This window comes from Dipodomys merriami, unplaced genomic scaffold (genome assembly GCF_024711535.1).
Source record: "Dipodomys merriami isolate MVZ:Mamm:240054 unplaced genomic scaffold, mDipMer1.0.p SCAF_159, whole genome shotgun sequence".
NCBI classification, from domain to species: Eukaryota; Metazoa; Chordata; class Mammalia; order Rodentia; family Heteromyidae; genus Dipodomys; species Dipodomys merriami.
Window position 1 is genome coordinate 3139 of NW_027202926.1, and position 72089 is coordinate 75227.

A 72089-nucleotide genomic window follows, 5' to 3' on the forward strand; every position below is an offset into this window, starting at 1 on the left:
GATTGACTGTCATAGAAATAATAGTTAATCTGATGAACAAAAGTTTACTCTTATGGAATTTTTATTGGAAGTGGCACTGTGGCTCAAGTGGTAGAGCGTTCACCTTGAGCTGCAGAGTGCAGGGACAGTGCCCAAGCCCAGATTTCAAGCCCCACAACTTACCAAAAAAAAAGAAATTAATTATTATAGTTACTTCATAGTTTTATCCTCTACAAGAACGTGTCTATTTTTTCTGTTGACTTTTAAATAAGTAATGCCTCATTGAAAACTGCATCTATTGCAGAATTAAATAAAATACAATCAGGTACTCTTTTGAATGTCTCTAGTTTGGCATGTTCAGAATTTGAAAATGAGTAGTTAGTAGTCATAGGAATGTTGAGGAACAGATATATTCTCTCCTCTTAACAATTAGTAAGTTTTCAAAGTTAGGAGTTTCCATAGAATTGAACGGTTTTCTGTTTTAGTATGAGACAACACTAAAACTAGTGTTTATTTGCAAATAATGTCAAGTATATTCTGAAAATATTGTATAGTTTGATAACATTCCAGTTGATGTCTGATAAAGAAAGAGGTAATTCAAATTAACAACCAAAATGTTCATTTTTTAAAGGTAATACACATAGAATAATATTTACTATACCAATACAGTAAAATTATATTTTATGTAGCTCATTTTTTAACTTAATTTTATTGTAAAGGTTATATATAGAAGGGGTTGCAGTAATTGTAATGTATTGAATACATAACATGTCAAAATTTTTACCCCCTCCCTCATTTTTCTCACACTTTTCCTTCACCCCAATACCACTCACAAATTGTAATGTTAATTTCCAACATGTTGTCCTGTGACTATTGCTATTGCATTGGTTTGCCTTTTGTCCTTTGTCTCGCCATTTTATTGTTCTGCTTCCCTTGCCAAATGAAGATAAATGTATATACAATACACAGGCTGAATCCAAATACAACAATGGACAAACCATAGGGGAAAACATAAAAGAAAAAAGAAATCACATAGTACATTAAAAACAACAACCACAAAGAAAAACCTCTCTTTCCATATCTAGGAGTTTATTTTGCTCAGCATCATTTTATATGGTAATTTATACATAGCTATTGATTCATTCTGCTCATCTGCTAAGACTATCAGATATTTCCTAGTTATTACAAATGAGGGAAACCATGAAATCTGTTTCTTTGTGTCTTGCTTATTTTTTAAGTAGGATTTTTCCAAGTTTTTCCATTTCCTTATGAATAGGAAGCATAGAAGTACTCCGTACATATATAAACCACATTTTGTCAATTCATTCATCTACTGAGTGGCATATTGTTTTAAAACATGATTGCATGTAAGTATCACTTAAGGCCATTCAAAAATGACAGATGCCGCCTCACCAGATATACTAATATCATGATTTCTATGTAAGATAGTATTTTATGGTGGTACAAATGTTGAGATATAGGATGAGTCTAATGTATATCTTGCACGAATTAGCCAGGAAGAAATCCAATATCATGTAGGATAAAAATGGTAGTGACAAAATGTTTCCCTTGAGAAAGATATAGGAGGCTGCCAGAAATATGAAGTAGTTCAGATAAATTTGAAGAATTTAGAAATGCAAGCTCAATTATATCTCTTTAAATAATAATTATGTCAGTGGAAGACCAAAAAAATGGTAAGAGAAGAAAATAACTGACAGCAGATCATTATCCCAAGTTAGAGTACAAAAAGACATAATCTGTAACTTCCAAGTTAAAGAGATACCAATATAATACGTCCCACTTAATTTAGGTACATGCAAAATATTTACTTGGCTTTTCCCTACTTAAATGCTCCAAAATAAATGAACACTTACAAGAAAAGTTATGTTATTGCCATTGTTTCAACACTAACTGTGATCAGCCCGCTTTTTCTCACTTTGCACTTGGTAAATTGATGATGTTGTCCCTGATTAGAGTCAGAATTAGGGGCTTCTACTTGTACAATTATCCCAGAACAGTTTAAAGCAGTTTTCCCGCCCAAGATATCCAACTACATTGTCTGAACCTGTACTTTGAACACACCCTCACACCTGAGCACATTATTTGAAATTATAATTTAGCTTTTCTTGGCACACTTTTTGCCTTTGTCTTCTTTGCACATTCCTTTTGAGTTCATAGTTGCTCTATTTCCATTTCATCTGTACAAACTGCTAAGAACATTGTTCAACTACCACTTCTTGTTTGTACACGCCCAGTCTATGTATGAAGGTACTTTGTCCATGTTAAGCAATAGGGTAATACTCACTCTCTGAGGAGAAAAGTTCCACAATATAACCCTATGCGCACATTAAAGGATGTAGAATTTAAAGCATTTTGAGACAGTGATATTAGAATTGAAAGGCTCCTTAGGGACATTTTCATGGAGTTCATTAGTTTACCCAGGGGAAATATAAATATCCACAAAATTTGGAGCTAATTAGTAAGTATCCAAATTAACATTAGATCCTAGATGTTGTGTTAATAAAAGTCACGATTGTCTTATTTTTAAATCAGAATCCTTCACTACTTGACAATGTGTATGAGAAAGTGAAAGAAAAGCATTAAAGCAAAAGGTCTTATCTTGTCAGGCATTTAATCTTGGGGTGAGAGTAATGTCTGAATTTTTCCATTCAATAAAAGCTTGAAGTTTATAAGAACATTTTCCTACATATAAGAATTTGTGTCAGGTTGGTTGACAGTGTTATTTTAGCATGGAGATATACCTAACAAGATTTAGATTTCAATAGTGTATATGGCAGTTATGATGTGTCAATTGCTATTGAGGCATTTTCTATTCTAAAGAGGAATCAATTCCAGGAGTCTTCAGACACATCATTAAAGCTGTATGTTCAACCTAATACTTGGTGTTACTTGTCCTACATTTATAATGAGTAGGCTGATAAGATATCCAAACATATCTAAATATATTTCAATAAAATCCTAAACTGATATGCATAGATGGGTCACTAATTGGAACTGTACGACAAATTAGGCTTTTTTGTGCTGTAGTTCAATCTATAATCTCCTAGCTAAATAAAGTTTTCAAAAATATTCACAGAATACCAATAAGAAAAGTTCATGACAGTTATTTCTGTATAATATTTCTAAGGTCAGGATTAAAGCATTTGTTCCCAACATTTAGAATCAAGAGGATCTGTTGAATTAATCGATCCAGAATTTTATCCTCACATTCACATCTCAACATTTTATCAATATAACTTTCACCAAAACACTGTTCTTATTGAACTTGTCTATGTCCTTTTACTTTTCAAATCCAAATAGTAGGTTTCCTTCAATATCTTCCTGAAAACTCTTTCCTTCCTTTTCTTCTGTAAATCTGTGTTTATTCCTTTTTTGTTTCCTTATTTAACACTTTCCTCCAATCTTGTCCACTCTGGTACTCACATTTTTCACACTTTCGTCAGAATATTCCTTTTCCTCTTCCCTTTAATAATGTCCCTGATTTTATTATTTTTCATATTCATGGTTATGAATATTTTGATGATGTCCAAACAGACCTATCTTTACATCTGTTTAACATAAATCTTAGAACTATCAGAGAGGTTTTTTCCTCTAAATCCATCTTTATCAGCAAGATAAATCCATCTAAATCCATCCTTATCACCAAGAATGTAACTAACACAGTTAGGAGACAGAGATGTGGAAAAACTTTAGATTTCCTCTTACCCTACCTCCATCCATTAGATAAGATGAATGATCAAGATTTTCTCAGTTTCTGTCATAAATGCAATTTCTATGTACTTCTTTTTATGACCCTGACACACCAGCCTATTGCAAATACTCATCACCAGTCACTCAGTCCTAAAACAACTTTTTACGAAGTATGCATTTCTCCCCAGTCTTTTCATATTGATCCTCTCCATCACTCAATGAGTCACCTTGTAAGCAAACAGAGTGAAGAACTCAGACAAAAATTCTAGTACAATTAATTACTCAGAATATTGAATGTTGGTCTTACATTTAATGGATGTAATCTGCCAGAAATGTTGAAGAATATATTTGTTGAATTCTAGAGCAAGGAAAAAGAAAGTAAACAGTCCTTACATTTTCTACCTTAGCTTACAAATAAGGAAAGAGTCAAATTCAGTTTGTTGGTATAAAGTCAGAAATAGTTTCATGCAGAAATAAAAATAAATTTTAACACCTGGCTCTGCAGCTTGTGTCCTTTTATGGTAACTGCAGATATGTAAGTAATCTTATGTAAATTGTGTCATGCATTTACAGCTGTAATGAAGAACATACTCTTAATATATCATTTGAAAACATTGGTTATTGAATGGTATCTATATGAGAATGTTATTTGAACTAATCACACTAAGTTGAACCCTACATCTTAGTCCATCAAAATGTGGAAATAAACGATTTTATTTATAAGAAAATAAAACCATCAAGAACAGTGAGTGTATATACATTAGAAAGACTGCTGGAATAACATTAGGGTTTTTACTGTCTGTACCTGTTTATGTGATTGTAATTCTTGATATTCAAACTCTCCTTTTGTTATTCTGTTTTGTTTTGTTTGGTTTGGTTTGGTTTGGTTCGTCATGAGGCCTGGACTCTTAGCCTGGCACTGTCCCTCAGCTCTTCAGCTCAATGCACTCTACCACTTGAGCCACAGTGCCACTTCCCGCTTTTTCTGCTTATGTGGTGCTTGAGGAATCAAACCCAGAGCCTCATGTAGACAAGGCCAGCACTCTGCCACTGAGCCAATTTCCCAGCCCTCATCCTCTTATTCTTATTGTATGTAATCCCACACTGTTTATAACTATGCATTCAATGTGGGAAATCCAGCTTCAAAGATATTTACGTATTTTTTTTTCCTTTTCAATCACAACATCGTCATTATCAGGCTACACTGTGGTCATCATCCTCCCCATCAAAATTATTATTAGCAACATAAGTGCTAATTATTGAACGTTGGATATGTGTCTATGATTTTATTATTTGTCTTTCGATTAATAATTTTTTAATGTTACCACTGTGCATGAATCCATATTGAAATTTTGAACAAATAAACAAAAAACCTAAACCATATCAGGTAGTTTGACTATGTGCTTATAACAAATTATGGAATAGATTTTTTGGAGCATTGCAATTTCCTAATCAGTATGAATTGACTTCCTCTCTTCCCCTAACTACAATCAAATATTTAAGAGTTTGGGCAGAACCTTTTCAAGTAATATACTGTAAATATTACTATAATATCATGTGTATATCTAAAATTCCCTTGAAAATAATAAGCTCTACTTTCTATTGAAACATTAGTTATTTTATTCTAGGAAAAGTTTAGAAAAATAGACTGTATATCTTTGAAATGTAAAAGGTCAAAAATAGTAGCATAAAATTTTTAGAGCGAGTCTGTCTTCTCTCTCTTTCTGTATCTCAATATCTGTCTTCTCTCTATATATATAAATGTTATGTGTAGAATAGTATATTTTTACAGATTATTTGTCCTCAGAAATATATACATATATCTAAATTTATGTGTAGAATGATATACATTATAGTGAAACAAGTATCTTAAAATATAATTAAAATTTAAAAAAAAACTTCATGAAATCAAGTGCCGGTAACTCACCCTTATAATAAGAGCTATTCTGGGTGCTGAGATCTTAGAATTGTTTCCGAAACTAGCCCAGACAGAAAAGTACTTGTTAGATTCTTATCTCCAATTAATCACTAAAAACAACCCCCACAACAAAAAATGTAGCACATTAATTTCACAAAAGCATCTTTTAACTGCTGTGAACATTTCTTAGAAACATGAATACATGCCCCTGGAAAATGTTAAGTAAAAAATATAGAACATTTACGTCCATGTTAAAGACATGATTATTTAGATTGTTTAAGATATTTAGGTAATGATTAAAGTTAAGAATAATGATAGGTATGTCATATATTGGGACTGAATTTTATTCTATTTTACAATAGTAATAAAATGATATTTATAATGATTATATAAAATTACTCTTGCTTGGTATTTGAATGATCATAAGTGATAAATATTTTCAAATGATTTCCAAAGCAAAGGAGTATCAATTCTTTTGTAATTTCAAAACAATTAAGAAAATGATTTCAAGGCTGGTTCACTCTAAGTCTATATTTGTTTTCTTGTTCTAGTTTTCCTATGTTAGTAGAAATTAAAATTCCAAAAATTTCATGGATATTGGCATTTAGGAACATCTTCACATACACTAATATTGGAGTCCCTTCAGTTGAATTATTTTATTTCATTTGTTACTTTCACAAATAAATCAAGATGATTCTGTATTTTGTTATTTTTACTGCTTTTGGCTCTTATCTTGAGAATACGTTTTTCCTAGAAAACTAGAGATAAGCAATTGGATTGAGCATGTAACATATGACTTTCATAAAATGCAGATGCATAGATTTGTGTCTTTTGTCATTTGCTAAAAGTTTCTTCCAGAAAAGTTTCTCAATTACTTAGAAGGTTTACCCCTTCCCCTCCACAATTATACTGACATCAAATACAGTGAAAGCAGGGGTTATACTGTGGGGGAGGGACATACAAACTAACAAAGAAATAATCATAAATGTGTTAGAAAAAATCGCACGAAAGAAAAGAAAACATTTGAATACCTACCTTAAGGTTCATTTCCCTAACATCACCTTATCTGACCTTTCTGCTTGACTCAGACATATACTAGATATTGCAAAAAAGGGAAACCATGGGAAAACAATAGGGATACAGGTGGACTCATTTCAACAATGAGATGTACAAGTCGTTATGTCGAAAAATGAACTTTACAACTTTGGGGGGGAGCAGGGAGGATTGGGTGGGGGACAGGGGGAGGATGGGAAGGGATGGGAAGGGGAAACAAAGGAGCAGGCTACAATGCTTGATAAGAAATGTACTCATTATCTTGCCCATGTAATTGTAACCCATCTGTACAGTATTTTCACAATAAAAAATAATAAAAAATACTTAGAATTGATGCATAATTCTATTCCAGTTATCACATATACTTTTGGATTGAGTTATCTCTGTTTAAACCCAAACGGACAAAATACCCTCATAATAAACAGAAAACACATCTTTGTTTTTAGCCAACACCAAAACATCTTTTTAGCTATTCTGCATTTTGTGTGAAGAAGTTTTAACAATAGTTTTTTTTCCTGACATGCAATTCACTTACAATATATTATCTCCTTTTATTGTGTACATTTTAGTGCTTTGGTAGTGAATAGTGCCTTCATAGGTTTTCAAAGCCCGATTTTCACAAACTTGCATTCCTTCAAATAGAAATGCTGTAAATTTTAGAACAGACATTAAAAATAGATATAAAATTCAGTTACAGGAATTTGCCCAGCATACATCCTCTATAGTGTGTGTTTTCAAAATTTGATTTTGCGGATCATTTCCAGGGTCTCACACATACTATTCAAGTTCACTGTCAATTAGCTACATTCTCTATCTCAAATTTTTTTTTAAATTCTGTTTAATACATTCATAGAAGTGTTATGCCTGGATCCTATAAAATTCTCTTTCACCTTTTGAAGACTTGAAATCTTATTTGCTAAAATGATTGTAGAATTATACAAATCGATCACTATCAGAAGTATCAATTTCTCCACAAATGCATTACTATATTTTGTGTCCTCTTTTTATATTATGGACTTATTAGTGAGTTTTTATTATTTCTTAGACACTAGAGCTTATTTCATATGCTCCTCCTATTGACTATTAATTTGCATATGTTATTTAACGAAATATACTATTCAGGAAAAAAATTTATATAGAATTAGAAGATATAAAAATACTTAAGTTTCAGGGGCTGGGAACGTGGCTTAGTGGTAGAGTGATGCCTTGCATGCCTGAGGCCCTGGGTTCGATTCCTTAGCATTACATAAGCAAAAAAAAAAAAACCGGAAGTTGCTCTGTGGCTCAAGTGGTAGAGCAGTAGCCTTGAGCTGAAGAGCTGAAGGACAGCGCCCAGGCCCAGATTTCTGGCCCCACATCCGGACCCATCCCAAAAAACACTTAAGTTTCAGAATCATTGTAGCATTAACATTGTAGTATTAACAAATATATGCCCTCTATCTGTTGGATATGGTTTCGTTTCTGTTATAGTGTCCTTTGAATTATGAAAGGTTATCACTTGATATAATCCAGTTCTTGCTTCTCTTTGGCTACTAATGTTTTCCATGTCAAATTTTTAGAAACCTTTCCTAATCCGATGTCATGAATTTTTACATTTATGTTTTACAGGTTTTTACATCTCACATTTAGTTTGATAATCATTCTTTATACGGTTTGAGGTAGGCCTGGTGCCGGTGGCTCACGCCTGTAATCCTAGCTACTGAGGAGGCTGAGATCTGAGGATGGTGGTTTAAAGCTATCCTGGGCAGGAAAGTCCATGAGACTCTTATCTCCAATAAACCTCTAGAAAACTGGAAGTTTTGCTGTTGCTCAAGAGGTAGAGTGCTCACCTTGAGCTGAAGAGCACATGGACAACTCCCAAGCCCAGAGTTCAAACCCCATGACCGACATACATACACACAAACAAAGGATTGAGGTAATATTCTAAGATCATTCTTTAAATCTAGAGAGGCAATAGTGCCAATACAACCATTTAAGATTCTATTTTTATTTCATAAAGTCTCATAGCATCCTTTCCAAAATCTGTCGAACAGAAAACTAAGAATTTATTTTTGAAAAATCTGTTAACTTCTTCTATGCGTCTGTTCTTATAATAGAACTAGGTTATCTTCACTAAACATGGTAATAAGATTCAAAGCTTGTATGAAGGCTCAAGCTACACCATTTTACAAGATTGTTATGAATTCCTTAAATTTACATACGGGATTATTGAGCAGGTGGACCAATATTCTCCAGAGATTTCTGGATGTTTGATAGTCACTCATATTTTGCACCTTGTGAAAACACAAACCCCTGATATTATATATAGATAAATGTCTTTAGAGATTGCTCAAAGCAACTAAAATTAATTTAGGAATGAGTTAAGATTTAGATAACATTATAGCATAATAAAGCTGAATGATAACGACTTGAGCTGTACTGCAGAAGAGAGAGAGATGGGGAAGAATGGTGGATCACATAGGAGCTGTATGTCATTGGTATTGTTTCAAAAAACAGAAAAAACTTCAGAGAAGAGAAGGAGAAAAATAAAGTGTCCTGAATCAAGTTTCTTTTTAATCCACCTGATAGTTTGGACTGAAAGTCAGATAACATGGAAAAAATAAAATAGAAAACAAAGCATTGTATAGAGCTGTTACAATGTAAAAAAGTTGTAATAGGAATATTATTCATTTCCAAAGAAATAAGAGAAAAAATAAAACTAACAATTGCTAATATGGATAGAAGATGGATCACATTTTATCATATATAATTTTGAAAAAGCATACTAGGAATGAAAATTTTAAAAAGTCATAACTTAAAACACAATTTGTATTATAAGTAGACAGTATAGTTCAGTGATAAAACTTTGGCCTAACATATGTGAAGCAATTGTGTGATCTCCCAAGCATTACAAAGAACACACAAAGCACCCACACACAACACCCACATAAACACACACACACACATAGCACATACACACATTTGGAATATTGTTATTATCATATTAAACAGAGGAAATGATCACAAACAGTAAAAGTATTTTAATATATGAAATCATAATATTGCTCATACTATTTAAAAGTTTAGTAGAAATAAAAGTCACAAGATACTTGGATTCTTATAGATTAAGTAAATTGAAAATTAAGAAATAAAAGACATGAGAAATTTGCAAACAAGTTTTAAATAATAAATATTTTGAAGCATGTATACTTTTATTTTGATAAAAGATTGATGTTACTGGTGTTTTAACTCAAGATTTAGTATATGATATCCAGGTGCTCCATATCTTGCTAGGCATGGCTATATCTCTAATCATTTCACTCTGGAAATTTTATGATAAGGTCTCATAGTTTCCCAGTCTATCCCGAATTACAAACCCTATTTACATTTCCCACCAGAGTTAGAAAATGGAAACCACAAATCATTATGCCAAGCTCAGTTTTTTTAAATTGAAGTATAAATATTTCAAAAAGTGACCATGTAATGCAGCCTTTTTTAACAAAGTATGTGCTTCTTGAAAACACAGTATTCATTACCTGAACAAATATGTTTAGAACTTTAAGAAATTAAATTTATTTGAATTCATCAACCATATAAAATTTAAGAAAATAGTTTTTAAATATTCACATGTTAACTATTTTGAAAGCAAAAAATATATCTCTGAATAATTTACATGTGTTAAAATTATACAAAACTAAATTAACTAATCCTATAACTCTGAAAAAAGAATTACCCTAAAGAAACAAAAGAAAATAATTAAGTTCAAAATTTAGAAAATAAAATGAAGTGTACTCTTTAGTTGACTTAAATAACTGTAAGCCCTCTGTATATCAATTTTATAATAAAAAATGCATGAAGAAAGAAAAGTACCCATTGGTCAATATCGACAGGAAAAGCATCAGTAGTTTTTTTATTGAGTGTGCAAAAAAATCAATGGAAGGGATAAATATTTTCCTTCCATAATAAATGTACTCATTACTTTATTTAGGTAACTTTATCCCCTCTGTAAATTACCTTTACAATAAAATTAAATTGAAATTAAAAATAAACTAAATAATATAACAATTAAGAATTCATAGAGAGCTAGGAAGTTGGCTCAGTGGTAGAACTCTTGCTTTGCATGTTTGAGGCCCTGAGTTCAATTCCTCAGCATCACATAAACAGAAAAAAAAAAACTGGAAGTGGCGCTGTGGATCAAGTGGTCGAGTGCTAGTCTTGAACTAGCCTTGAGGAACAGCGCCCAAGCCCAGAATTCAGGTCCCACGATCCGACACCCCCCCCGCCAAAAAAAAAAAAAACAGAATTACTAGAAACCATTGGCTTAAAACTTTTTAAAAAACTGCCCTAAGTACCCAAGTAATATAATTTGATGATACTATTTAAATACTTCAACTTCAGCAGAGAAGCCAAAAGTTTAAAAACTGTTACAAAGTAAATTAATAAATCTGAATATATTACTATTAATAATAATCATAAGATGAATTTATAGTGGTAGTCAAATAGGTAAGAAATGAGGCAATTTGCCATTTGTTGGATTTAATATGTGAGAAAGAATTTTCTAGGTTTCTTAAAATATATAATCAGTTTAATGAAGAAATTATTCTGTCACATCATATGATAATTAGATGAAGCTGATATTAGAGCAAACAGCAGATTGTACTAAGTTTTTGCATGTTAAAGTATATGCTTATTTTGGTTGTGGGAAATTATGTTCAACTTGGGTATTGTTTTTGTAGAGTGGTGTCATAACCGTGGTTAATTTTAGGATAGGGGTTCCCTTTCAAAAGAACATGCATCTGATCTGACTTTTTAGCCTTCCCATTATCAAGGGCATAAGAGTTGCACACCAAATTGTCTTGCTTCCTAACTTGGCTGGCCTGGATTCGGCAGCCCTTCCAATCTTAACCTGTAGATAGTGCAGGATGGTGGAAATGATCCAATGCACCCAACTATAGATTGAGAAGGAAGTCCACTAAACTTTTGGCCTGGGTTCTGTTCTCAAGCCTCCTCAGTAGTTAAGAGTTCAGATGGGAGCCCCTGGTGCCAAGCAATAAGAATATTTCTTAAAGCAACTAGACATATATATGACTTAGGCATGTGAACACCTCAGGACAAGAATAAAAAAGCAGTGAAGTATAGAGGACAGGCCCAATTTTAACTAGCTACTTGGAGGCTGAGTAAGCTTAGCTAGCTACTCTGGAGGCTGAGATATGAAGACCACTATTCAATGTGAGTCCAATCATGAAAATACATGCGATTATCTCCAGAAGTGGAACAATGGCTCAAGTGGTAAACCACTATCCTTGGACACAGAAGCTTAGGGATGATGAATGAATAAATGAGCACTTGCACATGTGCATGCGTGTATACATGTGCATGTACACACACACACACACACACACACACGAGTATTTCAATGCGAAGTTCTTTTTTTACCTTGCTGTACCCTATTTCCCTGTATTAGTTTACAAACTAACAAAATCAGCTAAGCACCTATTAACTTAGAACTCATCATGTTTCTCTAAAGTCAACTCTCTTTTTAGAAGCATGCTTTTATTTGAACCATATGTAAACTATTCAGGAGTTTGATTCTTCTCCCTCAATTCTGTAGAATTAGATGATTGTTTAGCTTCCCCCTAGCAATACAATTTTGTTAAATCTTGCATCAAGCAACGTATTTCTTTCACTAGAACGCAAGCCTCTGTCAAACAATTAATAATAGGTTTTTCTTCTCTTTGCTTGCATCTGTAGTTTTCTTATCTTCATAGATTTCATGATGATCTGTCTGTGCATGGCAAAGACTGCTGTGAAAATAAAAAAAACCCGTTGCAGAACTTATCATTTATGTGCCATCCATAGATATGAAGATGTTTAAATATTACTGAAATTGCTTTGTAATAAATCATGTTCACCTTGACTATCATGAAAAAGAAGAATTGGTTTCTCAGCACTTTAAGTAAGAACTTGATTGAAAGAAACAAAAGGACACGTGAGGAACAACTCAACACATACATTCAAATGAAACAGCACAACCCAAGAAAACAAATTAATTCAGTAGTCAAGAACCTGCAGGAAATGCAAAGACTTAAAAAAAACATCAGCTATCACAAACTTATGAAAATCCTGACTACATGGGAGTCTACTCTTGAGAGGATAGAGGTTAAAGCCCAGACTGGACAGAAAAATCAGTACACAATGCCATGCACCTGTTATTCTAAATTCCAGGAAGAATAACATAACATGGACTGAGCCCAAGGTCATACACAAGGATCTGAAAAATAATCAGGATAAGTTAGCGCTGGGGACATGACAAAGTGGTAAGAACATCCATTTAGGGGGCACAAGACACTCAATTCAAACTCTAATATTTGGGTATTAAAGTAAAAAGCTATGATTTTAAATAATTGGAATAATTGTAAGATTTGAATATTTGAGTAGAAAAATGCATGAGAGAGATAGAATGAACCCATGTTCCAATGCTTTTAACTTAAGTGAAAATATTTTATGGTACTTCAGACAAAATAGAGTTACCTTGCAAATGATCATGGTTGTGCATTTGGGTGATGGAAATACTTTAATTACACAGGTGTAAATTAAATAGATTTTATTTGGGTAGATTGTACTTCTTAAACTAAGAACCTGGATGATGTCCCTGAGATTTTTCTCTCAAGGCTACCACTCTACTATTTGAACCACAGTTCCAATTCTGATTTTCTGTTGGTTGTTTGGTGATAAGAGGCTCCTGGACATTCTTGCCCAGGATGGCTTCAAACTATGATTGTAAGATCTCAGCCTCCCGAGTAACCAGGATGCCAGGCATGAGCCAACGATAGTTTTAATAATTTAGTAAATTGTACAGTTACTGAAATTATACATTATCATTATAACCTGCATAATATATGTGTGTATGTATATATCAATGAAATACGGATAGAAATATTTTAACATATTTTTGTATCTACAGTACATTCATGAAATCATCCATTGTAAAATAAAATGGAAAAAAGTTAATAAGGAGCAAAACAAAGGAAATTATCACATGTTTCTTGTTGTTGAATGGAATATGAATTCAAGAATCAGGTTGGGAAAATCATCTCTACGTTAACAAAATGGATAAGAGCTATTAATTCCAATCCATCTATTTGCCCATGTTGTGCAACCTCAAACAAGGGTGTCAAAACCAAACCACACTTTTTGCCTTTGCTTTTAACTCACCTGATATAATTTACGGGTTAGATGAAGTAATCAAATAAAGATTAAAATAATATTATGTGAGGCTATGAATTAGAGCTGAACATGATTATAAATATGATAATAACTAATTAAGTTGCATATTTCTTACGTTTACTCTGTCATGTCCCTCATTCCCACATTAGGAAAGTACATAGAAGGTTCTCACTAAATTATATGTACAATTATGAAAAAAATGTTTTGAAAGAATATGGGCACAGTGGTGTTTTAGCTTATTGAGACCTGTAGGGGTAAGTGTAGGGGTAAGTGTTTTTTTGAGGACTTGCAATACATTGTGATGAAGATGAAGGGAAGGATGTTCTTATTCTGGAAAACTGGATAGAGTATTGCTCCCACAAAGGAAGTGATGAATTATTCCATAGCGTAACAGTAAAATCACTTTCAAAATCATGTTCACTGCTGCACTATTAACTGTAGCCAAGTTACGGAAACAGCCCAGATGCCCTTTGGCAGAGTGATGATTAGAGAAAGTGTGGCACATATACACAATTGGATTGAACCCATCCATTTTGAAGACTGTTACATTATTTGCAACAAAATGGATAGATCTAAAAATATATTAATGGAACTAAGTCAGAGCCATATTTGGAAGCTAGAAATTTATACAAGTTTACACAAAATTATTAACCAAAGCATGCTATTTGCAGAGGAGTATTTCAAAGGTGTAATTTCTTATAAAATTGAACTTTACTTCAACAAAATGAATACCAGGAAACTATCACTTGGAATATGTGAGTGGAAGTCCAAAGGAAGGAATAAAGAGAAATATGGAGGAAGAGAGTGAAGGTGTAATATTCAATGCAGATAGTATGAAACTAGAAAAAATTGAAGTGGGGTGAGGTTTGGAAGGGTGTGGAAAAGTTATATAAAGAACCGTTTTTCTTAAAAAAAACTGATATGTTGAATGAAAATTCCTTTGTACAAGTATTTAAGATAATAAGAATATAATTAAAAACAATGGAGACATCTTATCTTAAATTCTATTTCCATCTCTTTTAAAAAATAAATTTATTTGCTCTATAATTTGATGATAGGGATGGATTTTGTGGCTAGCTAGATCATTGCACATCTGTCTCTTTCTTCTTCTCTCCCTTTCATTGTTCTCATAGGTAATATGATTGCTCCATAATTATCCTAATTTATTTTGCTTTTATATTTTTGGTTGCATCATTTCACTTTCTGCTCTGCCATATCCCAATCCATTTACATAGAAGACATTATTTCCTGTTTTCTCATTCTTAGAATAAGCTGCACAAGAAGACAACACTGGTCCTCATTTTCAGTCTCTACCTTTAAATATGGAGGAAAATCTTTCCTCTGCTCTCTACCAATTCCCTACTCTCCAGTTAGAATAATTTAGAATAGTAAAAATGAAAAAAGAGAAAATAAATAATAGTGAATAATAATAAAGCCATAGAATGAACGAAGAATGGAACAAGGGGCAAGTACAGCTAGAATACTTAATATACACATGTGAGAAAGGAAGTGGTAAATCGGAAATAAATCTTGTAGACGGGGTTGGTTGAGAATGATAGAAGGAGTGACTCTGATCCCGGAACATTGGACAATTAGATGGACATATTTGTAACACACTTTCACAACTTTTTGAAATTCAGTGAAAAAACACAACAAAAAACAAAAACACACAAAAATCACAACCAAACAGAAATCTCTATAGAGTACGATTATGACCTCTTAAAATTTTAAATAGTTAATGAAGGACAATCTTGGGAAAAGCATACAAAGCTGTTCGAAGTGAGCAATTTGGGGTAGAGGAGAATTTTTAACAGATTTAAATAGATTGTTTAAGGTTATAAATCACCTACATCTGCTCCAAATATTTTCTTCTGCGAGTTCTCTTGGTCTGAACTGGATATTCCAGTCCTGAGCCACACTTGATAGCTTGTGAAGATAGAATGGAAGAAACAAGATCAAGAACCCATTACTCCATTGGAGAGGAAACAGTCTTCTACGTTTTCTCTCATTTCTATTGACTACTTTTATTCATAAGTTTAAGTCAAGTGATTTGAATTAAATATTTCCTTCTTTGTTCTGGCAAAGTAATTGGTCAAAATAATTCACTAAATATTATTAGCCATTTTTTTCTATCATGCTGTTTTCTTGTCCAAGCGAGTCCATTAAACTTCCCCCTTGCATTTGGTTGCCACGGAAACCCAGCATCAATGTTAATGAGGACAATCACTAATGCAAAACTTTGTCTCCAAAATACCAGTCCAAGAAGCTGTGATCACAAATATTTAGCTATACATTTTTCTTTTTTCTTTTACTTTGAAAGTCTTCTTGTGTCTAAAGTGCCCTCAAAAATAAGTACTCTGCCAATTTTTGGATCAATCACTTACAACCTCAAAGATATTTTGCTAACAAGATGCTTAGAGGAAACCGAAGAATACTGCACTTTTATCTTCTCTCTTAAGAATCTCCTTAGATACCATATCAGGAACAGTGAAGTTATTCTTTGCAAAATTATTTCAATAGATTATTTTTTCTCTTCATCTTGCATTTGCTCAACAAGATCTATGGAGAAGAATAGAGTGGAATCACCCATCCTATGGATGACTGTCTTTTACAAAAGGACAATGCTCCTATGTCCTATTTCTCTGTCCTCCTCTTAGCTATTGCCTGATTTCCAACTAATCACAGATTCTTAGCTTCAAGTCTAATGAAGGTGAAGGACTATAAGGCCTCCCCCATTGCTACATTGTAGGGCTAGATCTCCAGCAGGATGTAAGTGTGAACGACGCACTCAAGGAACACACGTTGGGAGAACAGGCTTAAGCAGGTCTGGTTTATTTCTGCACAAGGGTTGGGATTTTATAGCCCCAGCTTTCCCAACCTCCTGAGTCCTTCCCAGCCAATTACTTAGCAGGGAGTTGATGATGGGCGCTGCTTGGTGACAGGCACTGATTGGTCCCCCGGGGGCATGTAGGGAGCACGGACAGCTCATGGCTGGAAAGCTAGGCACACGTGCCTGTGGGTCACGTCTCTATGAGCAGGAAGTGTGCTTCAACTGCTACTCTAGCTGACTCAAACAGATCTGACCGACTCTACCCACAAATTTTCCCTTTTCTTTTAAAAGGACCGTCATTATGGTGATCCGTCATTGGAGGCATTTTTGCCGGGAGTGCAAGCATTTAATAATTCCTAGGAGAGTAAGCCCTACAAGGGCACGGCCTCCCCAGATGACCAGAGAGGATGGCGAAAACCATTGTTGTAACTTTTTAAGCACATCTTCTAAAAAGGAGACAGAGGGAATAAGCTGAATGGTGGTCTGGTTTAGGTGGGTAACATCATGCAGCAGGTTTTGGTTGAAGTTTAAGTACTTAAGGGACTTAGGGCCTTTGATGTAGTTACTAAGTTCAGTGAAATTGGGTACGGGAGTGGAAAGCTGACAGACAGAATTAGTCATAGCATTACATAGTCCTCCTTGTTGTAATCAAAGAAACGTACTCTGTTCTTTGAGCAAGTCTATTTGTTGTTGGAGCACAATGAGGCATCCCTTAAGATGATTGGCAACTTGTAAATGTTATAATTCTATGGATGACAGTTGAGGGATGAGCTGGTTTATCTGTTGCACGGTGGACACGCTTTGGGACAGCAATATAATGGCGGTGGTAGCTGAAGCCACAGTAGCGGTGATTGCCGACCCGATTGCAAGGATCAATCCTACTGCTCTTTTAGTGCACGGATGAATCAATTGAACCTGGGAAAACTGAGAGTCATTAGTAGCCAGAACAATAAATGGGGGAACACGTACCAAACCTGCAAAAGGATATGAGTCATTGGGTTGCCAGTGATTGCTGAGAGTGCAAGTAGCGGAGGAGTTGTCTCCTAGACAAAAAAAATAATGGGGCTCTAACCACTACCATTCCTGACACCGGGTCATATCCAGATCAGTTACACCGACGAATATTGGCCAGTAGGAAAGGGGACAAACCGAGGCAGGAATGTGATGATCAAACGATTGGCATGGGGGGTCCTAGGTCTCCCAATCGTCCTCCTGAAGAGTCATAAAACTCCTTTAGATTTTGAGGTTTGGGATCTTTTTCAGATTGGTGTATATAGCTGGGTCTCTACCCTTAAAAGAGTTTTAAAAGAGAAACGATGAAGATGAACCAGTGGGTGAGGCTTCAATAGCCAAGAAGCTGTGTTTAATTGGAAATCAGGAAATTGCTTAGAGGAGGACATAGAAGTAGGACACAGAAGCGTTGTCCTTTTGTAACAGACCTGTCTTCTAAGGGATGGGTGATTTACCTCTATTCTTCTCCATACATCTTGGTGAGCAAATGCAAGAACAAGAGAAAAATAATATGTTGAAATAATTTTGCAAAGAAAAACTTCACTGTTCCTGATATGGTATCTAAGGAGAGTCTTAAGTGAGAAGATAAAAATGGAGTATTTTTTGGCTTCCTCTAAACATCTTGTTAGCAAAATATATCCTTGAGTTTAGAATTGATTGAAACAAAAAGTGATGGAGTACCTATTTTTCTGGGCAATTTAGACACAAGGAGACTTTCAAGGTAAAGGAAAAAAAAAGTTAGCAAAGTATTTGTAATCACAGTTTCTTGGATTGGTTTTCTGGAGACAATTTTTACATTAGATTTGTCCTCATTAACATAGATGTTGTTTCATGGCAACCAAATGCAAGAGGAAAGTTTAATGGACTCACTTAGTCAATTAAACAGCATAATCAAAAAAAATGGCAAATAACTTTTAGTGAATTATTTGACCAAATACTTTGCCAGAATAAAGAAGGAAAATGTAATTCAAAATGAATTGACCTAAAAGTATGAATAAAATGTAGTGAAGAGAGATGAGAGAAAAAATAGAGGATTGTTTTCTCTACAGTGGAGTAATGGGTTCTTCATCTTGTTTCTTCCATTACATTTTTCCAAGCTATCAATTGTGGCTCAGGACTGGAGTATCAAGTTCAGACAAAGAGAACTCATAGAAGAAAGATAATATTTGCAGCAGATATAGGTGATTTATAACCTTAGATAATCTATTTAAATCTGTTCAGAATCCTCCCCTATGCCAAACTACCCTCTTTGAACATCTTTGTTTGCTTTTACTAAGACTTACCTCCATTAACTGCTTAAAATTTTTGAGAGGTCATATTCATACTCCCTACAGATTGCTGTTTGGTTGTGATTTTTATGTGTTTTTGTGTTTTTAACTGAATTTCCAAAGTTTGAGCAGGTGTCTTACAATTAAATTTGTCCAACTAATTATCCATTGCTCCTGGATCACAGTGACACCATCTATCATTCTCAACCACCCCCTTCTCCAAGATTTATTTCTGATTTACCACTTCTTTCTCAAATATGTACATTGAGTATTCTAGCTGTACTTGCCACTTGTTCCATTTTTCATTCATTCTATGTCTTTACTATTATGGCTCTCTGGTTTCAACTTCCTGATAGTCATTCTTTTAAACTGTCTGTTAATATTTGAAAGGTTTATATACATTCCATGGAGTTTCAGTCCTGCACATACTTGAACTAATGTCATCTTATATTTCCATAATTCATTCATCTGCAATAACAATTTGCAAGACTGGAGACTTGAAACACTTAGACATGATTATATTCTCATCCATTTGAAGATTAATCATTAGTCAACAAGAAAGTTTAAAAATGGCTTTGAATATATTCTTAACTACCAGTTTTTATAAATGGTTTTGTACAATGATGTGTGATTATTTTATTTTACATGGAATAAAACTTTCTACTACCTATAAGTTTTGGAAAAAGAAGAAAAGTAACATATACTACTATAGAAGAATATGATAGAAATAGAAGATAGATTTTGTCACATCTCAGATGAGTACCCATATTCAAGAATTAAAGACATATTTCTTACTGTGTTAGACAGAGGGAAAACAAAACAGCATATGATAAGGCAAGTATTTGTGACTTTTTAAAATGCCCCTTATTAAGTGATGAAATTTACTTTATTAGCTAATGTTTAGGGTTGAAATATGGGAGGCTGACCTATTTAACACATTTCTGGAAGGCACCTACTGAGCAACACAAATGGTGCGTGGTACTATTTCTAGACTTTAATGAATGGTTGAACCTGTCTGACAATAGTGCTGGGTAAATGAATCAACTCTATTATAACTTACTCCCTACACTTGAAAAACTTGTAATGTCACTAAGTGTCATCTACTTATCAAATGTTGTTTTGGTAAGTGTGATTTCAAAAAGTTTCTTTGAAAAGGAATACACTTTCAGGAGATTAAATGTAGGTTGGTTTGAGAATGACAACATTTTTATACCACAGAACCAAGTTGTACTAAAGTACCAGTGTTTTGAAGCACAAACGATCTTCTCAATTAATGTTTTGCTGAATTACATTTAACCTCTAAGTCGTTTTCCTGACCATGGTAGATCAATCACAGATCTATCCTTCCAGGAACTATTTTTTGGGCCCACTTATGCTGGACTGAAATATTACATTAGTCATTAGGGGAGGGGTATTAAAAATAATCTTGTGACACTTTCTGATCTTGTTCACTCATATGGGCTGGTCATCTGTAAATTCAGTTTGAAATACAGTAATTTCTCTCGATTTTGTGACTTCATCTTTCATTTTAAGTTGCCTTACATTACACAGTTGCTTGCTGCTAATTCTTGTTTCTCGAGGAATTGAAGCCCTGAAATATAAGAAATGAGAAATTGAGATGGATTTTCAGTTACTGTCTGCTGGCATGTTGCGTAGGCCTAGGTGAGAAGTCTTGCCCCTGTTATCTGATGATGCAGGTAACCCAGCCATAAGATATTAGGACCCATGGGTCTATAGAAGAATAATGTCTTTTAGATATCATAGTAGCACAATTGGAGTATAATATGTAGGAATGCATCAGAAATATGTAGAAAAACAGTTTGGGACCAGTGAGTTAAAACAATAAATAGAGCATCAGAGTAAAATCTCTTAGAGATTAGAGGAAAACAACATTGATTTTTAAAAATGTGAATTCAGAAGACCATGAACACTTAGAAGGCATCACAAGTTTATACCGAAGACATTGCATTGATACTTTTTATATTCTAATATATATTATAAACCTAATTTTTTATATTCCAATTCTATTTATTGGAATAAATAAATATCAATTTATTTATCAAATTATCAATTGATTCTAGTAAGTTTCACTGTGTGAAATATAAATTCAGCACATATAAATATAAAATATATAACTAAATATAATATAATAAAATGGCACATGTTTTGCATTGCTCTGTTTTGGTTAGGGAATCAAAAGCAACTCTGTTTTAAAGTATTTTTCCATTATCTCTACCTCAGTGTTTGATAGAGTTAGACTTAAACCTTTAACTTTTGTAGATTTACAGACTGGAGGCAAGAGGAAACATTACAAATTTAAGGCCTAATAACAAGGAGAAACATATGGATTTCTCCTGGAGCTATGAAAATATTTGGTGATAGAAAGGCAGTAGTCTAAGTTCCTGCCTGGTTGGTAGGTAGACAGGCCAGGACATTAGGTAATCATGCATATGAACAATTTTTTCACTTTCTTGGCTTTAGCTACTTTTGAAATGGTAGGGATAATAAACAATTATATTTTGATAAAAACCTTCCAGTCTGAAAAGTTCTGTCTGAAATATTCATTTTTATTTTTTTTGAGAGAAACTTTTTATTTTTTTTTAATTTAATTTTATTTTATTTGTGAACATACTGTACAGAGGAGTTACAATTACATGGGCAGGATAATGCGTACATTTCTTACCAAGCATTGCAGCCTCCTCCTTTGTTTACCCTTCACATCCCTTCCCAGCCTCCCCCATACCCCCCCAATCCCAATCTTTCTCCTCCCCCCCTTCCACCCCCCCCCGCACCAACGTTGTAAAGCTAGTTTTGGACATGACAACTTGTACTTCTCATTGTTGCAACAGGTCCACCTGTGTCATTAAACAACTGGTTTTCCCCATCTCCTCCACAAGTTATACTGACATCAAATATAGTGAAAGCAGAGGTTATACTGTGGGGGAGGGATATACATATGATCCCTTGGAACTAACATTTATTTTGTTCAAGTAAGACAATTTACGCAATCAGGGTAAGACATTCTGGTTGGTCTGATCCTACATGGAAGAAGGGTAAAGTGTCAGGTAGACATTTGTGCCAATGAGACCTCATTTGGGAAAATTTCAGCTGCAGAAGTTTACAAGTAGCTCTTTGAATCCATTAGCTACACAGAGCAAACTCAGTTGAATAAATAAGTACTTGAAAAAGCCATCCCCTTTGGACCTAGCTAAAAATGCTTCAAAGTATGATTAAACTAAAATGAAAACGATTTAAAATAGTCATTGACAAAAAAAATACAAACGTGAGCAATCAACTGAACAATATAATTATTTTCCATTATACACAGAATTTTAGGGAAATAAGATCAGTAAAATTGTTAGGAACAATAAGGTTTCCTTGTTACAAACAGGCACCCAAGGATATAATCCTGTATAAATATTGCATCATTAACTACCTAAATTTAGAAGACATTACATGCTTTAGCAGCACATGTACCCAAATTACACCAATACAGAGATTAACATGGCAATTGCAAAGGATGATATGAAAATCTGTGAATTATTCCAGATTTTTCATTCTTCAGATGCAAGAAATGAAAAACAATTATTAAAAAGTTGATTACAAAATTAGAAATGTAACAATAAATGTAATTCATATAAATAAAAGTTTGACATCAGTGTATTAAATCTTCACATTAGAAAGGCCTTTACATAGCATAATCGTTATAAAACTTTTAAAATTAGACAACATTGTCATTTTATTCCAATGAAATATACTATAAGTACCTAGTAAAAAAGGAATCTTAAACTGTTTTGGTATGATATGCAATTTGAAAGGACACATTTATTAATGAACCTATATATTATAAAACAATGTAGAATTCGAAGTCTTTTATCTAGGAAAGAAGAAAATAGATTATGGGCATTATACAAACAGAATACAGAATATTTTAAAGTATAATTTTTCTCATAAGCACCAGAAATATCTTTAGTTTCTTTAGTACTCATTTCAACAGATAAATTAAAATTATTTCTGAATAAAAAAAGCAAAAACTCGAGGGGGTCAAAGATGGTGATGGGGAAGTAGGGGAATGCCACAGCTCTCCCCAACCAAAAAGAGAGTTTGAGTTCCAACGTTTAATCTCCCCAAGAGACCGACAACAAAAAAAATCAACATCCAGAGAAAAACAGGAGTTGAAAAGAAGAATTTCACAACAGAGAAGCTTGAAGACGTCTCCTCCAACATCTATTGGTCACAAAGCAGCGTGCCAAGCCATGGCCAGCCCAGCCTGGTGGGAGCTGCCGGTGGCCCAGAGACACAGGGAGTTGTCTGCAGATCACCCGTACCAAAGACCCCTGGGGTATCAGTGTCAGACTGGCTGATCCTGATGAATGAAGAAACCTCTGAGCAGGGAACTTACACAAAGATCCCACCTCTTCCCCTCACTCTCCATTGGAGCAGAGAGGGTCCATCCCACCAAAGCCACTCAGCCCCATGGCAGGAACTTCAGAGATACATGAGATGCCCACAGAAGACCAGAGCAGAACTGAGAGGAACTGGTGCTGATCCAGAGATCGCAAACAGAGACAAACCCCAGCAATCAGAACCTGCACAGAGGCCCCTCCCCACCCCTCTGGTGGACGCCGGAGGCCCATCCCGTGGAGTGGACCCAAACAGTGTCAAAGGAGGCAGTGACAGAATAGAAACACACAGAGCCACCACCTCTCAGCCTAGCCCACAACCACCTCAATTGAACTCTGACTGCAATGGCAACCAACAACCTACATCACACAGAAACAACTAGCTCCAGGGTGAGTACCCCGCAGGGGACACTGTATTCCTCAAGGGAGACCAGAGCTGGTGGGAATCCCCAGACCCCCTACCCCAAAACCTGCACCACAGGACCCACTAAAACTAGAAACTTTTCAAGAGTTCCACCCGCCCATGGATCACACTCAGCTGGCCAGGCTAGAACAAGAGAGACCCTGGAAGGAAGCTTAAATGCCCAAGCCTGGAACAGCGCCACTGGGTCAAGACACCCAACGGTGGAAGAAATTTGAACTGTGTACTCAAAGCTGTGTAATCTAGGTGGGATACACAGCAGCACAGGTCCAACAAGTGTGCCCAGGCTGGGGTCTGGGACCAGGCCTGGGTATCTGGTGCCTGTGCAACATAACCAACTCCTCCCAACTGAAATCAGAAGCTGAGCATACACCTCAGCAGAAGGGAGAAAAACAGGGAACTGCACTCCTGGTAATCATGCCTGTGACAGCAAAAGATGCGGGGGGTTCAGGACAAGAGAAGCCCAAACTTCACAAGAACCTGACCCATGTATTCTAGGCTAGGAATTGAACAACACAGGCCTCTAGCAACCGATAATAGTCAGGAGCTCAGGCTGGTAAGGTGCTCAGCAGTACAGTGCTTGCAAGAGGCCCTGGATCTGATTCCTCAGCAAAACATAAGCAGAAAGGGCCAGATGTGGTGCTTTGGGTCAAATGGTAGGGTGCCAGCCCTGAGCTGAAGTGCTGAGGGACAGCACCCAAGACCAGAGATCAAGCCCACAAATAGCCAAAAAAGTAAACCAAAACAAAACATCAGGAGACCATAGCAGACTCCAGCATCTGGGAGAGTACATCCAGCACATCCGAACTTGCCAAGAGCACCTTTAGGAACAAACAGGAGCAGTCTAGGCTGCTCAACCCTTCTAAAGGCGGGAACTGCCAGTGATCTACAGCAGAGAGCTGAGAATCCTGAGGGTCAGACCAGCAGCTGGAGGTCGGCCCCCAACAGAACCGAGATCAGGTACAGAGTCTCTCTACCAGCACAGAAACAGTAACCAAGCAAAGACAGACACCTATTGACCAAAACAAAATTTCAGATTAGTCTGCAATAATCCCTGAATAACCATTAGAAAATCACAGAGAAATATTACAAGGTTTATCAACACCTAGGATAGCAAGCTATCTCTAAAAGCCAGCAGCAACCCAGGGGAGAGCCCCACAGGGAGCGAAGCAGGAATGGAAGACAAACACTACATCCAAGACATGCTGGAGGCAATGACTCAAGAAATAAAGTGAGAAATAGACCAGAAGTTGAAAGAACACCAGGTCGAAATACCAAAAGAGGTGCAGGACATCAAACAGGAGATGTATGCAAAAATAGAGGTAGCACACACCTCACTAAGCCATGAGATAAGTGACAAAATAGAGGCAGTACACACCTCATTAAGAGGTGAGGTTAGTATTTTGAAAACCAACATTGAATCCATTGAAATCAAAATGAGTCCATTTCCTCCATGCAAACCACAATGGAAGACACAGTTAACAGAGTGAACAAAATGTAATACAGAAGACAGAATACATCAACTGGAACAAAAAATGACAGATATGGAAAAATCACTTAAATTATACCAAAGGGAAATTCAAGGGCAAGCAGATAGTGCCAAGAAATTTAACCTTCATATACGAAGGTAAGGAATATCAAAGCAAGGGATTGCAACACCTATTTCACAAGATAATCGGTGGAAATTTTCCCCATCTGAAAAAAGAACATCTTACCCACATAACAGAAGCATATAGAACACCTAACAAGCAGGATCCCAGGAGAAACACTTATAGACACATTATAGAATAAATGATAGATCTGAATGATAAGGAAACAATCTTGCATGCAGCAAAAATGAAGAAGGAGCCATACTACTATAGGAAAAATATTAGAATCACTACAGATCTCTCCACACAAACACTGAACGCAAGAAAGGCCTGGGAAAGTACCCCATGAGCCCTGAGAGCCAATAACTGCCAACCCAGACTGATATAATCAGAAAAGCTAGCATTCACATTCGATGGAGAACTGAAAATTTTTAATAGCAAAGAAAAACTAAATTAATACATAAACATTAAGCCAGCATTACAAAGACTACTAAGAGGTTGAACACAACCTGAGAAAAGCAACCAGGAACAGGGACCTGCACCCAGACAGGCATTAATAGAAGTCTATCTGAGCAAGGACAGAGGAAAGGAAAGATGAAAAACAGTGAACATAATGCATCTCTCTATACTATCACTTTTGCAGCGTTATTTACCATAGCTAAGATATGGAACCAACCCAGATGCCCCTCAGTAGATGAATGGATCAAGAAAATGCGGTATATATACACAATGGAATTCTATGCCTCCATCAGAAAGAATGACATTGCCCCATTTGTTAGGAAATGGAAAAACTTGGAAAAAATTATATTAAGTGAAGTAAGCCAGGCCCAAAGAAATGTAGGTCCCATGGTTTCCCTTATTGGTAATATCTAGTAGATGTATGAGTTAAGCGGAAAAGGTCAGATAACGTGATGGCAGGAAAATGAACCCTTAGATATGTATTTTAATGTTTTTTTTTCTTTCATGCATGTGTTACTAATGCATTTATAAGATTATCTCTTTGTGGCTTTGTATGTCCCTCCCCCACAGTATAACACCTGCTTTCACTATATTTGATGTCAGTATAACTTGTGGAGGAGAAGGGGAAAAACCAGTTGTTTAAGCATACAGGTGGACCTGTTGCAACAATGAGAAATACAAGTTGTCATGTCCAAAATGAGCTTTACAACGTCGGTGTGGGTGGGGGGGTGAAAGGGGGGGGAAGGAGAAGGATTGGGATTGGGGGGGAGGGGGGAGGCTGGGAAGGGATGTGAAGGGTAAACAAAGGAGGAGGCTGCAATGCTTGGTAAGAAATGTACGCATTATCCTGCCCATGTAATTGTAACCTCTCTGTACAGTATGTTCACAAATAAAATAAAATTAAATTAAAAAAAAAGATTAACGGGCTTACTTCACCAATCAAAAGAAAAATAACTGCAGTTTGGATCCTAAAACATGACCCATCCATCTGTTGCCTCCAGGAGACCCACCTCTAAGCCAAACATGCAAACAAACTCAGAGAGAAGGGTTGGAAAAAGATCTACCATTCAAATGCACCTAGTAAGAATGCAGGCGTAGCAATCCTTATATCTGACAAAATAAACTTGTCATTAAATTCATTACAATGTCAAACCATCCCTGCATCTCTGGGATGAAGCCTGCCTGCTCATAGTGTATGATTTTTTTAATGTGTTTCTGGATTCTTTTAGCTAGAATCTTGTTAAGGATCTTTGCACCTGTGTTCATCAAGGAAATTGGCCTGTAATTCTCCTTTTTGGTTGGGTCTTTGCCTGGTTTGGGGATGAGTGTGATATTGGCTTCGTAGAATGAGTTTGGGATAGCTCTCTCCTTCTCTGTTTCTCTGAAGAGCTTGAGGAGTGTGGGTATTAGTTCTTCTTTAAAGGTCTTATAGAATTCTGCTATGAATCCATCTGGTCCTGGGCTTTTTTGGTTGGAAGACTTTTGATAGCTTCTTGTATCTTGTTGTAGGATATTGGTTTATTTAATTGGTTTCTTCTTTGCTCAGTTTGGGCAACTTGGATTTCTCTAAAAAGGAATCAATATCTGCCAGGTTTTCTTCCTTTAGAGATTATAACTTTTGAAAATAGTCCATTAAGATTGTTTGGATATCTTGGGTAGTGTTATGATTTTTCCCGTGGTATCCCGAATCCTGTTAAAATGGATTTCCTCTCTTCCTTTTTTAATTAATCTTGCAAACGATCCATCAATTTTGTTTATTTTTTCAACGAACCAGCTTTTTGTTAGGTTAATTTTGGCTGTAATTTTTTTATTTTCTAATTGGTTAATCTCTGCTCTTAATTTGGTTATCTGGCTCCGTCTAGGAACTTTAGTTTCCATTTTTTCATGTTTTTCTAGCTGTTTTAATTGCAACATGAGATTATTTACTTGGTCTGTCTCCATTTTCTTGATGTGGGCACTGATGGCAATAAATTTGTCCATCAGGACTGCTTTTGTTGTGTCCCACAAGTTTCTTTGAGAGATTTTTTTCATTTTCATTGAGTTGTAGGAAATGTTTTATTTCTTCTCTGATCTCTTCCATTACCCAGGCATTGCTAAGGAGTGTGCTGTTCAATTTGCATGTATTAGAGAAATTTCTGCGGTATGCTTTACTGGCTTGATTCCACCATGGTCAGATAGGATACAGGGGATTATGTCATCCCTTTGTATTTGCTTAAGTTTCTTGCATGAAGTATGATATGGTCTATTTTGGAGAAAGTTCCATGAGCTGCTGAGAAGAATGTGTACTATGTTGTTTTACGGTGAAATACTCGGTATATGTCAGTTACTTCCGCTTGAAGTATGGCCTCACTTAATTTGGTAGCTTCTTTGCCAATCCTCTGGTTGGTAAGCCTGTCCTTTGGTGAGAGCAGTGTGTTGAAGTCTCCTAGTATTATCGTATTGGGATCTATTTTATTCTGTAAGTCAATAAATGTAATCCAACACATCAACAGAGCCAAGGTCAAGAATCACATGATTTAGCATTACCCTGCCCATGTAATTGTAACTCCTCTGTACAGTATGTTCACAAATAAAATTAAATTAAATTAAAAAAAAAAGAATCACATGATTTTTGCCACAGATGCAGAAAAGGCCTTTGATAAAATTCAACATTCATTCATGCTAAAGGCTCTGGAGAAAACAGAAATAGAAGGAACATTTCTTAAAACAATAAAACCATTTATGACAGACCAATAGCCAATATTATATTTAATGGGGAAAAGCTACAACCAATTCTCCTAAAATCATGAAGAAGGCAAGGATGCCCACTGTCTCCACTGCTCTTCAATATAGTCCTGGAACCCTTAGCCAGGTCAATAAGGCAAAAAAAAAAAATACATGAAAGGGATCCGCATAGGGAAAGAAGAGGTTAAACTATTCCTTTTTGCAGTCAACATGATACTATACTTTCATGATCCCAAAAACTCCATCCCCAAACTCTTAGAAATCATAAATCACTTCGGCAAAGTAGCAGGATACAAAATAAACCCACAAAAATCAGCTGCCTTCCTGTACACTGACAATGTACAAGAAGAGAGGGAAATAAAGGGAATAACCCTATTCACAATAACCTCCCCCAAAATAAAATATTTAGGAATTAACCTAACCAAAGATGTAAAAGAACTATTTAATGAAAATTATAAAAAGATAAAGAAAGAAATTTCAGAAGACACTAGGAAATGGAAAGACCTCCCACGCTCTTGGATAGGTCAATTTAATATAGTGAAGATGGCAATACTGCCAAAATTAATATACAAATTCAATGCAATTCCTATTAAAATCCTAATGATGTACATCACTGAAATACAGAAAACAGTCCAAAAATTCATATGGAACAACAAAAGACCTAGAATAGCCAAACCAATTCTAGGGAATAAAGACAAAATGGGAGGGATATCCATGCTGCACTTCAAACTATACTACAGAGCTATAATAACAAAGACAGCATGGTACTGGCACAAAAACAGACCCGAAGACCAATGGAACAGAATAGAAGATCCAGAAATAAATCCACAGGCCTAGAGCCAGATGATATTAGACAAAGGAGCCAAAGACATACAATGGAAGAAACACAGCCTCTTCAACCACTAGTGCTGGAAAAACTGGGCTGCCACATGCAGAAAACTAAAAGTGGACCCCAGCCTATCACCATGAAGCAACATCAACTCAAAATAGATTAAAGATCTTAACATTAAAACTGAATCTCTGAAACTACTGCAGGACAGAGTAGGAGAGACACTTGAACTAATAGGCACAGGAAGGTACTTCCTGAACAGAGTCCCAGGATCACAACAAATTGGGGAGAGACTCAACACATGCGACTACTTTAAAATAAAAAGCTTCTGCACAGCTAAATCTATTGCAACCAAGCTAAAAAGACAAATAACTAATTGGGAAAAAATATTTACCAGCAACATATCAGACAAGGGGTTAACATCCAGTATATACAGGGAACTCAAGAAACTAACCCTCCTAAACCTAACAAATCAATTACTAAATGGGCAAGGGAAGTAAAGAGGGACTTTGCAGAGGAAGAAATAAAAATGGCAAAGAAACACATGAGGAAATGTTCATCATCCCTGGTGATGAAGGAAATGCAAATAAAGACAACCATGAGATACCACCTTACCCCAGTCAGAATGTCTGACATCCTCAAGTCAGCCAACGACAATTGCTGGAGGGGATGTGGAGAAAGAGGAACACTATTACACTTTGGTGGGAATGTACACTTATACAACCACTTTGGAAAGCACTCTGGAGGGTCCTTAGAAAGATAAAGATTGATCTCCCTTATAACCCAGTCATACCACTTTTAGGCATCTACCCTGAACAACAGGAACCAATATACAATGACACGTGCACCTCAATGTTTATTGCAGCACTGTTCACAATAGCTAGTATATGGAAACAACCCAGATGCAGCACCACAGATGAATGTATCCAAAAATTATGGTATCTACAAACAATGGAATATTATGCAGCCATTAGAAATGACAAAATAATGGCATTTGCAGGGAAATGGATGGAGCTAGAAGGTGATCATGTTGAGCAAGGTAAGCCAAGAGCAAAGAGACAAACGGTACATGGTCTTCCTTATAAGTGGATGCTAAATCCAAAATGTTAGGTGATACGACAAAATTAACAGGCTTAAGAAAGAAAGAACTCCCACACATCTGGTCGAAACACTACTAAATATCCCCATACTGCTGATCACATGTATGTTGTATTGTGTACACCGTTATATGTTATAGAATGTGATAGACAATTTACTCCAGGAAAGTTAGAATTAACTTATGACTTTAAATGAGCATCATTATTTCACAATACTGTGAAATTTGGGAAGTTATGTAATCACTTAATCACAATTAAAAAAAAAGAACCTCAGGGAAGTAAGGAAGGAAGGGATGGTATGGGGAAAACAATAGAGGGGGTTACAATGTTCAATAGGAAGTGTACTCATTACCTTGCTCATGTAACTGTAACCCTCTGTATAGTATCTGTACAATAAAAAATTAAAAAAAGATCCAATCAACAGTAAAAAAATAAACTAAAATCAATACAAAAAGACAAGGATGGACACTACATATTAATACAGGGAACAATACAAGAGGAGGATATTACCATCATCTACCTATCATTCCCCAAACATCGGTGCACCCAAATATGTTAAGCAAATACTCTCAAACTTACAGAATAAAATAGATCCAATATGATAATACTAGGAGACTTTTAACACCCCACTCTCACCAAAGGACAGGTCTACCAACCAGAGTATTGGCAAAGAAGCTATCGAATTAATGAGGCCATACTTCAAGCAGAACTGACATTTACCAAGTATTTCACCCTAAAAACAACACAGTACACATTCTTCTCAGAACCTCATGGTACTTTCTCCAAAATAGACCATATAATAGTTCATGCAATAAACTTAAGCAAATTCAAGGAGATTGACATAATCCCCTGTATCCTATCTGACCATAGTGGAATCAAGCTAGTTCTCAATAACAAAACATACTGCAGAAATTACTCAAATACATGGAAATTGAACAGCTCACTTCAAAGCGATGCCTGGGTAATGGAAGTGATTAAAGAAGAAATTAAAAAATTCCTACAACTCAATGAAAATGAAAATACCTCTCAAAAACCTTTTGGGACACAGCAAAAGCAGTCCTGATGGACAAATTTATTGCCATCAGTGCCCACATCAAGAAAATAGAGACAGACCAAGAAAATAATCTCATGTTGCAATTAAAACAGGTAGAAAAACATGAAAAAATGGAACCTAAAGTTACTAAACAGAGCCAGATAACCAAACTAAGAGCGGAGATTATTGAAATAGAGAATTGGAGAATCATAGCCAAAATTAACCAAACAAAAAGCTGGTTGAAAACATAAATAAAATTGATAGATATTTGGCAAGATTAATTTAAAAAAGAAGAGAGGAAACCCATTTTAACAGGATTAGGGATGCCACGGGAAAAATCACAACATGTACCCAAGATGCCCAAACAATTTTAACAGACTACTGTGAAAAGTTATACCCTCTAAAAAAAGAAAACCTGGCAGAAATGGATGCATTTTCAGAGAAATACAAGTTTCCCAAATTGAGCAAGGAAGAAGTAAATCAATTAAATAAGCCAATATCCTACAAGGAGATATATGAAGCAATCCGAGGTCTTCCAACAACAAAAAAAGCCCAGGACCAGATGGATTCGCAACAGAATTCTATATGACCATTAAAGAAGAACTAACACCTATACTCTTCAAGCTCTTCAGAGAAACAGAGAAGGAGGGAGCTGTCCCAAACACATTCTACGAAGCCAATATCACATTCATCCCCAAACCAGGCAAAGACCCAACCAAAAAGGAGAATTACAGGCCAATTTCCTTGATGAACACAGGTGCAAAGGTCATTAACAAGATTCTAGCTAACAGAATCCAGAAACCCCTTAAAAAAACCATACACTAAAACCAAGTAGGCTTCATCCCAGAGATTCAGGGATGGTTTAACATACATAAGTCAATAAATATAATCCAACACATCAACAGAGCCAAGGTCAAGAATCACATGATTATCTCCACAAATGCAGAAAAGGTTTTTGATAAAATTCAACATTCATTCATGCTAAAAGCTCTGGAGGCAATAGGAATAGAAGGAACATTTCTTAAAACATTAAAAGCCATTTACGACAGACCAATTGCTAGTACTATACTTAATGGGGAAAAGCTACAACCAATTCTCTTAAAATCAGGAACAAGGCAAGGATGCCCACTGTCTCTTCTCCTGTTCAATATAGCCCTGGAACTCTTAGCCAGGTCAATAAGGCAAGAAAAAGACATAAAAGATCTGTATATGGAAAGAAGAAATTAAACTATCCCTTTTTGCAGGTGACATCATACTATACCTTCACGATTCCAAAAATTCCATCCCCAAATTCTTAGAAATCATAAATCACTTCAGCAAAGTAGTATGATACAAAATAAACCCACAAAAATCAGTTGCCTTCCTGTACACTGACAATGTAAAAGCAGAGAGAGAAATAAAGGAAAGCAAGCCCATTCACAATAACATCCCCCAAAATAAAATATTCAGAAATTAACCTAACCAAAGATGTAAAAGAACTATTCAATGAAAACTATAAAAAGTTAAAGAAAAAAATTACAGAAGATACTAGGAAATGGAAAGACCTCCCATGCTCTTGGATAGGCAGACAATATAGTGAAAATGGCAATTCCGCCCAAATTATTATACAAATTCAATGCAATTCCTATTAAAATCCCAATGATGTATTTCTCTGAAATACAGAAAACAGTCCTAAAATTCATATGGAACCACAAAAACCTAGAATATCCAAAAGAATTCTAGCAAATAAAGACAACATGGGAGTTATATCCATGTCGCACTTCAAACTCTACTATAGAGCCCTAATAACAAAGACAGCATGGTACTGGCACAAACACAGAACCGAAGACCAATAGAATAGAATAGAAGATACAGAAATAAATCCACATGCCTACAGTCAGCTGATATTTGACAAAGGAACCAAAGACAGACGATGGAAGAAACACAGCCTCTTCAACCACTAGTGCTGGGAAAACTGGGTGGCCACATGCAGAAGAAAAAAGTGGACCCCAGCATATCACCATACACCAACATCAGCTCAAAATGGATTAAAGACCTTAGTATTAAACCTGAATCTCTGAAATCTCTGCAGGCAGAGTAGGAGAGACACTTGAACTTATAGGCCCAGGAAAGAATTTCATGAACAGAGTCCCAGGGTCACAACAAATTGGAGTGAGACACGACAAATGGGACTACCTTAAAATAAAAAGCTTCTGCAAAGCTAAACCTATCACAACCAAGCAAGAAAGACAACCAATTAATTGGGAAAAATATTTACCAGCAGTATATCCAACAAGGGGTTAATATCCAGTATATACAGGTAACTCAAGAAACTAATCCCTCCCAGAGCTAACAAACCAATTACTAAATGGACAAGGGAACTAAAGAGAGACTTCTCAGAAGAAGAGATAAAAATGGCAAAGAAACACATTAGGAAATGTTCACCATCCCTGGTTTTGAAGGAAATGTAAATAAACACAACCATGCGATACCACCTTACCCCAGTCAGAATGTCCCACATCCTCAAGTCAGCCAATGACAAATGCTGGAGGGTATGCAGAGAAAAAGGAACCCTACTACACTGCTGTTGGGAATGTACACTTATACAACCAATTTGGAAAACAGTCTGGAGGGTCCTAAGAAAGCTAAATATTGTCCTCCCTTATGACCCAGTCATACCACTTCTAGGCATCCATCCTGAACAACAGGAACCAGTATACAAGGACACATGCACCTCCATGTTTATTGCCATACTGCTCGTAATAACCAGGGTATGGAAACGACCCAGATGTCCCACCACAGATGAATGGATCCCAAAATTGTGGTATCTGTACACAATGTAATATTATGCAGCCATTAGAAATGACAAAATAATGGTATTTGCAGGGAAATGGATGGAGCTAGAATGTGATTATGTTGACCAAGGTAAGCCAAGAGCAAAGAGACAAACGGTACATGGTCTCCCTGATAAGTAGATGTTAAAACCAAAATGTTAGGTAATACGACAAAATTAACAGGACTTAAGAAACAATCTGATCGAATCTCTACTAAATAACCCCATGCTGCTTATCACATGTATGTTGTATATGTGTACAATGGAGGGGAACCAGGAAGACGACATAGAACTAGAAGGAATCAGGGAAAAACCCATCAGCTGCACTGGACATTGACCAAAATGAACTAAGCAAGTTAATGGCAGGGATGGGAGGGAGGAAACAAGTGGGAAAACAGGAACAGCTGATGTTATGCAAAACAAAAGAAATGTACATACCAACCAATGTGGAAGGTATAACTGTATCGCAAAGCTCATAGAACTCATAAATGTTATAGACTGTGATAAACAATTTGCTCCAGAAATGTTAGAATGTGTTTGTGACTTTAACTGAGCATCACTATTCCACAATACTGTGAAATTAGGGAAATTATGTAACCACTTAATTACAATAAAAATAGCAAAACTCTCCAGAAATCATTATAGATATATACAACTAACTCTTGAATACATTTTGAAATCAAAGTCAGGCAATTCACTTGGAAGACTTCCATGGAATCCATTAATTGTTACAATAAGCTATTGTTGTTATTTAGATTGTGAAAATATTTTGTATGGAAACAAAGAATGCAATGGCATTTTTGAAATTTAATAAACTTAACCAAACCATTATGACTTAGGAGAGCAATTTGTGCAGCCTTGCAAAACTTCAAAGAGATAGTGATACATACTTATCCTTTTGGCAATATCAAATACAGTTTCTTCCAAGTTGTTTTTCAGACCTGATTTGACATAATGGTTCAACAGAAGCAGATCCAAAATATCTTTGCTATCTCTATTCCCAGCAGCAAGATGCAATGGAGTCATTGGTATCTGCATCATGATGAAGTAAGAAAAAAGCCACTCTAGTATTATTCCACATATAAGCACTGCACAGGGTTATCCAACCATCTACAGTTATTGCATGAATATCTGCCGCTTGAGCCAACAACTCATGGACATTGTCTATGTGTCCACTGTAGGCTTCCTGATGAATATGGGTATACTCATCGTCATCCCTAGTATTCACATGAGTGGCCTTTTTGGAAAGTAGTCTCCGCACTGTAATAACCTGATTATTTTCAGCAGCCCAAAGAAGAAATTTGCATGGATCTTACTCCATTTTTTTTGCAATTGATATCATTCCTCACTTTTTCATCAAGTTCCTCATATTCCTAAGAATTGCCTAACTAGAGACTTTGAGTGACAGTGGGAATGAGGCGTCCATGTATTTCCCTAATAGTTCACATTAGTTGAACTGTTCAGAAAAATCCTGTGACTTTTCTGCAGCTGTTTTTTCAACATGATTTATTTTCCCTTTTTCCATTTTTACTATTTGAAATTATTCTAATTGGAGAGTAGGGAATTGATGGATAGCAGAGGAAAGATTTTCCTCCATATTCAAAGATACAGACTGAAAATAAGGACCAGTAGTGTCTTCATGTGCAGCTTATTCTATGAATGAGAAAAGATGAAATAATGCCTTCTATATAAATGATTTGGGAAATGGCAGAGCAGAAAGTAAAATGATGCAACCAAAAATATAAAAGCAAAATAAATTACAATAATTATAGAGCAATCCTATTATCTATGAGAAACATTAAAGAGAGAGGAAGAGAGACAGATGTGCAATGACCTAGATAGCCACAAATGCATGCCTCTGATCAATTTATAGAGCAAACAGAATTTATGTTTTAAAAAAGATGGAAATAGAGTTTATGTATTTACTTGAATTTGGTAAATACATTTTTAGCAGCCTACATGAAGAGACGTAGGTTTAATCTTATTGCAGACAAGAATCTAAATCCTTGCTAATTCTAGGAACAGATCTCTATGAAATCAGTTGAATCACACTTTTCACTTACAATGAAGGAATAGATCCAGTCTAGGAAAGCAGCAAAAGAAGGCAGGCCGATTGTATCTGTGACAAAACTTTGTGGAAAATGGTATTGATCCACTTGCACTGGAAGCATGATGCTGAACAATTGCTTGCTGATTCTCAACTATTGCTTTGATCATTATATTCTCCAAAAAGAAAAAGTGAGATTTAATTGATAGCAAAGAACTACTAATATATTTTTATTTTCATTAAGCACCTTCAATCATTGAAACCACATGAAGAAAATAGACAGGCCTATTTTTTTAGATGAAAACAAGTGTCTTTAAAAAAACATGGAATGTAACTAGTCATTCATGTAAAGGACTTCTATTTTAGTACTACATTATACATTTTTTTTTCTAATGTTGGGTACCAATAAATAATGGATCTATTAGAAAGCTCTTAAAACTCATATGTCCAATTGTGAGTTCTCTTATACTATATCATGTTATTTTTTGTGTATGTTCTTAAGAAGAAATTTACATTACTAACTTGAATTTCTGACAGGACAAAATCATCATGTACATCTTGCTTCTATACTCTCATTTTTAAATTACTAAGTATGTGCATTAGATAACTATAGAGGAAAAAGCAGAAGCCACACTGGTGGCTCATGTCATTAATCCTAGCTAATCAGAAAGATGAAATCTGAGGATTGTGCTTTGAAACCAGACCAAAAATAAAAGTCCATTAGATTCTGCTTTGAAATAAACCAACAAAAGCTAGAACTGGAGCTGTGGTACAAGCAGTAAAATGATATCCTTGAGAAAACTAAAACAAAAAAATAACAAATTCTGGGATAGAGACAGGCCCTGAGTTCCAGTCTTAGTATTAGCACCAAACAAATAATTGAATTAATTCGTTAATTAAGTAATTAAATATAAATTAAGTGGTAACATGTGGATAGGCAGGTAAAATGTAACATCTGTGGTGAGTGGATTGTGTATTTTTTTGTAGTAAGACAAATTATTATTTGTACTAATCATTAATTTTTTGTTTGAACTTTTTTGGTACAATAAATCCTGAATTTAGCATGTATGTATAGGTGTGTTACATGTGTGCATATGTGTGTATGTGTTTATGTGTGCATGTGCTTTTGCAATGTTGCTTGCCAATGTGGACAGGGTGAGGCTGAAAAGAGCTAACTTTGTTGCAATGTTTTTATTTATCAGTATTCTCTCATGTCATTTCAGTTGGACCACTCTTCTGTACATTTTATTTGTCAAATAATATCATCAGAATCAAAGGATTTACCATATTAAGTTAGATAAAAGAGACTGCTTTCCGCTCTTATTATATGTTAGGTGAGAAGAATCAGACATATTTAGGTAGTAAATTAGTGCTGTATGATGACTGTCGGTTCAAAATATGTATTTGACCTCTTAAATTTGTTATACATTTAACATATGCTCATGGAGTGAGTTTGACCAACTGGACTAAATAGGTATTGCTCTCTGGTTATACCCGTGAAACACAAAGTGGATAAAATTTTTCTGGCTTTCTTTTGAAAATAACTTTCTTTGTAAGATCATATATATTCATATTTATCAAGTTTGAATATCCCATCATATTGACTGAAAATCAGTATTGTTGATATGCTTGTTAGATATTTCTTTCAAAAACAAACGAACAAAAAGCATGAGTCATCTCCAGATAGTGGATGTATCTGAAGTTGTTTTGTACATGCAAAGGGCTAATGGCTCTTTTGTGGGAGTAACTATCACAACTTAACAAATAAGGCTTTTTGAATATCTTTTCCAATATAAATAACATCCGAGAGTGAGTCTTGTAATTTCGGAAAACCCTTTGAATATTTTAGTATTATTTCAGTTCATTGACTATAGAGCTAAAGACATTTCTGAAATAAATATAAAGATCTGAAAATGTATGTGGGTATATAGGCTTTTTATGCATAATCTTATGAAAATCCAGTTTTTATGAAACTAAATGAAATAGAATAAAAGAATGTAAGTGAATTTGGTTAGCTAATTATTAGTTTAACTTTGTTCTCTATTAACAGAGTCCTTTGAATGTAGATGATGCAATTAAATTATTTCCTTTCTGTTTTTGTACTTCAGTTATTTTTCATATCATTGTAGTTATGGGAGTGAATTTGTAGTATAAATAAAAGTCCTTTAAAATGATTCTGATTAATCTTGTGCTTTGTGTCCTACTCCCAAGAAAATGAGTTATTTTCAAGTGTTAATAGTTTATAATTGAATCTTCATTTCATAAGAAAATTTTTTAAATGCAATAGTATTGATGACTTTTTTAACCAATTGTATTGACAAGGTGGAGAGTCTTTAATTCATGCTTAGGTCTTGGGTCTATGATTTTTAACCTTTTGTTCCTGACATTAATGATAGTTCAGACTGCATTTTGGCGTATATGAAAGGTAAAATATTTATCTGGGGTCAAAGATGATTTTTATATTAGTCTTGCTTTAATAACATTTTATTTTATTTTATTTTATTTTATTTTATTTTATTTTGGTTGTGGGGCATAAACTCCACTTCCAGCTTTTTCTGTTTATGTGTTGCTGAGGAATCGAACCCAGGGCCTCATGCATGGAAGGCAAGCATTCTACCAATGAGCCACCTTCACAGCCCTTAATAACATTTTAAAGTAGTACATTTTCCTCAGAATGTTGTGTATAAAAAGCAATCAAAATATTTATAATGGTAAACAACCTAGGGGAGCTAAATTGTGGAAATTATTGGTCCATAACTCCTGCAATCTGTTTCCATCGAGAATTGGGCAGGACATTCTTTCGGTATGAGTGTGTTAAACAGAGATGGGGTCCCCAGGCAGTGCAGTGTTGAGTGAAGGGACAGATATGATTTCTACTATTTTGAGCTAGAAATCAAGAATGTTATACTTTAGCAGTTCCTTTCACCAGGGATGTTTAAATTGATTATGAGCTTAGAGTTTTCATATTACAGCTACCTATTTTCTAACAAAATAAAGTCAAATATTATTAGAGTGTACACAATAATTCTGGGAAATTTTCCTAGAATTAGTAGACTAAGTGCTGGTATTTTAGTCATAAAATAAAATGAGGTTATTTGATAGAGTGGGAGATGGGCCTCAGGCTAACACTTACCATGCGTGCAACGCTGTACTAGTAATTCCAATTCTGAAGATTTCAATAACATCATCTGAGAATTAAAAATGGAAGTAGTTCCACTTTATGGGATTATTGTGAGGATTAAGTTAGATACCATAGGTAAAGTACTTGGAAAAACTATCATTCAGCATTTGATACTTTCTACCTGTTATTTTATCGTGTGATGAATTCTAACATTTTTACTGTGATTTTTATATTGTGTCTACTTATAATTTGCAATGTGATATATTGATATTCATTGCATTGGTCAGTTTTCTTACATTATGAGGAAAATGCCTGCAAAGAAAATTTCTGAGGAGGAAACTATTATATTGATTCATGGTTTAAGAGAATGCAGTTTAAGATCAGATGTCTCCATTGTTTTCAATTATATTTTTATTAAATAGTTGTTCAAAAAATTTTCCATTCCACAAATCAGTTTGTAAGTACAATGGATCTTTACATAACCTTCCCATACTCTTCCAAACCTCACCCTAATTTCATGTTTTCTAGTTTCATACTATCTGCATTGAATATTATGTCTTCACTCTCTTCCTCCATAACTCTCTTTATTCCTTCCCTTTGACTTCCCCTCACATCTTCCAAGTGATAGATTCCTGGTATTCATTTTGTTGGATTAAAAGTTCAATTTTATAACAAATTACACCTTTTAAATACTCCTCTGCAAATAGTATTCTTTGGTTAATACTGTTGTGTAATTGTAACCCCTCTGTATGGTATTTTCACAATAAAAAAATCACTGATTTATGGTCAATAGATTTTGAAAAGGATGCCATGACTTTATGAAATAAAAATAGAATCTTAAATGGGTGTAGTGGCACTATTGTCTCCCTAGATTTAAAAAAAAGTTCTTATACTACTACCTCAATCCTTATACAAAAATTTAAAAATTTTAAATAAAAAATGATTAGCAAAGTAAATGTGAGATATAAAAACATATAAAACATAAACATAAAAATTCATGGCATTGGATCAGTAAAGGTTTCTAAAATATGACATGGAAAACATTAGTGTGTAAAGAAAAACAAGAATGAACTGGATAATATCAACTTATAATCTTTCATAATTCAAAGGACAATATAACAGAAGTGAAAACATATCTAACAGATAGAGGACACATATTCGTTAATGCTACAATGTTAATGCTACAATCATTCTGAGTCTAAATATTTTTATATCTCCTAATTCCATATAACTTTACCCCAAATAGGATATTTCTTTAAAGAACATATGTAAATAGTAGGAGCATATGAAATAAGTTCCTCTTTAGTATCCAAGAATAAATAAAGAGAAAGCTCACTAGTAGGACCATAATATAAAAAGATGACACAAATATAGTAATACACTTGTGGAGAAATTGATATACTCCACATAGCAAATGAATTTGTAAAATACTACAATCATTAAAGGAAGCAAGTTTTCAAAAGGTCAAAGAGAAATGAATAGGTTCTATCCATTACACGTCTATGTATGTATTAAAGAGAAGTAGAAAACTTGTTTGGACAGGGAATGTGGTTCATTGAGAATGCACTTGAATACTTTGTGTGAGACCCTGGAAATAATCCCAAAAAACAAATTTTGAAAAGGCTCACTATATAGGATGTATGCCTGATAATTCCTGTAAATGAATTTTATATCTACTTTAATGTCTGTTCTAAAATTTGGAGCACTTCTATTTGAAGAAAAGCAAATTTGTGAAAATTAGGCTTTGAAAACCTATGATTGTACAATTCACGTCCAAAGCACTAAAATGCATTCAATAAAAGGAGATAATATATTTCACGTGAATTACATGCCAGCAAAAAAAACTATTGCTAAAATACTTCACACAAAATGCAGAATACCTAAAAAGATATTTTCTGTGTTTGCTTAAAAACTTTGTAAACTGCAACATTTAAAACAATAATATGATTACCGTTCATTTTGAGGATTTTTTGTCTGTTTATTTTGAGTTTATTCAGAGATAACTCACTCAAAAAGTGTATGTGATAACTGGAATACCTAGAAATTAAGCAACACTTATAAATAATTGATAACCTTTTCTGGAAGAAACTTTTGGCAAAGGACAGAAGACACAAATCTATGCATCTGCATCTTATGAAAGCCATATGTTACTTGGTCAATCCAATTGTTTTTCTCTACTTTGCTAGGGAAAAAGTATTCTCAAGATAAGAGCCAATAGCAGTGAGAAGAAACAAAATACACTATCATCTTGATTTATTTGTGAAAGTAACAAATGAAATAAACTATTCCACTTAAGGGATTCCAATATTAGTATCTATGAAGATGTTCCTGAATGCCAAAATCCATTGAATTTTGGGAATTTTAATTTCTATGTACATATGAAACCTAGAACAAGAAAAGAAATATAGTCTTTGAGCAAACCAGCCTTGGAATAATTTTCTCAGTTGCTTTGAAATTACATAAGAATTGATATTCCTTTCCATTGGAAACATTTAAAAATGTTTATCATTTATTATAATTCAAATATGAAGCAAGAGTAATTTTATATAACCATTATAAATATCATTCTATTCCTATCATAAAATAGAATGACAAACCACTCCCAAAATATTACCTACCCATCATTATTCTTAATACCTTATCATTACCTAAATATCTTAAACGATCTAAATAGTCATGTCTTTAACATAGACGTAAATATTCTATACGTTTTACTTAACATTTTCCAGGGGCATGTACTCATGTTTCTAAGAAATGTTCCAGCAGTTAAAAGATGCTTTTGTGAAATTAATGTGATACATTTTGTTGTTGTTGTTGTTGTTGTTTGAAAGGCCTGGGCATTATCCCTAAGACTTTTTATGCTCAAGGACAGCAATCTCCAACTTGAGGCACAGAGCTAATTCATGTTTTTAGTGGTTAATTATAGATAAGAATCTAACAAGTACTTTTCTGTCTGGGCCACTTTCAAACACATTTCTAAGATCTCATTACCCAGAATAAGTCGAATTATAAGAGTGAGTCACTGGCACTTGGTGTGATATTTTTTTTTATTTTAATTATGTTTTAAGATTTTTGTTTCGTTATAGTGTACATCATTCTACACATAAATTTAGATATTGTATATATTTCTGATGACAATCTCTAAAAATATATGTCATTCTACACATAACATTAATATTTATATATACAAATATTTCTGAAGACAGACTCTTTCTAAAAAATTTTGCTACTATTTTTGAACTTTTATATTTCAAAGATATACAGTCTATTTTTGTAAAAGTTTCCTAGAATAAAATGACTAATATTTCAATAGAAAGTAGACCTTTTACTTTCAAGGGAATTTTAGATCTACTTATGACATTGTAATAATATTTACAGTGTATTACTTGAAAAACTTCTGTCCAAACTCTTAACTATTTGTGTATAATGAGGGGGAGAGAGGAAGATAATTCATACTGGTTAAGAATTAGCAATGCTTCAAAAATCTATTCCAAAATTTATTATAAACTCATAGTCAAGCCACATGATATGGTTTAGTTTTTTTGTTTCTTTATTTGTTCAAAATTTTAATATGGATGCATGCACGGTTAAGCCAGGCCCAAAGAAACATAGGTCCCATGGTTTCCCTTATTTGCAATATCTGGTATATGTATGAGTCAAACAGAAAAGGTCAGATAATGTGATGTCAGGAAAATGAACCCTTAGATATGTATTTTAATGTTTTTTTTTCTTTCATGCACGTGTTTCTAACGCATTTATAAGATTATCTCTTTGTTGCTTTTTATGTTCCTCCTCCAGAGTATAACCCCTGCTTTCACTATATTTGATGTCAGTATAACTGGTGGAGGAGATGGGGAAAAACCAGTTGTTTAAGCATACAGGTGGACATGTTGCAACAATGAGAAGTACAAGTTGTCATGTCCAAAATGAGCTTTACAACGTCAGTGTGGGGAGGGGGGAAGGGGGGGAAGGAGAAGCATTGGGATTGGGGGGGAGGCTGGGAAGGGATGTGAAGGGTAAACCAAAGGAAGAGGCTGCAATGCTTGGTAAGAAATATACGCATTATCCTGCCCATGCAATTGTAACCCCTCTGTACAGTGTGTTCACAAATAAAATAAAATAAAATTAAAAAAAATACTAATCAAAAGAAAATAATAGAAAAATCATAGGGACATATAAGACTTTCACTATTTAGCACTTATGACGCTAATAATAATTTTGATAAAGATGATAATGATGACCACAGTGTAGCCTGACAATGATAAGGTTATCGAAAAGGAAAAAAAAATCTCTACAATTCTTTGAAGCTAGAGTTCCCACACTGAATACAGTTATAAACTGAATTGGATTATATACAATAATAACAAGAGGAGAGTTTCAATACCAATAAATAAAATTACATTAATAGGTAGAGACAGTAAAAACGCTAGTGTTATTTTTGCAGTCTCTCTAATGTATACTCATTTTTCTTTTATTTTCTTTTTTTATTGTGAAAATGCGGTACAGAGGGGTTACAATTACATGGGCAAGATAGTGTGTACTTTCGTTATCAAGCATTGTAGCCTCCTCCTTTGTTTACCCTTCACATCCCTTCCCATCCTCCCTTCCCCTTCACCCAATCCTCCCCCCCACCCAAGTTGTAAAGTTCGTTTTTGACATGAGAGCTTGTACTTCTCATTGTTGTAACAGGTCCACCTGTATTCTTAATTAAACGACGTGTTTTTCCCCTTCGCCTCCACAAATTATACCGACATCAATTACAGTGAAAGCAGGGGTTATACTGTGGGGGAGGGACTTAAAAAGCAACAAAGAAATAATTTTACCATTGCCTTAGAAAGAAATGCATGAAAGAAAAAAAACATTTAAAATACATATCTTAAGGTTGATTTTCCTAGCATCACCTTATCTGATCTTTTCCGCTTGACTCTTACATATACTAGATATTGCAAATAAGGGAAATCATGGTACCTATATTTCTTCGCACTTGGCTTACTTCACTTAATATAATTTTTTCCAAGTCTTTCCATTTCCTAACTAATGGGGCAATGCCATTCTTTCTGATGGAGGCATAGAATTCCATTGTGTATATATACCACATTTTCTTGATCCATTAACCTACTGAGGGGCATCTGGGTTGGTTCCAGATCTTAGCTATGGTAAATAATGCTGCAATAAACATAGTTGTGCTGGTAGCTTTAGTGTGGTCTTGTTTGTAAACATTTGGGTAAATGCCCAAAAGTGGGACTGCTGGGTCATAGAGGAACTCTTATGTGGAGTCTTTTGAGGAACATCCATACTACTTTCCAAAGTGGTTGAACATGTTTACACTCCCACCAACAATGAAGTAACGTTCCCTTCTGTCCACATCCCCTCCAGCATCAATTGTTATTAGAGTTCTTGATTTTTGGCATTCTAACTGGGGTGAGGTGGTATCTCAATGTTGTTTTGATTTGCATTTCTTTTATGGCTAGGGAGGTTGAGCATTTCTTCATGAGTCTATTAGCCATCCTTCTTTCTTCTTCAGAGAAGTTTCTCTTTAAGTCTAAGCCCAAATATTTAATGGACAATTTTTTTCTTTGAGGATTTGTTGTTGGGGGGATTAATTTTTTTGAGTTCCAAGTATATTTTAGATATGAGACCCTTGTCCGTTTTATGGCTAGTGAAGATCCTCTCCCAATCCGTGGGCTTTCTATTGAACTTGCTAGCTATGTCCTTTGCCATGCAGAAACTTTGCAAGTTATGCAATCCCATTAGCCCAAACTTTCTGTGATTTGTTGTGTTTCCGGGTCTCTATTCACAAAATTTCAGCCTGGGCCAAGAATACCTAGGGTTTCTCCTATTCCATCCTGTAATGTTTTCAGTATGTCTTCATGACTCTGAGGTCTTTGATCAATTTGGAGTTGATTCTGGTGCAAGGTGATATATAAGGATCTAGCTTTAGTTTTCTAGAAGTAGTTAACCAATTTTGCCAGCAACATTTACTGAAGAGGCTGTCTTTCTTCCATTCTATTATTTTAACACCTTTATCAAACATTAGATCTCTATAGGTCTGTAGGTTCATTTCTGGGTTTTCAATTCTATTCCATTGGTCTTGAGGTCTGTTCTTATGCCACTACCAAGCTGTTTTGATTACTATGGCTTTATAGTAGAGTTTGAAATTTGGTATTGCTATTCCTCCAGCAGTGTTCTTTCCGTTGAGGAGCGTTTTGGCTATTCTGAGTCTTTTATTGTTCCATATGAACTTTTGGATTGCCTCTTCTATTTCCTTGAAGAATGAGGGTGGAATTTTGATAGGTATCACATTGAATTTGTAGATAGCCTTGGGAAATATTGCCATTTTCACGATGTTAATCTTTCCATTCCAGGAGCATGGGAGTTCTTGCCATTTTCTAAGTTCTGTTTTGATTTCCTTTTTGAATTTTTTAAAGTTTTCATCATAGAGGTCCTTCACTTCTTTGGTAAAGTTAATTCCTAGGTATTTTATTTTTTGTGAGGAGTTGCTTTCCTAATTTCAGCCCCACTTTTTTCATTGTTGACGTCCCGAAAAGCCATTGATTTTGGAGGGTTAATTTTATACCCTGCTACTTTGCCAAAGTTTTGAATCAGTCTGAGTAATTTGGGAGTGCAGTCTATGGGATTCTTTACATACAAGATGATGTCATCTGCAAAGAGGGAGAGTTTTATTTCTTCTTTCCCTATTTGGATCCCCTTTATGTTTGCATCTTGTCTTATTGCTGTAGCTAGACATTCTAATACTAGGTTGAGGAGAAGTGGAGAGAGTGGACATCCTTGTCTTGTTCCTGATTTAAGAGGAAATGGCTTTACTTTTGCACCATTAAGTATAATACTGGCTGTAGGTTTGTCATATACAGTCTTCATTGTATTGAGGAATGTTCCATGGATTCCTATTTTTTCCAAAACCTTCATCATAAAGTGGTGTTGGATCTTGTTGAAAGTATTTGTGCATCTATTGAGATAACCATGTGGTTCTTATTCTTGCTCCTTTTGATGTGATGAATAATATTAATTGATTTGCCTATATTGGACCAGCTTTCCATACCTGAAATGTATCTTGTTTGATCGTGGTGTGTATCTTTTTAATGAATTGTTGAAGTCGATTAGCCAAAATCTTGTTGAGAAGTTTTGCATCAATATTCATCAAAGAAATGAGTCTATAGTTCTCTTTCTTTAATGAGTCCCTGACTGGTTTTGGGTGAGGGTTATGATGGCTTCATTCTCACTGAAGACATGGAGGAGTATTGGTGTGAGCTCTGCTTTGAAGGCCTTGTAGAATTCCGCTGAAAAACCATCTGGTCCTGGACTTTACTTAGCTGCGAGGTCTCTTATTGTTGTTGCTATTTCAATGCTTGATATGGGCCTGTAAAGATGGTTTAACTCTCATCTCTGAATGTATTTATTTGGGTGTGTTCTCTTCTTTTTCTGATAAGATTTGCTAAGGGTCTGTCAATTTTGTTAATTTTTGCGAAGAACCAACTCTTTGTTTTGATGATTTTTTTCTATAGTTTTTTTGGATTCTAATTCTTTTAATTCTGATTTAATTTTAATTATTTCTTTCCATCTACTGGATTGGGGTTTATCTTGCTGTTCATTTTCAAGGGGGATTAGATGTGTCATTAAATTGTTGGTTTCAGATCTCCCCAATTTGTTGATGTTGGAGTTCAGCACTATAAACTTACCTCTGATTACTGCCTTAACTGTGCCCCAGAGCAGCTGCAAATTTGTGTGCTCATTTTTGTTGAATAGCATTGAACATTTGAATTTCCTTTCCAATCTCTTCCATGACCCACTCATGATTCAGCAGTATGTTGTTCACCCTCTATGTATTACTGGATTTTCTTTGGTGGCTTTTGGTGTTGAGTTCTAATTTTATTCCCTTGTGGTCAGAGAGAATGCAAGGTATAACGTCAATGTTTCTGAATTTGGACAAGTTTGCTTTGTGGCCCAAAATGTGGTCTATTTTAGAAAATGTTCCATGTGCTGCTGAGAAAAACATGCATTCTGTTGCTGCTGGATAAAATATTCGGTAGATGTCTGTTAAATCGAGTTGATCTATGCAGCTGTTTAGATCTTCGGTTTCTCTGTTGAGTTTTTGCCGAGTTGATCTCTCTAGTGGGGAGAGTGGTGTGTTAAAATCGCCAACTATTAATGTCTTTGGATCTATGTGGGATTTGAGGGAAAGTAGTGTTTCTTGGATAAATTTGGGTGCTCCATTGTTTGGCGAATAGATATTTAGAATGGTAATATCCTCCTGAAGGAGAGATCCCTTAATTAGTATGTAGCGACCTTCTTTATCTCTTCTCAAGAATTTTAATTTGAAGTCTATTTTATCTGATAGTAGGATTGGCACTCCCGCCTGTTTATGGGGACCATTTGTTTGTTAGATTTTGCTCCAGCCTTTTACATTGAAAATGTGTTTGTTTTTATGGGCAAGATATGACTCCTGCAGGCAGCAGATAGAAGGATCTTGTTTTTTAATCCAACTAGACAGTCTATGTCGCTGAATTGGAGAGTTAAGTCCTTAATGTTAAGACATGGGTCTGAGAGTTATATGGGAGCTCCTGCCATGTTATCCACCTTTTTGGGGGCTGCGAAATCTGGGTTCTTCATATGATTGTTGGATTCTTAGTTTGGGTGCAGTTTCTTGGTTTTTATTGTGCTCTTGTTGGTTTTCTATGTGTAGGACAACTTTAAAAATCTTTTGTAGTTCTGGTTTGGTGGAGATGTATTGTTTCAATTTTTCTTTGTTTTGGAAGGTTTTTATTTGGGCTTCAGTTATGAATGAGAGTTTAGCTGGGTACAGTATTCTTGGTTAATAGTTGTTTGTTTTTAAGGCATGGCATACATCATTCCAGGCTGTTCTTTATTTGATTGTCTCTGTTGAGAAATTTGAGGTGATTCTAATTGGTTTCCCTTTATAGGTCGTTAATCTTTGCTCCTTGACAGATTTAAGGATCTTTTCCATGGTCTGAATTGATCCTGTGTGGATTATAATGTGAAGGTGGGATGTCCTATTCTGGTCTGGTCTATTTGGAGTTCTAAAAGCTCCATGTATTTGAATATGCCTGTCTTTTTGTATGTTTGGAAAGTTCTCCGCTAGGATCCTGTTAAACAAATTTCCTAGACCATTAACTTCTGTTTCTATATGCTCCTATACACCCATTGTCCTTAGATTAGGCTTTTTGATGGTGGCTTTCAAGTTTTGGATAGTTCTGTCATAATTCTTGGACTTGTCTTGGATTTTTGTATGTTCTTTCTCTATATTATCTAGGCTGTTTTCAATCCCCGAGATTCGATCTTCTACACAGCCTAACCTGCTGTCAAGCCTTTCTTCTGTTTTTTTATTTCTTTCCTTCTACTTGGTCAGCTTTGATGGCTTCAAGTTCTTTGTTGAAGCTTTGTTTTAGATCTGGTATTAACTTCTTTACTTCCTTAATTTGGTGTTGAGTGTTTATTCTGAAATCATTTAATTGATTGGTTATGGTTTCATTGGACTCCGTTCCTTCTTTTGGTTTCTATTCAGCATTCCCTTTGTTGTCTCCCTGAATTCCTTCAGCTCTTTGTTAATGGATCCCATGAATGCCTTTAGTGATCTTTGTGTATTCTCATCCTGCTCTCTCAATTCCTGTGTTACTCTTTGCTTAACTTCCTCCCGCTCCTTTTCTTGCCATTCCTGTAGTTCTCTTTGAGTGTTCTCAGCCTGTTCACGCCATTCCTGCCTTTCTCTGAGTATTCTCAAGCTGTTCACACAATTCCTTTATCAGTTTTTGAGTAGCTTCCTCACGCTCATGATATTCCTGTATAAACCTTTAGATTGCCTCCTCTCTCTCCCTATCAGGCTCATGTAGAGTCCTTTGTAGGTTTTCAATCGTTTCCTGCATTGACCTTTTCTTTGCCTCCTCTCTCTCCCTATCACGCTCACACAGAGTCCTTTGTGTGTTGTCAATCTTTTCATTTATCAAGTTTGCCAGCAGTGTTTGTAGAGCTATTTTGGAACTCTCCTCTGGATTATTCATTATCTGTTCTGTCTCCTGATTATCCTGAGTGGGAATTGAGATACCCGGACTTGCCATTTTGCTTGTGTTTTTCTGGCTTACTCTGCCCATTTGGGATGAAAATAACACCAGTTTTGTGCTAGAATGCTATTTTAAGGCAAGCATCAACCAAAGTCTGAATTTGCACAGTCAATAGTCTGCAGATACATTCTAGTTCAACAGATAAATCTATTCAACATCAAAAAACTATATATTAATGGGCTGCGAACCCAAAGTAAAATTTAGAAAACCAGAAATTATTAGCCTTAGGGAGAGATGTGGGTAAAAAAATATGAAAAAAGTGATCTGGGAAGGCACAGGGAGAGTTAACTAAGTCCGAATCTCAAAGCAGGAAATAGGTTGGATAGGATGAAAGTAGAGAGAGAGAAAAAAAGAAGAAAGAGAAAGGGAAAAGAAAAGAGACCAGACAAAATAGAAAATAATAATTAATAATATTATGCAGGACAAAAACAAACTATTCAGAGAAGAACATGAATATAATGAGACTATGGGAGGGATATAAAGGAGATGTAAAAAGGTTAAAATTAAAAATACTTAAAATATTATATAGGTATAAAGAGGTAGTACTGCTATTAAGGAATTTAAGTCTTAGAGATTTTGAATTGAGTAATAAATTTGTGGATTAAGTGTGCACACAATTGGGGTAGGGGATAATAGTCAACCTCGGGTTTATCTGAGGATGTGCAGGACAATTAAGTCACATAAAGAAGAACGAAAGAGAAGTAAAGGTGAAAAGGATAAGAAAGGAAGAAAAAAGATCAGAAGTTCAGTAGAGCTAAACAAAAATCAAAAAGAAAATTTTTTTAAAAAAAAGAAAGAGAAAAAAAAAGAAAGAAAAATGCACACACACATGGTTCCCTAAAATAAAAATTATAAGAGGAAAAAAAGTTACTAGAAAACAATTTTTTTTCCAAAAATGTTAAAAATTTTAAAAAAGTTTTAGAATAGAAATAAAAATTATGAAATGTAGCAAAAAAAAAAAAGACAAAAAATTCTTTCATTTTTTTGGGAGGGGTGGGAAAAATCCTGTATCTCCCTTTTGTCTGTAACCAGACTTTTGTTGGAATCTCTGTTCTGCTTGTGGTCCTGTTGCTTGGTTGATTTCTTAAGTCAGTTTGTTTAACAGGGAGAAAAATACTCTGCTTCACCCAGAATTTTCCGTTCCTCCTCCTAGGCTAGTTCAATGGGAGTAGGATCTGCTTTGAATATCAAAAAAGAGGGAGATGGCTTTTTCCTCAAATTTGGAGATGCTGTGTTCAGGCTAGATTCTGGGTAGTGTTGAGGACTTTCAGCAAACAGTAACTTTTCCTGGGGCCTAGTTTGTGAGAAACTCACAGAGCCCAGCCTGGAGCCATTCTCAGGTTTTCTGTTTACTGAATTTCAATTGATTGTCAAGGCTGCTAAAGGGAGGGGCAGCCTCTGGCACTGATTACCTTTTGAAGAAAGCCACTCCTGGGGCTGGTGCCCGAGCTGGGTGTCTTTTCCCTGGGTGTAGCTGAGTCTGGCAGGTCGGCTTAAGTTCTTGTGACCTGCTAAATGACTCTAATTTTATTCAAATTCCTGAGTTGGAGCTAGCAGCTCCGTTGAGCTTTGTCGGTATCCAAGATGGAGATCTCCGGTACTGGGGGGGGGGGGGAAAGGGGTCGCCTTCCCTCCTCTGCTCCCTGAGAAGGAGTGAGGATGTAAGGCTTCTACTCCTGCTATGTCTTGGTTCCTGGGTTGTTTCTGGTCTGAGAACTGCAGGATGAAGATGTCCGCTCCTTGTTGGTTCTTGCTGGTTTTGAGTAGAATCCTCTTGCCCGCAGTGCTGGTTCTTTGGACTCGCACTCTCTGTGATTCAAGTATGGTGGGTTCAGCCACCGCAGCGGTGGCAAGAGCTCAGATTTCTCTCCTTGCCTGGATTTTCCTTCTCTGGCCTAACTCTCTGTCCTGTGATGGCACACTTGGTGTGATTCTCTGGCTTAGGGCTGTTCACTGGAACTCTAAAACTGCTTTCTATGCAAGAGCTTGTTTAGCCACCAGCTTCTCCTCCGCCATCTTCTGAGGCTTTCACTACTAATATTACTGTTTGTCTCAAAATGTTTTAAATTCTACACCCTCTAAGATGGGCATAGGGTTATACTGTGGAACGTTTCTCCTCAGAGAGTGAGTACTATCCTATTGTTTAAAATAGACAAAGTACCTTGATACAGACACTGGGTGTGTGAAAACAAGTGATAGTTAAACAATTTTCTTATTAGTTTATAAAGATGAAATTGAAATAGAGCAACTATGAACTCAAAAGGAATGTGCAAAAAAGACAAAGGCACAAAGTACAATGTGTCAAGGAAATGCAGAAGTATAATTTCAAATTATGTACTCACGTTTGAGGGTGTGTTCAAAGTACAGCTTCAGACAATGCAGTTGGATATCTTGGGCGGAAAACTGCTTTAAACTACTTTGGGATAACTACCAGTAGAAGCCCCTAACTCTGACTCTAATCACATCACAACATCATCAACTTAGGGACTATTTTCCACGTGCAAAGTACAAAAAAGAGGGCTCATCACAGTTAGTGTTCTGGTTGAAGTAATCACATAACTTTTCTTATAAGTCTTCATTTTTTTTTTGGAGCTTTAAAGTAGGAAAAAGCCAAGTTAATATTTGGCATGTACCTAAATTAAGTGGGACGCATTATATTGGTGTCTTTTTAACTGGGAAGCTATAGATTATGTCTTTTTATACTCTAACTTAGAACAATGATCTGTTGTCAGTTATTTCTTCTCTTCCTCTTCTTTTGCCCTTCCACTTACATAATTTTTATTTAAAGAGACTTACTTGAGCTTGCATTTCTAAATTCTTCAAAATTGTCTGAATTTCTTCATATTTCTGGAAGCCTCCTATATCTTTTTCAAGGGAATATTTTGTCACTTCCATTTCTATCCTATATGATATCTTCCTGCCTAACTCTGCAAGAAATACATTAGAGTTATCCAGGTATCTCAACACTTGTACCACCATAAAAAACTAACTTAGAAATCGTGATTTTAGTATATCTGGGGAGGTGGCATCTGTCATCTTTGAATGACCCTAATGATACTTACATGCAATCATGATTTAATCCAATATGCCACTCAGAATATGAACAAATCCATTAAAAACACACACGGTGGAATTCTAAGCTTCCAATTCATAAGAAAATGGAAAGACTTGCAAAAATCCTACTAAGAAAAATAAGCAAGACACAAATAAAGAGATTCCATGCTTTTCCTCATGTGTAATAATTAGGTAATGTCTAAGATAGTCATAGCGGATGAGCAGGATGGCTCAATAGCTATGTATAAATATACATGTAAGAGGATGCTAAGCAAAATGAACTCCTAGACATGGAAACAGAGGTTTTTCTTTGTGGTTTTTGTTTTTATTGTACTATGTGATTTCTTTTTTCTTTTGTGTTTTCCCCTAAGGTTTATTCCCTGCTGTATTTGATTTCAGTATCCTGTGTATTATATACACATGTATCTTAATTTGGCAAGGGAAGAGGAACAACAAAATGGCGAGACAAAGGACAAATGACAAACCAATGCAATAGCAATACTCACAAGACAACATGTAGGATATTCACATTACAACTTGTGAGGGGTATTGGGGTAAAGTAAAAGTGTGAGAAAAATGAGGGAGGGCATAATAAGTTCGACTTTATAGCTATTCACTACCTTACAATTACTGCAACCCCTTCCATATATCACCTAGACAATAAAATTAAATTTAAAAATAAGCTACATAAAATATAATTTCACTGTATTTCTATAGTAAATGATATTCTATATGTATTTCATTTTTTAAAAATGAACAATATTTGGCTTCTCATTTGAATTAATTGCCCCTTTCTTTTTCAGAGGGTCATCAACTTGAATCCTATCAAACTATACAAAATTTTCAGAATATACTGCCATTATTTAAAAAAAAAATTATTTTAGTATTGTCTCATACTAAATAGAAAACAGTTCAATTCTCTGAAAACTCCTAATTTTTAAAACTATTTGTCAAGAGGACAGAATATATGTGTTCTACTAACTACTCATTTTCAAATTCTGAGCATGCCATACCAGAGACATTTAAAACAGTGCCTGTATGCATTTTATTTAATTCTTCAATAGATACAGTTTCCAATGGGGCATTACATATTTAAAGGTCAACAGAAGTGGCGCTATAGCTCAAGTGGTAGAGCGCTCGCCTTGAGCTGAAGAGCTGAGGGACAGCGCCCAGGCCCAGAGTTCAAGCCCAACAGCCGACCAAAAAAAAAAAAAAAAAAAAAAAAAGGTCAACAGAGAAACTAGCCACATTATGGTAGAAGATAAAACTATGAAGTATCTATAAGAATTAATTCCTCTAGAGTAAACATTTTTTCATCATAGTAAGCTATTATTTCAATGACAATCAATCCCAACATTTTATGCAGTAAAGTCATTCTAGCCCAACAGTTTACACTTTGTAAGCCGCACCTTAAAATTCCCTAAATTCACATCATGACTAGCTTATCACTATTGTGAAAAAATTCTACACTTCTGCTAATATTATGCCCTTTCTATTGTTGAAAAAACACTACACTAAACTTTGCTGCATCATTTTCCCTCAAGTGGTATCTTTCAGATCAGAAAACTTAAAAATATTATTTATACATATCTTTTTTTCTACCATAGATATTCATGACGCAATGATCTGTATATTATGGTTCAAAGCCCACCCAGTCAGGAAGGTTCCTTAGATTCTTATCTCCAATAAACTGCTCAGGAAAAGCCAGACACAAGTAGCACTGAGGTTCAACTGGTAGAGCAGTATCCTTGAGCAAAAACAGGCTCAGGGACAGTGCCCAGGCACAGACATCAAGCCCTAGGACAAACAAAACAACAAAAACAAAATGAAAACATACCCCAAACCTAGCATTTTTCTCATTGTATACATAGGTATATAAATAAGGAAATTTCTTCCTATGTTATGTACGGGTAGAAGAAAAAAGATTTCAAACAGTAACTCTCTTCATACCATGTTACACCAAACTCTCAAAACATTGTTCTTTTTCTAAATTTATAAATTAATAGCTTCTATTTATACTCAACTCTTCTAGATTATTCACATTATCATGTTATACATGAACTGCTGGAATTAACTATTAACTAAGTCCTAATTACAACTCTCTTGAAAGAATATTCTAGACAAATAATATGTCAGAATCATTTGTGAATTTGTAAAGTAAAACTTCTACTTAAAAAGTATTTTGTAGTATCCTATAGAATATGAAATTACAAGCAAAAGATATTTATTTCAAATCTAAATTCTAATTTAGTAAGGTCTACAAAGTCCTACACTAGATAACTTTGCTGTTTCTCCAGGCTTAAGCTTTTGTAATCCTTCATTATTTCTTTGGAATCCAACAGAATGATGCTAAATTTTTCAAATTTTTGGTTCGGAATACTGATGTATTTTGTATCTAGAAGTATTCTGTAATGAAGAGGGCATTTAAAACATGACTGAGGATGATATATGAGTTGCATTTCAATAGGAAACTTGATTTCTCAAAACATAATGACAAAATTTGCCCAAACTTCCAACTGTGTATGCCTTTCTTGTTCTTTGGTTTGTTTTATGGAGGCAAAATTATACTACTTAGTCCAGGGAAAGTATTACTACTTAATCCACTCTCTAATCTCCTGTATTAGTCTGAGTGCTAGAATTCCAGACTTGTATCACATTGCCCTGCCATAGTTTCTTGGTTTATTTAATCGACAAATATACTAGTAATTCTGAAGTTCTCCGATGATCTTATTCATGACTGACTGCTCAAACTATTTCTGTGCAATTTTCAAAGATGTTTGAAAATTGCAGGGGTCTCTGATTCATTCTTCCATGGATCCAATCCCTTTAATAATTATTACTTGGCTCTTTTACTATCTCTGGTCAGTACCTATGTAAAAGTCTCAATCTTTTGGGGGGAAAGTTCACTTGAGGACTTTCTAATATAAAAATTATCACTTGATTCTAGTCTTACTCAAGACATATTTTCTATTATTTTCTAACTTTTCTACACATTGTGAGAGTTGTTTCATATGTGTGTTTGCACATATAAGTGCTTCTCTGCGTATGTAAATGTTTGTATGTATGTATGCAAAAAACTCAGGCTATTATTCAGTACTCTTGCTCATAACTAATATCCCATCACTTGACCCATTCGTCAAATGCAGCTTTTGGCTGGTTAATTATAGGTAGTGTTGCAAAGACTGTTCTGCCGAGGCTGGATGCAAACTGAACTTTTCAGACTCTTTTACATTCTTAGTTTTTATTTTTTCCAGGAGTATGGTTTTAAGCTACAAACATTTTTGTGGATGTAAAGTCTAACCTATAGACTAGATTTTAACTCAAGAATTCATACAAAGATAGATGAACATACCCATTACATATCCTGAGTGTACACTGCTAGAAATGTGATCTTAAGCCTGGTACTGGTGGCTCAAACCTATAATCCTAGTTACTCAGGAGGTTGAGATCTGAGGATTGCAGTTCAGATCAAGCAACAGTAAGAAAGTTTTCTGAGGCACTTATCTCCAATTAACCACCAGAAAACGAATTGGAACTTTGGCTCAAATTGTAGAGCTTTAGCCTTGAGCTGAAGAGGAGAAGGACATTGCCTAGGCCCAGAGTTCAAGACCCACAACAATAAAAAAACCAAAAAAACAAAAAGAAATGTGATCTTGTCCACGAGTTCATTGCTGCTATATTTCCTGCTCTCTCAACATGGCCTTTTTTTCCAGTTGTCTATGCTCTTATATCTGACTTGTTTTGGAACCAGAATTACTCTTCTGTTCTACTTTTTACAAATTTGCATGATTAGCTACCATGATTTAGATCTAGTAGACAAGAAGAGAGGCCTCATCCTTCATGTTCCACTTAGTAGTAAAGCTTTCACTATATCACCCCCATAGATCTACATACTGGCCTTGGATTTACTGTTTCAAAGTTGTCTTATTGAAGTGTCTTCTATAGTGTATTGAACCATTATACTTAAGCACAAAACTTCTTTTTCTCTTATTATTGCTATTGTTTCTCCTACTTCTAACTTATGTACACTTGGGAAATAATGCACAACACACACACAAAAACTGTTTCTGAGAACATTCTTCCTACATAAAATTGGTCTTAATTACAGAGCACTTAGGAAATTTTGAACTTAAAGTAGTCCAGGATGTTTTTTTCATGTTTTTTAAATTGTAAAAATGGTTTAAAGAGGGGTTAGAGTTATATAAGAAAGTTAATGCATATATTATCTATCAAGCATTGTTACCTCCTCTTTTGTATTTCTCCTTCAATCCTTTTCCTCCCCACTAACCCAACTCCCTTCTCCCCTCCTCAAGTTGTAAAGCTAATTTTCTACATAGTGCCTTATAGAAATCATTGTTACAATAGGTCATACTGTATAATTGTTTAAGCATTTTGTTATTTCCCTTCCCCTCCCCACATTAGAAAAATGTATATGCAAGATGCAGGTCACTGACAATAAATATAGTGAAAACAGGGGTTATACACCATGGAAGAAGAAAATAGAAGAGAAACAAAAAAATCGCATATCACATGTTAGATACATTAAAAATATAGCAAGAAAGTAAAAGCAAGTTGTGTCCCTATCTTGGGTTCCATTTCACTTAACATCATCTTATATGGCCATATGTACATGAATGAGGTTTTATAAGCCATGCAAATTCCATATTTTCTCGCTATGAAATTATCTCTGAAACACATGTTACCTCATGTCCAAAGACATACTTGTGCTATTTCAGTGAATCCAGAAAACATTCATTTTACCTGGAGCAGCACCATGGATTGTTACTGGAAGTAAGTGGAAGGAACTGTTATTGCAAGAGAGGAATTGAACATAGAAAAATGACAAAGTTCAAGGTAATTTGTGCTGTCCTTTTTATGGTACAAGAAAATAATCCAAGGCCTGAAGGAAACTCTGTCCCTGACTTTTTCAAGTTTTCCTTTACTTATATAAAACATGTCTGTATACTTCTAGTTGCGAGTATAACAAAAGTTAACAATATGCCATTTGAAGGCCAACATAGAATAAAAGGAAATAACTTTGTTTTAAAAGTGTTCTCCTGCAAAGAAACAAAGATATGGGGGTTTTAAAGAGACTTATGCACGGATATTTCACTCCTGAGATGATTCTCCTGTTGCAGGAGTCAGTTACCCAATTCTTTAGTCTGGTCCTGAGTTCTCCATAGCAATAAGGATTCCAAAAAGCAGGATCCAGTGAGTACGATCAGCAAAAGGAGCATCTTCTCAAACCAATGCTTTAAGGATGGTCACAAAGAAACAGGTGGGTTTTTTCATTTGCTTGTTTGTTTATTTAGTTTGTGCTGGTTTTGGGGATTGAACCCAGAGGGTGGACCCGGTCCCTGTACAGTTGACTTTCCTGCCCACCTACCCCCAAAGCTAGTACTCTATTGCTTGAGCCTAAACTCCACTTCTGGCTTTTTCAGTGTGTAATTACAGATAAGAGTTAGACAGACTCTCCTGCCTAAGTTGGCTTTGAACTGAGAAAATAATAAATCCAAGTGACTTCAACTCTATGGACTTCTCTTTTTTAATTTTTATTTATTTTTTATTGTGAAAATACTGTACAGAGGGGTTACAATTAGATGGGCAAGATAATGAGTACATTTCTTATCAAGCATTGTAGCCTCCTCCTTTGTTTCCCCTTGGATTTCTCTTTTGAACCACGAAATATTAGATGAAGTTTATATAAATCTAATATTTGACCATTTTTAAAAGAAGAGAATATGTCCAGCAAAGAAACCATACCTTAAATAACTCAACAAAAGTAGGTGCACTGAATCATTTTGGAATATTTTTTTCTACTTGGGAAGATTACTATTGACTTTGTCGTTCCTTTGGGGGAAACTTAATGTCATATTTGCACTTTTTTGTTGGTCATGGGTCTTTAACTCTGATACTGGACCCTGTTCCTCAATTCTTCAGCTCAAGTTGAGCACTCTGCCACTTTTGGTACAGTAGCACTTCTGGGTTTCATGTGGTTAATTAAAGATAAGAGTGTCATGGACTTTCATGACCAAGCTGGTTTTGAACCACAATTCTGTGGTCTCATCTTTCTGAGTAGCTAGGATTACAGGTGTGAACCACCAACATCCGTCTTATATTTGCATTTATGTGCACTTATTGCCACTATGTAGACAAAGAATGGAAATTTGTATCAAATGATGACATTGCAACTTTTTAGGAAAATCGAGGTAGCAATAAATTTATCCCCTTTTCCATGTTGTTACATTAATCATTCATGTGTTATGGGACTCTTATATTAGCATCTTCTGTCTGCATTTGTCGACTTAGTATCAGAAATTGTTCGTAGAGAAATAAAAAAGACTGAGACTTTTAGAAAGCAAAGGAGTTCAGGTATGAAAGTACAGCATAGACGGATATACAATTTATCACACAGAGATAAATAATTAGCCTAATTACTAGAATGCTAAAGGCAATGAGGTATAAGCCTAGTTGATGACTAGTTCTTTAATAACCAAAAAGGGTTCCCTAGAACATTTTGTGGTATAACTTAGTTATTACCATTTATTCCTTCCATCTAGAGTTATTCCTTCTATTCTGTAAAAGCCTCTGCCTTTTTGGTGCCATATATTATCAAAAATATTTCCAAATCTCTCTTATACTATCCTTCTGATTGTGATTAGCAGTGACCACTCAAAAGCCTGGAATCTTTGAATTTTCAGAATTAATCTTCACCTGATATCTAAGCACATTCCTGGTATTAATTGCCATGACTCAATGAACAAAAGTTTTTGGGTTTTTTCAATATTGTATACTAATATAGGTAAAGTACATGAATTAGGGACTATTGTCAGGTATCAGTATGGAAGGAGCAATTATATATCCCAAGTATGAGTTGTTTATTTTCCATTTACTAACTAAATATTTGTTGTTGTTCTTGTTGTTTTGCCAGTCCTGGGGCTTCAGCTCAGGGATAGGGAATTATTCCTCAGCTATTTTTGTTGTTATTGTTCTAGGCTAACCCTCTACCACTTTAGACACAGCACTATTTCCAGTGGTTCTTTTTCTGTTTATGTGGTACTGAAGAATTGAACCGAAGTTTTCATGCATGCTAATCAATCACCATACTGTGAAGCCACATTCCCAGAGCCCTAAATTGCTTTCTTAAGATGCGTTACTTTTTCATTCCCTAACTATGTATCATAATTTTAGCCAGAAATTTTTGCTAGAAAAGGACATTGAACACAATACTGAGTCCAGTAAGGCTAGATGGACAATGAATAACCGTCACGGTCTAGCCAGAGCACAGAGGGGCTAACCTCATGGAGCTGGAACAACAGACTGAGCGAGATAACTCCTAACTCACAGCCCACCTCCAGAATGAGAGGGCCACATTGGTTCCAGCCACATGGGGATGCTGGGCCACCTCCTCTAGCATCCATTAAATAAGTTCTTCAGAGAGAGAGAGAGAGAGAGAGAGAGAGAGAGAGAGAGAGAGAGAGAGAGAGAGAGAGAGAGAGAGAGAGAGAGAGAGAGAGAGAGTCATAATTACACTTAAGCCAGGTGCTGGTGGCTCAGGCCTATAATTCTAAATACACAGGAGGCTGAGATATGAGGACTATGGTTTATAGGCAACCTGGGCAGGAACATCTGTGAGACATTTATCTCCAAAGAATCACCAGAAAACCAGAAGTGGTGCTGTGACTCAAATGGTAGAGTGCTAGCCTTGAGCTGAGGAGATCGGGGACAGTGCCCAGGCCCAGAGTTCAAGCTCCACGACTGACAAAAAGTGGACTTCCCACCACAAGAAGTGTACTGAATAGCAACCATTGTCCTAGGGAGCATGGCAGAAAATTCATGCTGAGCTTCCTGTCAGCTCTCTTATTTTATTTTTTTTTATTTTTATTATGAAGGTGATATTCCAAGGGGTGGGTTACAGTTACATAAGTAAAAGTACTTTTTCTTACAGTGTTATCACTTTCTCATTTTTTCCTGCTTCCAACAACACTGATATCCCATTTCCCCAAAGTTGTAAAGTTCATTTCTAACATAGTGCTTAGTGTATATTACTGTTGCTTTGGTTAATCTTTGTCCGACCATTTCTGTGATTTCCCTTCCCTTCCCCAAATCAGATAAACTTATGTATAATAAAAAGGGTACAGAAATCAAAAACAGTGACTACAGGGAATAATCCAAAGGGGAAAAAGTAAATAGAAATAACTAAAAGCAGTTCACTATACAGTCATCTTGTATCCATTTCTTGGAACTCATTTCAATAAGCATCATTTTCTATGATGACATGCATATAACTATTGAGCTGTTGTGATCTTTTATAAGAATATCCTAGACATATTCTATTTTTTTTAATGAGTGAAAACATGTAGCCTATGATTCTTTGGGTGTGGCTTGTTTGATGTATTATGTTTTCCAAGTCTTTCCATTTCCTTACAAATGGGGCAGTGTCATTCTTTCTGACGGAAGCATAGAATTTTGTTGTGAATATATATGACATTTTCTCAATCGATTTATCTACTGAGGGGCATCTGTGTTGGTTCCATATCTTAGGTATGGTAAATACTGCTACAATTGACATAGTTGTGATGGTAACTTTAGTGTGGCCTTGTCTGTGGTCATTTGGGTAATTGTCCAGGAGTGGGATTGCGGGGTTATAGGGGAGATCTTCTGAGGAACCTGTATACTTCTTTATGGAGTATTTGAACAAGTTTACTTTTCAGCCAATTGTGTAGTAACATTCCTGTTTGGCTACATTCCCACCAGACCAGCCTCTGTTATTATTAGTTTTCTTCATAATGGTCATCAAACTGGGGGGAGGTGGAATCTCAATGTTGCTTTTATTTGTATTTCTATGGCCAGAAATGTTGCATATTCCTTCATGTTTCAATTGGCCATTCATACTTCTTCTTCCGAGAGGTCTCTGTTTAAATCTTTAGCCCACTTATTAAGAGGGTTGTTTCTTTGAACATTTTTTTTGGGGGGAGTTAACTGCTAGGGCTCTCAATATATTTGAGATGTAAGGCCATTGCTGTTGCAGAGCAAGTAACGAACTTTTCCCAAACTATGTGCTTTCTATTTATATTTCTATCTATGTAAATTCTCTTCTTAGATTTGGTAAGGGTCTGCCAAGTCTGTTAATTTATTGAAACAACCAATTCTGTTTTGTTGATCTTGTTATGTTTTAGTTTGTCTTTATTTAGTTATTTCTGATTTAATTTTTTTATTTGTTTCTCTCTTCTGCTTTGGGTTTGGCCTTGTTCCTGTTTTCAAGAATTTTCAGGAATATAATTTAAAAAAAGACTTCAGATTTCCCCAATTGCTTGAGGTAGGCACTTAGAGCTATAAATTTTCCTCTAAGTACTGCATTTACTGTTTCCCAGAGGAGTTGTTATTTTGTGTGTTCAATTTGTTAAATTTCAGAAACTTTCAGATTTTCATTCTAATGTATTCAGTGCCTCACTGGTCATTCAGCAATGTGTTGTTCAGTGTTCATGGGTTTGGGAACTTTTTTTTGCTTTAGCTTTTTTAGTTCTAAGTTTATTCTGTTGTGGTCTGACAAGATATGGTAATTCAAATAATTTTTCTTTCAATTTGGATAGAATTTCTATGTGATATAGGATATGTTCTATTTTGGAGACTCTTTCATGAGCTGCTGTGAAGAATGTGTATACTGATGCTGAATGTATATTCTGTAGATGTCTGTTAGGGCTAGACGTTCAATGTAGTTATTTAGGTCTTCAGTTTCTTGGTTGAGTTTTTCCTGGATGACCTATCCATGCATTTCAATGATGTGTTGAGAAATGTTTTTTTGGTTATGTAACATTTGGTTGATGATGTGGGGTGCTCCAGCTATTGATACTTAGACTTGATATATCTACCTAATGGAGATGTGCCTTTATCAATATATAATGTCTCTTCCTAGTAATTTTATTTTGAATTCTATTTTATCTTATGTTAGTAATTCTACTCTGGCCTGTTTATGGTGTTCATTTGCTTGAAAATTTTCCTTCCAGCCTTTCAGTTTGAGTATGTGTTTTTTTTTGTCAGTAAAATGTGTCTCTTGTATATATTACATGCATGCGTCTTGTTTTATTATACTATTTAGTATGTTTTCTAATTGGAAAGTTAAATCCATTGATATTGAGAGTTAAGTCTGTGAAATATCTCATAAGTCCTGCTATGTTATTCACCTGCTGTTAGGCTCTGTGTCTCATCTACTCTAAATATATTTACCTTGTTCACTGGTAGGGAGCATTTTATATAACCAGTTCCTGTTCTTCATGATCTTCTCTATGTAGGATATATTTGATTAACTTCTATCCTGATGATTTGGTGGAGATACATTGTTTCAAGATTTCTTTGGCATGAAATATTTTTATATATCCTTTTAATGTAAAGGAGAGTTAGGCTTGGGACCATATTCACGGTTGGTAGTTGATTGCCTTTAATGTTTGTCATATATCACGTGAGGCTCCCCTTTTTACCATATCAGCTAAGAAATTTGTATTTATCCTGACTGTATATCCTTTATATAATCAGTCTTTTCTCCTGACATATTTAAGAATCCCTTCATTGATGTCTAATGATACTCTAATGGATTAGGATGTGATGGTGGTTTGTTCTGTTTTAGTGTACTCTGTTCGGTGTTCTAAAGGCTTCTCTTATTTGAATTACCCTCTCTCTTTGATTTCCCTGTCTTACAATTGGTTATTGTTTTAGGGCTTCTATCTCTTTATTAAAGCTTTATTTTAGGTTTGTATGGATTTTCTTTACAACTTTTTATTGGGTGGTGGCTTGGGAGGTATGTGTTTTAGCTGTATCTTCTCTCATATCTTTTAACTTGGCATCCATTTTTCCCTTGGACTCTCTTGCCTTCTCAGAATTTATTTTTCTTTGTGTTTGGAGTCTCCATGAATTATTTTGCTGATCTTTGCTTGGTCTCCTCTTGTTCCCAAATTTCCTTGTAGAGGTTTTGTATCTTTTCATTAATCACATTTTTCAGCAGTATTTGTAATGTATTTTGAAAAATATCTTCTAGATAATTTATTGTTCTAATGCCCATTCATTTACTGTGTGAATTATATTACCTTGGCATGACTTTTCTCATAATTTTCTGATTTGTTCTGTCCATTTGAAGTATTTCTTGGCTTTCATTTGGGGGAATCTATGATTTTAATAGGTGACTATCTATGTTCTTGGATGATTTGCCAGGTGTTGCTTTGGTCTTCTGTTGTGATTTGTTTTTCTGGAATTATGTTTTTGTCTAGACCATTAAGTGTAGGAGAAGAGATCAGTTGTGAGAGATGTTGTCAAATTAATACTTGTGGTTCCAACGACAATTCTGACTATCCAGTGGTAAGGTAAATTGTGCCTGTGTTTATATATGACTGTCTCTCTGTTCATGATTTTTTTCCCAAGTGGCCCTTTCATTTCCACACTGCAATTGTGTTTTTGAATATGTTTGCCAACACAGTCACAGCAGTCACCTTCCTGGCTGGGTAACTTTTCATAGATTTCTGTTTTTTTTGTGAAGACAATACAAAATATTCTTTTGAATTGTGTATCTATATATAATTATACCTAACTTGGTGTGACACCCTAGAAATGGAGTACCTTCTAGGACTCTAAATATCTGTTTTGTTAGGGAAATCTAGGGTACTTTTATGTTGTTATTCTGCCACTGTTTTTCCTCTTCCCCTGGTTCATTTATTATATTGTGGATTTTTTTCACATAATTTAGGAGTTGTGATGGTTGTATCAAGTTATTTTTGTTTTTCTGTTTGTGTTACTTTTACATAGTGATTTCTGGCTTTTATGAAGAGACAGTAATAACATGAAATGTGAAGAGCTTAAAGCTTAAAGGGGCACAATGAAGGCCTAAGTAACAACCATCTTGTGAGGTATGAATTATGAAAATAACCATGGTTTGGACCCAGAAATGACACAAAAAGAAAAACAATTCCTGGACAACTGAGACATAAACAATCCTTGGGAAAGCCACAGGAATTTTCTCCAAATGCATTGACCAAACATTGGTTGGCCATGCAGGACACGGTGACCCAGTGGCCAGACACTTCTTGTCAATAACACCTCAATAATATTAGCCAGTCACATATGTATAGCTTAGTTTATTAAACTGTTAATCAATCATGTAATTTCTCATTAAAACTTCCAAAAAGTTGTTTGTTCAACACTATAAAAACTGTGCTGATTCTATGCTTGGGGTCTCTTAGTGTCATGGGTTACTGATTGCACAGAGCACCAGCCTGGAGCTTGCAAATAAAAGACGCCTTTGTTACTTGTATTGGTTGGGTGGTCTTCGGGGGGTCTTGAGTCTAGTAAAACAAAGGTAAGTTATTACATTGAAAGAAAGAGTGCAGACATTTTAACCTATTTGCTACAATTAAATTAATATTAAGTGAAGCTAATTAACTCTTATTTACTCTTCAGAGGATTAGTATAGTACTGTTGGATATCTTGGAGGAAAAGACTTTAGACTGATTACAACGGATGCCTTTCACTGAAATTACTGGCTAAACATTCTCCTTCAGAAAGACAAATGCTCCATTTTTTCGTATTAGTATTATAAAATCATAACATCTGCATGTTGAATTGTTTTCCTCTGCTAATTTCAATACCATTCTTCATCTATTAGGTATCTAGGGCTTGGAATGACACGAACTTAAAATACCTATATTGCTTATATTGTGATATAAATCTCAGTAATATTAATATGAATTTATTTCTGAGTCTCATCTTGAGCTACATTCATAGGAAATTTATGCAGTCTCAAGCAAGAAACCTATTTTACTCTTTTCTATTCTTTAAACAATAAATCTATTATCTTTAGAAATATGTTCTAAAGAAAATATGTTCTTGTATATTGTTCCAGTAAACATCATTTATTTCTAGTACTTTTACTGAAATAAATATAAAGTATGGAACATGGAGACAACCCCACCTTATCACTTTAAAGTATATCCTTGGGGACTATGTTATATATAAAAATAAAAAAGTGCAATGCACATGTTTATACATGAATCATCTAATGGTTATGTCAATTAGACACAAGAACTATCATATCACATCAAGTCTCAGTTTACTTAAAGGCACCAACATATTAGTGTTCATGAATATCATTCATCTTTAGAAAATGACAAGTCACAACAAAGTTTATATTTCAAATTTAAGAAATAAAAATTACACCCAGATTTGATGTGAATATCTTGTTTCCAGGAAAACAGTTATTCAGCAAACTGGGAAACAAAAAATAAGGGCTTGTCATATAGAAAGAAAGATGTAAAAGCATACTGTCTTATTTTAAGATGATACATACATGCAAATCTTTATTCAAAGATACTATAAAAATTCATGAGCGGATTTGTGATCAGAAATTATAGGAAAGCAAAGTAACTGGAAAACTGTATTTGTAAATAGTGCTTTCAACATATGATTATATTTTCAATAAATATGCCTATAGATGATGATTTTGTATCTGTAACACATATCCAGTATTGTACATTTTAGACATACTCCCATTCTCTTACCTCAGTTCTTGATCAATATTCTTCTACTTTCATGATGTCAATTTCTACAATAGTAACAAGGTGGGTGTTCTCTTGGTTTCTACATCCAATAAATTTTAGTATTTTGCAACGGTGTATAAACTCATGGAGTTTGACTGGGATGTGGAGTTTGAGGATTGTAGAGAGCTGCGAGAGGCCGCACCTGGAAGATGGTGCCGGTTTCCACCCTCTGCCTTCCCGATGGCGAGTGCTCTCGTGGTAAACAACTCCTGATATGGCTAAGGCAAAGAATCTGGCTTGCTTCCGTGCACCTGAACCTATTGGCGGTTCCCACGTGGCGGGGTTGGCTACCCAGCGGGTACTTAAGGCTGTGGGGAATTCTCCCCAGGGTTGGGGTCACAAGATTATTTAAAAAAAGGTCCTGAATAAAGGGCAGAGAGAAGAGTCCGGTGTTGCGTCTCCTTGCTGGTCGAGGCGGTAGCGACATGTGGCGGCCCGTACGGGGACTCAGCCATAACCCCAACGAGGACTCAGAACTCTCTGCGGTCAGGGTGGTGCACCGGTAAGTCCCCAGGTAAAAGGGGAATCCACGACAAAAGCGGGGGTAAGTCCCCAGGTAAAAGGGGAATCCGCCACAAGAGCGGGGAGTAAGTTCCCAGGTAAAAGGGGAATCCGCCACAAGAGCGGGGAGTAAGTTCCCAGGTAAAAGGGGAATCCGCCACAAGAGTGGGGGGGATTTTTGCTCTTCTCGGTAGATAAAGAGAGAGCGAGAACCCGGGGCTAGTGAATAGAGTAGCCAAAAGTGAAAGTAAAAGTTTGTTTACCAGCTTTAAATGTTTAAAACATGGGCGCTTCTTTTTCGCACCCAATTTTTTTGGCTCTCAATGAGCTACTGCACTCAAAAAAGTTAAAAATAAAAAAGAGTACTTTAGAGAGATTTTTGAATGAATGTGACACCGATGCCCCATGGTTCGCTGTCTCTGGAAGCCTCACGGTGGCCTCTTGGGAGAAACTAGGGAGGGACCTAGATTTTGCCTCTGAACAAGGAACGCTTAAGAGTGGAGTGAGACCAATATGGAAACTGATAAGAGGCTGTCTCGAGGACTAGCGTTTCAGTGAGGCGGTAGAGAATGGTCAGGCCGCCTTAGAAATGCTGCAGGAAGAAAGATCAGAAAGGGCAGACAGCGAAAAGGAGGAGAGCAGGGGGGGGTCATGCCCTGATTTTGCTGAACTAGAGACCTCTGAGTCTACAGACTCAGAGGAACTACAATCACTCATAGAACAAATAGAAAAAACAAAGATAAGAAAGAGGAGGAAAGGGAAGGAGAGAGAGGACCCAGATAAAGACGAGTGCACGCCCTCTGTGCACCGCCCCACACCTTCGGCCCCTCCACTCTATGCGGAGGACCCTGGAAGTGGCAGCCCCGGCTGTTCTTTCAGCCCAGGCGTGTGGAAAGCAGTCAGAACTGAGTTACATCTAGCCTGTCCAATATTTCAGGATCCACAGGGACAGCGATATCATGAACCCTTAGATTTTAAGGTTATAAAATCTTTAGCTGAGTCTGTGCGGACATACGGAATCACGGCCTCCTTTACTGTAGCCCAGGTGGAGGCCCTAAACAGACACTGCATGACACCCGGTGATTGGAGTGGGCTCGCACGAGCTTGTTTGAGCCCAGGTCAGTATTTAGATTGGAAGGCTTTTTTGATTGAATTTGCTAGTGAAGAGGCTGCGGCCAATCAGGCTGGGGGAAACCCAGCTTGGGACAGAGATATGCTGCTTGGACAGGGGAGATTCGCCAATCAGCAGATAGGCTACCCGGTCCAAGTTTATGAACAAATCAATAAAATTGGCATAAAGGCATGGAAGGCCTTACCAAATAAAGGCGAGGTGAGTGGCAATCTCATCAAAATCCTGCAGGGCTCTATGGAGCCGTTTTCGGACTTTGTTGCTCGTATGGTCGAGGCCGCTGGCAGAATTTTTGGTGACCCAGACGCAGCCATGCCATTAATTAAACAGCTTGTTTACGAGCAGTGCACTAAGGAATGCAGAGCCGCCATAACCCCATATAAGAATAGGGGACTAGAAGCATGGATGAAAGTTTGCAGAGAGCTGGGCGGACCACTAACTAATGCTGGATTAGCTGCTGCTGTGGTGCAATTAACCCAGAAGAAAGGGGCTGGGAAGGTGGCTCAGTGGTAGAGCATTTGCCTTGCATGCATGAGGCCCTGGGTTCGATTCCTCAGCACCACATAAGCAAAAAGAAATGAAAAAAGCCGGAAGTGATGCTGTGACTCAAGTGGTAGAGTGCTGGCCTTGAGCTGAAGAGCTGAGGGACAGCGCCCAGACCCAGAGTTCAGGCCCAGGAAAAAACCTATTCAAAAAACGCTGCAAATTTGTCTAAACAGTTGTTTAGTTATCTTTTAGGTAATTGAACTGGGGAGTTCGACAGCCTGATGGAACAGCTCAGGGTTGCCATCGTCATGGTGAACTCGACCCGAGTGGATGCCGGATTGGCGGAGGGGTTATCTTCATGGATCTCGGCTGCTATGATTCATCTCAAGGAGGGGGCGGGTTTGGGAGACCTGATAGGCCTCCTGGTGTTAGCCTCCTTGGTATGTCTGTGGTGCATTTGCCAAATTAGAGGTTCTCAGCGTCGCAGTGCAGCCTTTACAGTCATTGGAGCAGGTCAGTCCCCCTAAGTGTGGCTTGCCACCCTAAAACAATGAACACAGATTGCAAAGCCAAAGTACTGCAGTCGAGAGGCATGAGTTTTGCCCTCGAGGAGAGCATGTTTGATTGCACACGGGTTCGATTCGCCTTTTCCCGTCCTTGTGAAAAACGAATCAATGGACAGGCTGAGTCATCCCTAGAGAAGGCGCCCTCTGGGAGAAGGCTTGTATGCAGTCCTTGCAATTGCACAACAGGGATCAGACCTCTGTTCTCATCTGTGTTCTTTAAACAAAAAAGGGGGAACTGTAGAGAGCTGCGAGAGGCCGCACCTGGAAGATGGTGCCGGTTTCCGCCCTCCGCCTTCCTGATGGCGAGTGCTCTCGTGGTAAACAACTCCTGATATGGCTAAGGCAAAGAATCTGGCTTGCTTCCGCGCACCTGAACCTATTGGCGGTTCCCACGTGGCATATCAGGGTTGGCTACCCAGCGGGTACTTAAGGCTGTGGGGAATTCTCCCCGGGGTTGGGGTCACAAGATTATTAAAAAAAAGGTCCTGAATAAAGGGCAGAGAGAAGAGTCCGGTGTCGCGTCTCCTTGCTGGTCGAGGCGGTAGCGACAGAGGATATTGTATTCAGGGTATTAATTGGTTTGAAGCAGGCAGGAACCTATTGTGAATACACAGACACTCAGTATACTAAGAATTAGGGACTTGATCTCGGGGAAAGTTAAAGGTCCAGGAAAGATCTTGAAGCTGAGATAAAGCAATGCAGCAAAAATTAATCAATTATCATTACAAGGGAATGGAACTTATATCTGATGTGTCTGGGTGGAAGTGGTGTGTGTGTGTGTTTGTGAGTGTGTTTGTGTGTTTGTGTGTGTGTGTGTTGAGAATTTTAGTGTGGCTTCTATATTTACAGTCCATAGAGCATTAATTGTTAAGGAGAAGGTGCCCTTACCAGAGCTCTGATACCATTGTCATCACTTTTTACTGCAAAAAAAAAAAAAACTTGCTTAATCTCTAATCAAAAAGGGAAACATAAACTAACATCTTACATGTTTGTTTTGAAAATTAATTGGCAAATTGAAGGCCAAAGGGAGAAATTGGAGATTAATATAATCTTTTTCCTCACTTCTGATTATTAAACTGTAATAGCTGTGATTTTCAGGAATCTCCTGTAATGTACTTACTGCTTAATTACTAATATGTTTAATAATATGAAACATATGATAGAGAAATAGATCAGCCAGCAAGCACAAAGACCTAGTGATAAGATCGAGCTTTTGAGCAGGGTTGCCACATCTTTTAGTAAAGTAATTCCTTCATATGAATTTCAAAGTTTATGGCTTTCCCTGTGTGATTTAAAGGTAAGAAAGTACTGTAGAAACAAAAATTCCTGTTCAGCAAAGCAGAAAGTGCTCATGTTCTCATCCTCATGTTGCAAATTTCCATTCCGTAAAGACTATTTGTTAGATTGCTTTCATTTAATATACTTCAGCACATCATCCTTCCCTGTTGGAGGCGGAAAAAAAGATAATTTTGTTTGAATATCATCTTACGTATTTTAGTGTGTACCAGCATGATTTGTATAATTACAGAACTTTGTAATAAATATAAGTAGGGATCATATCACAACTAAAAAATATATTTAAAATCACATAAGACTAGAAGTTACAGAATTTTGTGCATGAAAACATACATTAGATTAGTTGCAGAATTTCTATTTTGAGACAGACTTTATATTAAAGTATAAAGCAGTTTACTAAGGATTGAAACACTTTATTGAAAAAAATATATTCTTATAGATATTTTTGCTTCATAATTTTTTTGTTTGTTTTTTTTAAATTTAATTTTATTTTATTTGTGAACACACTGTACAGAGGGGTTACAATTGCATGGGCAGGATAATGCGTACGTTTCTTACCAAGCACTGCAGCCTCCTCCTTTGTTTACCCTTCACATCACTTCCCAACCTCCCCCTTCCCCCCCATCCCAATCCATCTCCATCCCCCCTTCCCCCCCACCGAAACCGACGTTGTAAAGCTCATTTTGGACATGACAACTTGTACTTCTCATTGTTGCAACAGGTCCACCTGTATCCTTAAACAACTGATTTTTCCCCATCTCTTCCACAAGTTATACTGACATCAAATATAGTGAAAGCAGGGGTTATACTGTGGGGGAAGGACATACAAAGCAACAAAGAGATAATCATATAGATGCATTAGAAACACATACATGAAAGAAAAAAAACATTAAAATACATACCTAAGGGTTCAGATTTCTAACATCACATTATCTGACATTATCTGCTTGACTCATACATATACTAGATATTGCAAAAAAGGGAAACCATGGGACCTATGTCTCTTTGGGCCTGGCTTACTTCACTTAATATAATTTTTTCCAAGTTTTTCCATTTCCTAACAAATGGGGAAATGTCATTCTTTCTGATGGAGGCATAGAATTCCATTGTGTATATATACCACATTTTCTTGATCCATTCATCTACTGAGGGGCATCTGGGTTGGTTCCATATCTTAGCTATGGTAAATAATGCTGCAACAAACATAGTTGTCCAGGTAGCTTTAGTGTGGTCTTCTTTGTAAACATTTGGGTAAATGCCCAAAAGTGGGATTTCTGGGTCATAGGGGAGTTCTATGTGAAGTCTTTTGAGGAACATCCATACTGCTTTCCAAAGTGGTTGAACAAGTTTATATTCCCACCAACAATGAAGCAAGGTTCCTTTCTGTCCACATCCCCTCCAATATCTGTTGTTGTTAGAGTTCTTGATTTTTGCCGTTCTACTGGAGTGAGGTGATATCTCAATGTTGTTTTGATTTGCATTTCTTTTATGGCTAGGGATGTTGAACATTTCTTCATGTGTCTATTGGCCATCCTTCTTTCTTCTTCAGAGAAGTTTCTCTAAGTCTTTCGCCCACTTATTTATTGGGCAGTTGTTTCTTTGAGGATTTGTTGTTGGGGGGGTTTAATTTTTTGAGTTCCAAGTATATTTTAGATATGAGACCCTTGTCCGTTGTATGGCTAGTAAAGATCTTCTCCCAATCTGTAGGATTTCTATTGATCTTGCTAGCTATGTCATTTGCCCTGCAGAAGCTCTGCAACTTTATGCAATTCTATTTGTCCAACCTTTCTTTGATTTGTTGTGTTTCCGGGTGTTTATTCAGAAAATTTTGGCCTGAGCCAAGGAGACCTGGGGTTTCTCCTATTCCATCCT

The 72089-nt window shown here is 35.8% G+C and overlaps 1 pseudogene; it reads left to right on the plus strand.

Annotated features, from left to right (window-relative positions):
* The first annotated feature begins 22432 nt into the window (after window positions 1-22432).
* On the plus strand, window positions 22433-22531 carry LOC138827639 (U6 spliceosomal RNA; annotated as a pseudogene).
* The last annotated feature ends 49558 nt before the right edge of the window (window positions 22532-72089 follow it).